Below are 72,089 nucleotides of genomic sequence, written 5' to 3' on the forward strand. Positions count from 1 at the left end.
ATGTTTTTAGTATAAATGTTAGTATTCATTTCTGAATTTGTTGCTATAGTCAATTGTTTTGTTTCATTTATATGGACGTGTATTATTTTCAAATTGCAACAATTGTTTATTTATCTTTTCTAGCTCTTACGTTGTTGTGAAGTCAACAAGGGCAATAAAGGGACAGTACAACATCAGTACATGAGCAAAATTCTTCAACCGGGCTGTAACAGTTGTTGCAGAATAGTTTTTCTGTGAGTTTGTTCCAGATATATTGTGCATAAAAACTGAATTCTGCTTCTCCATGTTTAGTTTTGACTCTGGGGACAGAAAGCAGACCTGTCCCAGATGACCTGAGAGGATGGTTCATAATGCAGCAGAAGAGCAGAAATTTACTTTGGCCCTAAACCATTCAATGCTTTCCCAATCATCTACCTCATTGTTCTAATGCAACATAGTGGCTAACACATCTTTTAAACGTTTCTTTTCGTCTGTGGAAAACAAAAAATATTTTGAGGAATCTGGGTTATCAAAAGCTTTATGGGGCCCATTGACATTTATTTTCCTACTATGAAAGCCAATGGCTATACCATCAAATGTCTGGTTACCAAAAATTTTCAAAATATATATTTTTGTGTGTGTTCAACAGAAGAAAGAAACCCATACAGGTTTGGAACAGTTTGAGGCTGAGTAAATGACCATCTCTTTAAACATGTCACACACATGTATCTTAACCTTTAATTGCCCAGCTCTAGTGTGCGTCCAAGCAAGAGAGAATGAGAACTCGTCACAATTACTGTAAATAAAGGAACAAATTATGATGTCAGCAATGCTTTTCTTATTTGGCAGATGCCGTGATGACTGACTTCTCAGCGGCAGCAGAGTTTAAGTTCAGGAATGCAATAAAGCCAACAATGTTATAAACCAAAAAAAAGGTTAACATCTTTATTTTTTTATTATTATATTATGTTGTTAATATTCCATATTTCTTATCCTAATTTTAAATGTAATTGTATTTGTAACATTTTATTTGGTGATGTTTATGTTTTGATCTTTTTGTATCATCTTAAGTTGTCTGTGTTGTTAATGGTCTTTTTCTAAATAAAACCTTTATATTTAGTGTGTTTGGATGGATTTTTATTTATGAGAACCTGTTATATTTGAGTGAAAAGAATCATTTAGCCATTTTGTTGTCTATTAAATGTATATAGTAGTCATTTGTAAGCCGTCTATTTGATGACTACACTCTTCGAAGAAAAGGTTCTATCGGCGTTACGTATTTGGAACCCCTAAAAGGTTCTATATAGAACCCTTTTAAGTGCCAAAAGGGTTCGTTCTTGTCATTATAGAACCTTTTTAGCATAAAATGTTCCATCCAAAGAACCTTTTACAATGTAAAAAAAAAAAAAAAAATCAGGTCTCCAATTGAAAATTTTCTAGTGACTGGTCACACCAACATTTTTCAGTTGGCCAAATTGAATTTCTGTGATTTGATACAGTTTTAGTCAAAAAAAATTGACCTAAATTTAAATTTTGAAAATTTTATTGACCTTTTCTTTGAAGAATGTAGTCTATCATTTGGGCTATGATTAGACGTCTATTAATTTTTCACTGACAGCCCAAATTTAGCCTTGTTTTAGCCTAGGCCCATATTTGCTGTCTATTAGACGTTTATGTAGTCATTCAATAGCCGTCTATTCTTGGGCTATGTTATGGCCACCACCGCAACATAAAAGAGGGACAACACAGAAAACATAGGAGTTTTATTTACGAATACATAATCTTAACACAAAGTGGGGAGAGCAAAAAGCATAAAAACCAGAACAAACACCAGGGAGGAAACAAAACACAACCAGCACAAGTTCCTCTAGACGTAGCGGAGATGTTCCATATATACCCAGGCTCATCTGATCCACAGGTGTAAAGAATCTGTACAGAACAAGACAGAAACAACAATTCCACCCACTAGAGGGCAGACAAAGCATTAAGACAGCAACTACATGCACATGTAACACCTCTCCAATTTGCAATAACTGCTCTTTCATGTACGATAAGAGCAGCTCCTCAGATGGAGAACTGCCGAAAAACATTCTCTACCGATGCCATTTATAGAATTCGAATCACCACTTATAAAAAAAATGAAATCACAGACGGTCTCCCCCCCCCCCCCCCCGATACTTGTACTCACTGCACGCAAACTGTTAACTCGTTCTCATCGAAAACAATTCACCCAATTAAATCACTCGACGATTAAATGAAATTACCACAAAATCATAAAGGTTCAAATACTAATCACTAATGTAACTGAGATCCCCCACCCCACAAATAAATACCCTAGTCTTCAGTGGCGTTAGGGGCTCGAGGCAACTTTAAACGCTGAAATCATGAACACCTGCGCACTGATCCCATTAACAAGATCAGCAGCAGGTGATCTGAAGCGTACCCCCACTCCGAATAACCACTAAAAATAACAAAGGCAAAATAACAAACTGGCAGGTTCAAACCAACAACTAAAAATAAATAAATAAAAATAGCCTAGAAGTCTTAATAGCCAAGAAATCTAGACGCACCCTAGCGGCAGCAAATCTAATCTGCCCGCGAGTGTCGTCTAGCAACTCTCAATACCCTTCTGAGCTGTAATCGCCAAACTCTGGTCGGGCCAATCACATCGTGTATAGAGTCGGTGGGCGGGCTTAACATAATGACGGCCGAGTTGCGCGTGCTACTAGTAAACACAGAAACTGGCGAACGGCGGTCTTTCCAATAAGCTTTGGCTGCGACTCTGGAAGACTCTGAGTTAAGCTTTTCTCTGAGAAAAGAACGGCACTGAAGTCATTCTTAAGAAGGGAAGATGTGTTCGGACTTTTGCCGACCGGATACAGCGAAAGTTAGCTCCGCTTCACTTTCGTTGCTCTGGTTGGTTGTAGCGCTATCCTATCTCGTGCAGAGGGAGTTTGAAATACAACCGTTTATCCGCCCCTCAGATTGAGCTGTCAATGGTGAGTTTCCAGACCAAACATCTTGATGTGGGTCTGGCTTGTCAGGCTATAATCTTAACACAAAGTGGGGAGAACAAAAAGCATAAAAATCAGAACAAACACCAGGGAGGAACCAAAACACAACCAGCACAAGTTCCTCTAGACGTAGCGGAGAGGTTCCATGTATACCCAGGCTCATCTGATCCACAGGTGTAAAGAATCTGTACGGAACAAGACAGAAACAACAATTCCACCCACTAGAGGGCAGACAAAGCATTAAGACAGCAACTACATGCACATGTAACAGGCTATGATTAGACGTCTATTAGATTTTTAGTGACAGCCCAAGTTTAGCCTCGTTTTAGCCTAGACGTTTGGGCTGTGTTTAGACGGCTATTAGATGCAAAGTTGCTTGTTGGGGCGAAGCACAAAGATACGGTGCTCTGCAGGGGTCAAAAAGGATAAACAGTTAATTTTGAAGTGAAACTCGGACGGCAATTAAATCACCACATGACCTTGGCATTTGTCTAAAAACAGTAGGTAATTCGGCCGGGGATTTTTACGCGGGTAGTGGAAGAAAAACACTGACATTCTGGATTCGGATGACATAAAATCACAGACTAGCCCCTGTAAATTATGAAAATACCTTATGACCCCACGAGAAACAATTAACTCTGGCCCTTGGTGAGCATATAAGAGACTTCTTTCAAAAACATTAAAAATCACACTGACCCAAAACTTTTAAAACGATAGTGAGAAGAAAAAAGAAAAAAACTTGAACATACAAATAATATGTATTAACCTTTGACCGTTTTTTTGTCCAAAGTTATAAATAATCTAACCCATGTACAGGAATCTGCATTGTGTGATTTGATTTTAAATAAAGATTTGTCCTAAATGTACATTCCATATCTGTAACTTGTATTTTATGTAACACATCACTTCAGACACAGTGATAAAAAACAAAACACAAACAGCCACAAATATATTAATTTAAAAGATTTCTCTCATTGTACCATTCTCAATAGAAGTGATAATCAAAACACTATCAAAATCATATGTAACGAACTCCACAATCAGAAGTCATCATCGATTAATTGAAATACCATTCATAGAGATCATGAATTTCTTTATATTCCTTGTGTGTTGCTATATATTGACAAGCAGTGCATATGGGCAGATCGAACTCCTGCTGTTGCAGTAAATGAGGAGTTGGAGAGAGATATTTCCTCCAGGTAAAGAACCTGTGATACGCTTCGTCGTCCTTGTCCAGCTGAAGCAGATATTCTGCTAGCGACTTTGGATCTGGGAAGTCATTCACATGAATGAAGGATTCGCTGGGATAAAAGTTCTCATAGTTTTTCCTGGGAGGACCCAAAACCACAGGGACGGTCCCTGCAGCAAGCGGCCCATTTATCTTCTCAGTGATGTAGTCCTTGTGGATGGAGTTCTCTAAGGAAAGGTAAAACTTGCAGCTGGCTATGGTAGGATAGTATTCATTATGATTCAAGAACTTTGCATAGGCCTTCCCGAACATATTCACTTGGATGTGCTTTCTGAATTCTTGGTAGAACTGGTTCCTTGCTCCAACACCCGTTACAGGAGCGTTGTTACTCACAATCCAACACACCAGTTTGTCCTTTTTGGGGATTACAAACTCCTCATCTGAGTTCTTCCTGACAGTCAAATGCAACCTGGAAAAAATATCAGCATCCTGTCTGTAACTGAGAGTGTGATTAAACAGGTTTTCCAGACCGGGTTTTTTCTGAGTGTTGGTTGGGGATTCTAGGTGAAACCATATCCACTTCTGGAACGGAGGACGAGGAGATGGAGGAAGGTTGGACAGATCCCAATTGATGGACTTGTGATAAATGAGGACAGCCTCTGCATTATTGTAGAAAGATCTATCATCTGTCAACAGACAGCTATCAATATTGAAAATAGTTTTGCAGTCATTGAGGTCAAATCTGAAATCTTCAGGCCAGAACCACATCAGAAGTATAGGTTTGTCAGTAGAAGATGCAGTGGTGTATTGTTTGACTCTTGGTAGTGGAGGTGGACAGTTGTTTAAAGGTGAGAACCAGAAAAACACGACACTCAGAGAGACGACACCTGTAAACGTCACTATTAGACCCAGACGACACAGAGATGAGCCATTTGTGCTTGACATTCTCTGATCTGAAGAAAGGGGCATAAAGAAACGTGTGTTAGTGAAATAAAAACAAATGTCTAGAAATTACAATCAATTTCTGACATCTCTGACAATAACTCTAAGGTTTATATAGGGCACTTACATTTTTTTTTAGGAGAAATGTGGGCAACGTTTATTTTTAATTTTTATTAAAACATTTCTTAAAGGACAACTCTGGTGAGAAATGACCCTAGGGGTAATTAACAGATGGTTACCGAGTAGATCGTTCTCTGGGATGCGTTTTCATGGAAATCGAATGTAAAGAGTTTTATCTTTAAAAATAGATTAGCTTATAGCGCTTGTCTATGGGGCACAGGGTACTGAAATTAAACCGCTAGTTAATAACACTAACAAGGCTAAAAATAGCCTCACACTAACACAGTAGCATAATGAGGGTCCCTACATGCAAACCGAAGCGTTGAGAAAGTTGTAAGAGTACAAACAGTTTAATAAGAAGATACTTTATAAGCACAGTACATTACGCGTTCACGGACAGGCGACATCTTGGAAAACAGTCTCGACGAGTCGAGCCACGAGCGCTGTTTTAAGTGAGCTGGTCGATAGGAATTAAGTTTGTGAAATGTTATAACACGGACATTTTTATTTTAATTTATTTATTTTCTCTGTTGTGTTCAGTGTTTTCTTCCAGAAAAAACGGACCATATGAGATTCCAAGTCACAGTTCATCACTTAGCACAGCGCTCGTGGCTCGACGAATCGAGACTGTTTTCCAAGATGGCGCCTGTCCGTGAACGCGTAATGTACTGTGTTTATAAAGTATCTTCTTTTTAACTGTTTGTACTCTTACAAAGTTCTCAACGCTTCGGTTTGCATGTAGGGACCCTCATTATGCTACTGTGTTAGTGTGAGGCTATTTTGAGCCTTGTTAGTGTTATTAACTAGCGGTTTAATTTTACTAAACTGTGCCCCATAGACTCGCGTTATAAGCTAATCTGTTTTTAAAGATAAAACTCTTTACATTTGATTTTCATGAAAACGCATCCCAGAGAACGATCTACTCAGTAACCATCTGTTAATTACACCTAGAGTCATTTCTCACCGGAGTTGTCCTTTAATCTAAGCAGTAAAATACTTGGCTACTTTTACTTTTTAGTTTGCCACCTGAACACACAAAAAAACATTTTTGATTCAATACAATGTAGAAAGAAAAAAAAAACCTGCTTAATCTTTCTTTTATGGATAAAAAAATTAATAAAATCACTATCCAACACAATGCAGATCATACATATACACAAATGAAGGAGTGAGTCTACACGCTAAAAATGGCTGGGTTAAAAACAACCCAATTGGCAACCCAGCGCTGGGTAAATATTGGACAGAACACATGCTGGGTTAAATTAACCCAGTGGCATTTTAAAGGGGTGGTGAAATGCTGTTTCATGCATACTGAGCTTTTTACACCTTTAAAGACTTGGATTCCCATCCTAAACATAGACAAAGTTTCAAAAACTAATGTTGGACGTTTGATGGAGTATTTCTGTGTTAAAAATACTCCTTCCGGTTTCTCACAAGTTTCGGCGAGTTTTTTTCGAGTATGGGTCTACTTGACGTTAAATAGAGCGGAAGGTCCTTGTATGGGCTCTTCTCCCGGTAGGGTGCGCGCGCGCGTGACCAGAGGGAGAGAGAGGAAATGCACGCTGTAAACAGTCTCTCAGGTGCAGATCCAGTCGTCCGTGAACACTTATGTGGCGCGCCGTGCTCCACTTTATTCCTATGGGTGACGTCGAGCGACTTCAACGCTTCAGCACAGCATTCCGGGAAGGCAGCGCTGCATTTGAACCGATTTGAACGCAGAAATGACGGGAAGCTTCAAGGCATCGCTTCAGTCGCGTCGCAAAGTGGATTTCCACGCCACTGCTGTAAGAGGACTTCACCAAATCATACCAAAGAAGTGTGTTTTTGACGGAGCGGTCCTGCTTTGGAAGATGCCGGTGAGTAAGTCAACTTCAAATGTCTCTGCTATTGGCTACCGTCGCATGAGTAAACATCAGTAAACGATACGATCGGGTGCTTCGTCATTCAAATGCGCTAACGGTTACTCCATTGTTGTTCTGTATAACGTTACACTATTCTGACTCTGACGTGCAAAACCGTTTTGCTTGCTACCTCTAAGGTCTAGTCACATACAATAGTCCATAAACCGAATCATGTCCTCATAAACTGCACACAAAGGCCCCTAAATACAGTACATACCACAGAGACGGACATCCTGATGTTGCCGTTTCTCCTGTTCAATTTATTTCTGCCTCAGATTTGATTGTGGATCATTATCTGTATTAGCTGAGATAGCGATGGGTTTCTCCACGCTTGAGGACGTCACCGCTTTGTTTGCACTCGTCATTCTTTAGCTCCGCCCACACGATACGCCTCCAGGCGCTCGGTTTTTTCCGGAAAGACTCGGTACAGCCCATATTTCTTTTATAAATATGATAAAACGAAAGACTTTTCGGAGATATGAAGGATGCAATACTACTCTATAGGTACTCAAGATTGACATGAGATTGACTGAAACTGAGTGTTTCACCCCCCCTTTAACCCAGCAGGCTGGGCTGTTGAGAAAACCCAAAATGTAGTCCATTTTTTACCATTAATGGATTTGCTATTCTGGGTTATTCTTGCTGGGTTTTTCTTAAAAAATCTCTTGTGCTTTAGCCTACTCTAAAACTAGACAATCATGAAAGAACAAATGAAGAATGCATGTTTAGACGGGTGGCCAGATGGGGCCACTTAAAATCTTGGGGTGGCACACCAAAACTAGAAACCATAATTTCAGAATTGTATTCTACTGGTGTAGTAAACCGGCCTGTAGCACGTCACGACACATAATTCCCCGTCGTCTTTTACTAAAAAATATTTTTTTGACTTATTTACTTACCAGTAGTCTTCGTCTTCTAACGTTAACTTCTTTTGAAATTGTTGACTGACGGGCATGAGCTGACCTGTTGCTGTCTGAGCGCGCAAAGTTTATTAATAAGTCTATTAATTTATGAGGCTCTTCAGTTCAAATTATCCAGTACCAAAATAATAATACTCTTTATTTTCCAAGTTCCTAAATGATTTTCAAAACATGGATTTAGAAAAAAAAAACATACAGACAAAATGACTTATTTTAAATATAAAATATATATATATAAAAGTCTTGGGCATGTCAAAGATTTTTTTAACAACTTTAGCTTTGATGCATTGTTAGTTTTTGTGCAGCATCAGATTTTTTTCTCCCTCATTTACTGTTCATGGCTGTTTTTGCCCCATTGACTTCCAATATAGCCACATTTTTTGATTGGAAAGCCATGACACCATAATGCATTACTGATTGTTGGTGGTTTTCCCAGTTGGGAAGAGGTAAAATGTGTAATTTTTACAGTTGATAACCAGGTGGCACCATTACCCCTTTAGATAGGCCTGTGCTGAAGAAAAAAAAGAAGCTTAGTTTCTGGCATTTGTATAGAGTATAATAACTGCATATAAATGAGGGATTAAAAAAAATGTAAATCTGATGCTGCACACAAACTAACAATGCATCAGAGCCGCTGTTGTTACTAATCTTTGACATGTCCAAGACTGTGATAAAAGGTCAAAAAATATCCAGTCCACAATCACTTTTTATATTGAAAATAAGTTATTTTGTGTGTATGTTTTTTTTTTCCAAATCAGTTTTGAATCAGTTTTTGAAAATAATTTATGAACTTGGCAATTAAAGAGTGATAAGAGTGACAATGAAACAATGACAGCAGCTCAACAATAAACATGGAATCAAGTATGTAAACTTGCAACAGAACACATTTTAAATTATTTTACTTTTGATTATTTTATTTCTTTCTGAAGAACTCTTTTGAAGCCTGTATTGGTGTACTTTAAAGGGATAGTTCACCCAAAAATGAAATTTCTGTCCTCATTTACCCTCCCTCATGATGTTCCAAACCTGTACGAGTTTCTTCGTTCTGTTGAACATAAAATAATATATTTTGAAGAACGTTTGTAACCAAATGTTTGCTTTGGGGGCAAAATTGACTTCCATGGTAGGAATGTGTCTTCATATGTATTCTACATAAAGAAATGCACACAGGTTTGGAACAACTTGAGGGTGAGGAAATTATGACAGATTTTTCATTTTTGGGTGCACTGTCTCTTTAAGCAGTCATTCTGAACCAGTAACCACTTTACTTACAAATCTGAAATTCAAAAATGTTTAATACTTTATTAATTTACTATTATGACTATATTATTAAGAAGCCTAATTATTTGTCCCATTTTAATCAAAATATTTTTTAAATATCAAACTGCTAAATGATAAATTGATAACATTAATAGGCTATAGGTCTATTAATTAACCGTTCTAATGTCTAGAAAAGTAAGTCTGCCAAGCTCTGATAATGTATGGAATATTATATTATATTATCCATTAAAAAAACAATAGGCCTACCTTTAGTTCACGGATGTGTGTCATCGCATGCTTTAAGTCAGACAGTCTGAGACACTGAAATGCTTCTCTGCAAAGGGTGCAGTTTGTCTTAGGTTCATCTTAAGTTACTGGACAGCCCTATATAAGGAAATCCTCTTGTTCAAACTGTGGACGCGACATGTTTTTAAAAAAAACGGGCAAGTTTCCAGCGCATGTTCTCTAAGCGCCGCTAAAACGCAATCTTGTGCATCGCGTCCCGTATTGGTTTGATACGGGACGCGTCATTTTGCTTATTCTAAATATTGATTGGGACTAGTACCTAGCGTCCCCCCCAAACCTACGCCATGGCCAGTGGGGTGGCCAGTGGGGTGGCCAGGGGTTTGCCAGGGGTGGCCACCACCCCCTGGTGGCGCCACTGCTAATATATTCTGTCAATTTATTCACGTTTAAATCGAACTTTTATTTTGACGGGTTGCCGTGACTTTCGAGTCTGTTTTCATGATATGACACGAACCCCCGTCATTCACACAGAGATGCAAAACATGGAAGAGTAACGTTAATATTTAAATAGTATTTAATATATATTCGGCTACAGTCTGGAGCCCTGCGTGACGCGACTGAACGCAGCTGCGGGACCGAATATAGTCTACTTGTGAGTCGATGCTATACAGATATGTCACATTTTTTAAATTTCAGTAGGCCTATGTACTTGGTACCGAAGTAACGCTACTCGTGACATCCCTACATAAAACCATGTTTAATTTTCGTAAGGGGATCATGGTTCTGTGTAATCACAAACTGTATTAATCTATCGTCTCACATGCCTAACTAAACTAACACGAGTCAGTGCATCGGATTCTGAGGTAAAACTTTTGTTGTCTTAACGTCACGATGTAAGCTTAAGAATTGTTGCCGCGAAGAAGAAGAAAAAAACTATAATTATGCTAATTAAAATGATTATTAATGAAAATATATGAACTTATCTTAAAACATCTGCAACCATTGTCCTTTCAAAATGACAGTTTGGGAGCGAATTTAAACGAATCAAGGCAGGAAGCACGTGAAAACCAAGCTGGGTAGAATCAACCAAGCATTGCGACCCAGCAGGTTTAACCCGACTGAAAATTTGAAACCACCCAATGGTGTTTAAAATGTGATCAAATAAACCAACAAAAATTACCCAACAGTCTTAACCCAGCATTTTGGGTTAAAAAATAACCCAGCATTATTTAGAGTGTATATAGCATTCTCAATGTGGCAAACACACACACATCCAAAAAACATTGCATTTAAAGCCATTGAGTGAGTGAGTTTCATTTTTTATTTTTTTATTTTGTCAAATTAAAAATAGTCACTCACACATATACAAACAAAGGAATTTAATCAGCTAATTACTGAGCAATATCTATTTTTAAAATATGCTAGTCAGCCACTGCAAAACACACACACACACACACACACACACACACACACACACACACACACACACACACACACACACACACACACACACACACACACACACACACACTGCAAGATTTGTGATACTTCCAAACAAAACACTTTACATTGTTTATTTTTATACAATTTACATTTATTAAGTTATTGATAGGTTTATTGTTTATTCTTGCCTGTTTGGTACTGAAGTTATTGAGTTATCGAAATTTGATGTTTTTTCTTAGAAATAAGCTAAGAGCTTGTCATTGTACTGTTCTGTTCTGTTTTTAATTAAGAATAGTATTGATGTTAATATTAAACACACCGTTCAATCAGTTTACTCCCAAATTGATACTCATTCTAAAGTGAAAGTATAATCTGTGCGGCCACACGGGAATTCATAACGGTGCGCATTATGAATGCAGACTCCATTCTTTGTGAAAGATAAAGATAGAAAGATTGGGGTTCTCCAGGGAAAAAATGGCGTTTGGGGGGTAAAATGTGTGTTATTTTGGCAAGGTTGCCTGCTAAAATTCACACACATGGCTCTATATATCACATATTAGACGCTTCAACACGCGGACATAATAAAGAACCCACAGAACAAAACGCGGACTTGGCAACACAGTGCAGTTGAGCTCTGTTGACATTTGACAATGCCTCGCGTCGTTGCTCTGATTGGTTGTAGGTCTGTCCAATTGATGTCTTTTCTGGTTGGGTTGAAACACGCCCCATAATCACAGCCCAATGGAGCATCAGACTCATATTCTGACTAGAATTGAGTATGACCCATACCTGTCAACATTTGGATATCAAATTCCGGGAGAATTTTTCAAATCTAAAATTAATTTAAAAAATGTTTCATATAAATTAATACGTTTCTTCGTTTTTTTAATTAACTAGCTATTAAATTAATAATAATATTATTTGTTTTTTTTCTGTGATTCATCTGAATATATATATATATAACTTTTCTAAAATATAACTTTTAATTTTAGTGAATTTAAAAAAAATCCTCATATAAACCCATATTACGTTTAATTTGTACCTGTGCTCAAGAACTTAACAAGTAGGAAACATAAATTGTTATCTGCCTGCACTGCAGAAGTTATGAAATATATATAGATTGATCCTTATTAAAGGTACTAAAGTTATTTAGTCAAGAGCAGAGCATATTTAGTGAGCAATTACTTTTGTGTTTTGTGTATTACTTTTATACTTTGTATTATAAGTGGTTGCTGTCACTTCCGCTGATCTTCCGCTGTTGGCTGTCGCACATGATGCGTACACACGTCTCATTTTGTCACACCTCTTTAAACTCATTTAAGACATTATTTAACTTTTTTAAGGCTGCTCTTATGAAGAAACTTTACAAAACTGGCATCTTGGAATAATTGTGTGTTATTGTTTGTTAAAGCGCCGAAGAGAACTTGAATCTGGGCGTTGTGTACGTTTTTCTAGCACGTTCTCTTTGTCTTGTCGCTCTTAAATGGTTTAAAAGCATTTGCATGAATAAACTCGTGATCATATAATGTAACACTAGACAGGGGATTACAGAAATATTTACCAACTGAGTCTTCTCCCGTTTCTACTAATGATGCTTGATACAACTTCCCGTGCCCTGCGCATATATCAACAGTGCAACTAGGTTGCCAGGTCGAGGCCACAAATGGTTGGAAATTTGCGTCATGTATCGATTGTATGAGTCGGCGTTTCATACAAGATCTGGCAACTGAGCAACCTTGGATAACATAGACATATTGAACGAGACATACAAATTACGGGAGATTTCCGGGAGAAATTACAAAACGGGAGGGGGGAGGGAGATGGGTGTGAAATACGGGAGACTCCCGGCAAAAACGGGAGTGTTGACAGGTATGGTATGACCACGTCAGACTAGGGCATATCATTCACCATCAAAGAACAGTGTTCAGGAGAGTGATTCTGTGCCTCTCTGTGAATGAAATTTTCTTGTATACCTCATGTACAGCACTTTGGTTCCACTTGTGGTGTTGAAAGTGCTCTATAAATAAATGAAGTTGAAGTTGAAGTTGAATGAACCACGAGCCGTTGCTCATTTCCTGATTGTATACTTCTGGTAGAGATGTAGACTGTAGAGTGTAAGGGTGTGGACCCTGTGGTAGATCTGTGAGCAGATAAAGATAAAAAAAGAGGTGTAACGTGGGCCCTTTTGGGTTTGTTTAAGACAAGACATGCCGCAGCGTTCTGAATCATTTGAAGAGGTTTGATTGCACACAATGGAAGTCCAGCCAGAAGAGCATTGCAGTAATCAAGTCTAGAAATGGCCATGGCCTGGAAGAGAAGTTGTGCTGCATGCTCAGTTAGGATAATAATAATAATAATAATAATAATAATAATAATAATAATAATAATACATTTTATTTGTATTGCACTTTACATTTGGAACAAATCTCAAAGTGCTGCAGTTAAGATAATTTAAAAATGGTAAAATACTAATAGATTTAATAGTCAAAAGTCATAAGTTCTTGTAAAAAGAAATGTTTTTAGTCCTTTTTTTAAAAATCTCAAGAGCTTGAGGTGCCCTCAGATCGTCAGGTAGGGCATTCAAAATCCGAGGAGCGGCAGAACAGAAAGCTCGATCACCCATAGAGCTGAGCTTAGTCTTGGGAAGATGAAGGAGGTTTGAGTTTGTTGAACGAAGTGATCGAGCTGTAGATGAAGGTGAGTAGTTCTTTCACATATGAGGGGGCATTTCCATAGATGCGCTGGTGGGTTAGAAGGGGGACCTTATATTCAATCCTGGCAGAATCAGGGAGCCAGTGAAGGGAATGGAGAATGGGTGTGATCGAATTTTCGAACTCTCAACAGGATCCTTGCTGCACTATTCTGAACACACTGCAGTCTCTGCAAGCTTTTGTTAGGGATTCCGATGAGAAGTGTATTACAGTAATCCAGTCTGGAGGAGACGAAGGCGTGGACCAGCTTTTCAGCATCTGATACGTTTAGTGTTAGACGGAGTTTTGCAATATTTCTAAGATGGTAGAAAGATGTCTTACAGAGGTTTTTGATATGGGCTTCGTAGCTGAGTTGTGGGTCAAATCTTACACCAAGATTGGTGACAGTTGTGGAGAGGGGAATGTCCTGACCAGAGATAGACCAGTTATGGAGGAAGACTGTGTTTGATGTGGTCTGCCAACAAGAATTTTAGAGCTGTTTAACTGAAGGAAGTTGTGCTTCATCCTCACCCTTATCTCCTCCAGACAGGCAGTGAGTGTTGAAGACGGAGATGATGTTGGTGAAATTGCAGAGGTGTGTTTCTGATTTTATGTGCAGTTGTGTGTCATCTGCATAGCAGTGAAATGAGACTCCATAGGGGCTAATGACATGGCCAAGGGTGGAGATGTAAATGATGAAGAGAATGGTGCCAAGGACTGACTCCTGAGGGACCCTGCAGGTAACTGTGTTGCCAGGACCTTGCACTTCCAAGTGAAATGTGCTCTGATCTGTTAGTGAGGTACGATTTAAACCAGTTTAGGGCAGTGTCAGTGAGTCCAGTGGTTTGATGCAGCCGGTTAAGGAGTATGCCATGAGCCACTGTATCGAAAGCAGCTGACAGATCGAGGAAAAGGAAAAAGGAAAGGCCTGATCTTCCTGATGCTGTGTAGTGCAAACCTGTATGACCGAGCTGCAGTGGTGTAAGCAGAAAGTGGTTGATGGGTGGGCCTCTAATAGTGTGGGTAGGCCAGCCGCCAGAATAATTTGAAAAAACATCTAAAAATCTGATTGAAACATATAGCAACACAGATACAAGTAATCCTCATATGTCGGAACTTTGATTGTCAATTGTCTTTCAAAATCATCTACTTCAACATGTTGATGCCCTCTCTTGCCTCCGTACGAGCTGTGTTTGTGATGTTGCATTCTGATGCACGGAAGGACCATTTGCAAGGTTGCTTTTTCTTTTTTTTTACCACTAAGCTCCCTGCGATCAAGTGCGATCGGCTGCAGTGTGAACATTTTGAAAACAAAAACAAAGCAGGAGAGAGATATAGCCAAAGTCCTGAAGAGAAATCGCAATGTCTGAGTCCTGCATCAACAACCTGCCTTTGCTACAGTAGGCTACATGTGGCTTATGTACAGTCACCTAAAGGATTATTAGGAACACCTGTTCAATTTCTCATTAATGCAATTATCGAATCAACCAATCACATGGCAGTTGATTCAATGAATAAAAGTGAAGTTATATTTAAAAACTCCTGGCTAATCCAAGCTTTAGCAGTAGTTTTAGCTCTGTTTTTGGAGTCCATAAAAATGCAAAAATTCTGAAGCGAATCACTGCGTTTGTTATTCATTAATTTCAACATCAATGGTAAACAAAAAAAAACAGAAAAATCTTTTCAGCAATAGATAAAGGCTTAAAGCTGTTTTTAACTGTTTTTCTTCATGGAAGCTTTGCGTAAGAGCTAATACAATATTTAAACTCAAGACAATATTTTGTGTCTAATTTACTTAAGACAAGTAGCTGCGTAATAAGCAGTATAATGTACACCCAGCCAGTTTTTATCGCAGAATAAACCCCTTCAGTGTCACAGTGTTTTGGGTTTGTTTCATGTTCATGTTTTTGAGTTTTCATGTTCATTGTCATGTTTCTAAAGTAGCTATGTTCATGTAGTCATTCTCTGTTTTGTCATGCACTTCCTGGTCTTGTGACTCCCATGCCCTCATGTGATCTTGTGTCTTGTTCTGTCATTGGTTCATTGGTTGATCATTGTTCACAGGTGTCCCTTGTCTTGTCATTAGCCCATGTAGCCCTCATGTTGATGACTCAGAAGTGTTTAATAATCATTTCCGGGCAAGGTTCATGGTCAAGACGGAACCTTCTGCTGGGATTGGAACGGAGGGAGCTTGGAATCGTTCAAAATTCGAATCACAAGGAGCTGGTAAAAACATTACTGTACAGTGAATGTAGAGTGGATAATGCAGAACATTCCGATGGTTATTTAAAGGATTTCAAAGATTTAGATCCTATGAGAGCAGATCAAGATGATGAGATGTTTTGGGGAGAAGTAAGAAAGAAGAAACAAGTTAGACAACGATCAGACTCCAGTAGTAGTGTGGAGTCAGTAGATACTGTCAAACGAAGCAAAACTGAAGAAAGCAGACCTAGAAGGATTAATGGTAATAAAATACCAAGTGAAACATTTAAAGTAGTTGTAGTGTTTGACCAGCATGGAGGGCCTGATTTACATCCGATACATGTGACTAAAGCAATTGTGAAAGAAATAGGCAAAAGAAACTGAAAGAAACAGTGAGAGGCCTACCTATCCACCAGAACAGGGCAGAAGGAGAGAGAATACTGAAAATGTGGATAAAGATAGAGGGAATGACAGAAGACATGCCAAGGAGCAAACTCAACAGGCTAGCATAAACACTACCCCAGAAGTAAATGAATGATGAAGGCTGATGAAGTTCATGAAATCTTAAATATTAATCATGAAGGAGCACAAAATAGTAGAATTGTTTATGGTGTTATCTATTCTTCAGTGGAATGCACGAAGTTTAGTTGCAAATGGACAAGAATTCAAAAGATATGTTAGTGAATTACCAAGCAAACCAGATAATATATGCCTTCAAGAGACATGGTTAAAACCACAACTAGATTTTGTGTTAAATGGAGACAATAGTATAAGATGTGACAGACAAAAAGATAGAGGTGGGGGATGTTTGACGTTTATTAAGGAAGGAATAGCATACAGCCCAATCAAGATAGATGAAGAGTATGAATGTGTTGTGACTGAGGTATTTAATAATGAGAATTATGGTAAAATGATAATTATAAATTATTACAATCCTTGTAAAACATTAACAAATGAATTAATGAAAAATATTCATAAAAAAGGCCATAAAGAAATATGGTGTGGGGATTTTAATGCCCATAATACTTTATGGGGAAGTAGAAGTACAGACTTAAATGGAGAAGTGGTGGAAGAAATGATGGATGATAGAAGGTTGGTATGTTTAAACAATGGTACTGGCACACGTATAAATATATATAGAAATGAAACATCTTGCTTAGATTTAACACTTGTAGATAGGAAAATAGCTAACAGATGTGAATGGGAAGTAGATCAAAATACAAATATTGGTAGTGATCATTTCTCAATTTTCTGCAAAATAGAGACAAATATATATATACAACAAAATAATGTACGTCAAAAATGGTGCTTTCAGAAAGCTAACTGGGAAAAATATTTAAAATGTTTTAATGAGGAAATAAAAAATTCCTCATGTGGATTGGATGAAAATATAGATAAAAAAAGAATGATTATTTGAGTTTCATCATTCTAAATGCAGCAAGTCAGAGTATTCCAATCAGCAAAAGCCAAAACAAAAGAAAAAATGTACCATGGTGGAATGAAAAATGCACAGAAGCAACTACAGATAGAAATAAGCATTTAGGAACTTACGCAAAACATTAACAATGGATAACCTTGTAGATTATCAAAAGAAAAAAGCTATGGCAAGGAAGGTAATTAAAGAAGCCAAGAAAGAAACTTGGAGACAGTTTTGTTCTACAATTGGGAGAGAAACAACTTTGGATAAGATGTGGATGATGGTAAAGAAAATGACAGGAAAATATAAACGGTCACAAATACCAGTGTTAGTTGATGGAAGAAATCATGCCATATCAGATGTTAATAAGGCAAATATGTTAGGTAAAAAGTTTGCTGACATTCATAAAGGTAACCACTTAGATGAAATCTTTAAAAAGAGAAAAGATGAAATATTAAAAGAAAATAAAGATATACTAAATGCAAAACAAAAGACGAATACTATACTAGATTCTGAATTAACTATAGCAGAACTTAAAATGGCCTTAAATAACACTGGGTACTCCTCACCAGGAACAGACAATTTATGTTATGCTATGCTTAGGAAACTACCAGATGAAATACTGAATACGGTTCTAGAATTATTTAATGAAGTATGGGATAAGGGCAAACTTCCATAGATATGGAAGAGGGCAATTATTCTTCCATTTTCTAAGCCAGGAAAAGACCTAAGCAATCCAGAGAATTACAGACCTATAGCACTGACATCACACTTAGGGGAAGTTAATGGAGAAAATAATAGTGGCCAGACTAAATTATTTTTGGAGAAGAAATGTTTACTCAAAGATTACCAAACTGGTTTCAGAAAAGGTAGATCTACAGTAGCTGCTTTGATAAAGTTGTGTAATGAAGTGAAGAAAACATTTATCATGAAAGAGGTAATGGTGGCTGTGTTTTTAGATATAGAAAAAGCATATGATACTATGTGGAGAGAAGGACTATTGATCAAATTAGATAAAATGGGAATGGGGGGGGGGGGGAGTGTGCAATTATATATTGGACTTTCTTTCACAACGCACTTTTAGAGTTAGAGTAGGCTTCGAAAATTCAGATGAGTTTACAGTCGAGAGTGGAATCCCTCAAGGAAGTGTGATCAGTCCAATTTTATTTAACTTGATGATTAATGATATATTTGTAAAACTAGAACCCAAAAGTGAAGGTTTACTGTATGCGGATGATGCTGCAATATGGAAAAGACGCAGAAATATTCCGCACATAATAACAATCATGCAAAAGAAAATTCAGTCATTAGAACAATGGGGAGTTAATTGGGGATTTAAATTTTCTATACAAAAATCTAATGTTATGTTCTTTACAAAAAAGAACGTTGCCGATAATCACAAAATGTATATTTACAAACAAACTCTGGAGAGAGTCCTGAAATTAAAATATTTAGGAATTTGGCTGGATGAAAAATGTACATGGAAGCATCATATTAATTACATTGAAACTAAATGTAAAAAAGTCATAAATATGATGAGTGATTACTGGACATAGCTGGGGAGCAGATAAACAATCTTTAATGGATATATATATAGCATTAATCAGGTCAGTTATAGATTATGGTTGTATAGTATATAGCACTTCATGCCAAACAAATTTAACAAAGATAGAAAGAATTCAGTTTAGAGCGTTAAGAATGGTCATAGGTGCTATTAAAACAACTCCAACAAGTGCTATACTGGTAGAGACCAAAGAAGCCCCACTTGCATTAAGATTCACTAAATTGGCATTGACATATAGGATTAGATTGCTAGGGAGCAAAAATAATCCAGCAATATCAGTATTAAATGATTGTTGGGAATATCAAACAATGGGCAAAGGGTTTGGATGGAACATACGTCATTTAGTAGAACAGTACGGCATTAAAGAGCTAGAGTTTAGTCCTGCAATAGATCTGAGTGAAGTTCCTCCCTGGATGCTTCCAATGCCAGAAGTCAACATAGAATTATTGAAAGAAAAGAGAGAACATTCAGATGAACAGAGTTTTGCATGTTATAGTGAAAGATATTTGATTTTCTCATTTTATGGTTTTATTAATATTTACACTGATGGATCAAAAGACCAAAATGGTCATTGTGGTGTAGAAATTTATATTCCTGAATTTAAAAAAAGTTTAAAATATAGATTAAATAATTTCCTTTCAGTATACTCAATTGAAATGACTGGAATAATAACAGCATTAAGGTGGATTGAAGAGATAAAACCATTAAAATCTCTAATATGCTCAGATTCAATGGCTGTAATGCAGAGCTTAGAAAGTGGAGCTTCAGGCAGAGATGATTTAATAATAGAGATTAGAAATATATTGTTAAATATCCAAAGCCTAGGAATAACAGTTCAATTTTGTTGGGTTCCGGCACATATTGGAATTAGAGGTAATGAAAAGGCAGATGATTTAGCTAAAAAGGCACTAAAAAATAAAGAAATAGAAATTAATGTTCTAATAGGGAAAGGAGAAGCGAAAGCAAAAATAAAAATGGAAATAACAAAAAAATGGCAACAGGAATGGGATGCAGAACCTAAGGCTAGGCAATATTACAATAATCAACACACAAATGATGTAATCTGCCAAAAAACTAAAAGACGAAGAAGAAGAAGTAGCCCTCATGTTGCCATGTGTCTTTGTTGACTGTAGATATCCACTTTTTCGACACGACTGAAGTGTGATGTTGTGACGCTTCTCCTCATTTGTGCGTTCAAATTGGTTTAAATGCAGCTCTGCCTTCCCGGAATGCTATGCAGGCGCGTTAAAGTCGCTTGGCGTCACCCATAGGAATAAAGTGGATCGCGGCACAGCAGAAGTGTTGCACGGACAAGTGGATCTGCACCTTGTGACTGAATGTGTAACCTGCTGTTGGTGAGTTTAAGTCAAGTCTTTTGTTTGTTTTTGTCAAGCCTTTGTTTCATGTTTTGGATTTTGTAAATAAAGAGACTGCAGTTGGGTTCATCTAAACCTCGTCTCCAGTGGATAATGTTACATTCAGAGTGATGCAAGACCCCTCCGCTTCACGTCGGGGTCCTGATCACTCTTTCGGGATTTATTCTGCGATTACAACCGGCTGGGTGTACATTATCCCTTACGTATCATGTAATGTCAAAGATGGCATTGTTCATCTAGGACTAGGTGTATTGATTCTTACCAATAACAGAAACTAATAAGCTTTGACCATCAAGCATAAGTCACACTCGTTTTCCGTCCACACTAACTTAAACCTAAAGTGGGATTTGGCAGGTAGGGGAATTCTCACATTTCTTGTAGGTGCAACAAGGAAAAATTGCTGAGATCCCCATCTTTTTAATTGTTGACAGGAGGATCTGGTGGTTAACTGTATCAAAAGCAGCAGACAGTTCCAGCAAAATGAGTACTGAGGATTTGGAAGCTGCTTTTGCCAGTCTCAGTGCCTCAGTTACCGAGAGCAAGTAGTCTCAGTCGAATGGCCGCTTTTAAAGCCGGATTGGTTGTTGTCCAGCAGGTTGTTCTGTTCAAGAAACATAGAGAGTTGATTGAACACAACTCGCTCAAGTGTCTTTGCAATGAAAGGCAGAAGGGATACTGGTCTGTAGTTCCCTTATCGAGGGAACTTCCCACTGCGTCGGAACGACGAAATGGGGATGTTCCCTAAGCATCAGCAAATCTGAAGTTTGAATAGACACTAGTCCAATCCGATTGGCGTGCGTGATGTCATTGTGATTGTATACCCGGAAGTATAAAAGGGGAGCCGGCGCATAATGGTGGCAGTCATTGCTCTTCAGCATAGCACTCTCTGTTATTGTCTGTCTATTTACTGTTATCAGTCCAGTTGTGAAAGTGTGTGAAAGAGAAAGAGAGTTTAGGCAGTGTGTGCATCCGTGTCCCCGCTTCATTTTGGGCTCGGATACACACCTGCTGTGTGTGCAGTGTCTGGGTGTTCAGCACGCGTTTGGGCGGCTCTCGAGGGAGCCGCCTGTGAGCACTGCGAGCGGCTGACACTCAGACTGCTCCGCTCTCGGCTGGCAGTGTTCGATGAGACCGGCCAGCCTCGTGAGCCCCATGGCTCTGGACCCGCGGTCGCTGATGCGGCTCGGCGTCGCAGATCATGGGCTTCACAGCGGGACTTGTCAGAGGGTTCCGGGACTGCTGCGGCACTTTCCCAATCCTCCTCTGACAGTTCCGACGATCTTCCTCCACGTGTGGAAGCCCGCTTGGTGGCATCTTCCCCCGGGTTGGAGGGTCCGATGCTTGAGCGGTCTGATTCTGAGGAATTAGATGCGCTCAGCATCGAGGTGGTTGACGTTAAAGCACCATACACACTGCTTCATTCATAAAATAAGGTGCTCGGGCAGTCCCAGAGGGGGCTGCCTGTAGTAACCCGGTGTTCTCCGTTCCCGTGCGGAAGCCCGCGATGCGGCTCTTCCCCGGGATGGAGAACCAGATGCTTGAGCAATCTGATTCCCAGAAATTAGATGTGCTCAGCGTCGACGGAGTGAAGTAAACGAGAGCTCGCCACCTCATAATGCAAGGCTCGATCTCGCGCTGCCGAGGCAGCGTGTGCATTACGGGTCTGCAACAAAAGTGAACACGCTATCTGTGTACATGTGATACTGTTTGGCGCGAGACATGCAGTCAGCTCCTGAGGGTGCTGGCTGTGGTTGTTGAGAAATATCTCGCAGCGTACAGAAACGTGCGTTTTCGAGTGTTTCAGCCTCGCGCCTGTGGTCTTTCATCTTGAGGGATGGAAGCCAAATATGTTGGGAACGAATCGAATCTCGCATTGCTAAGGCAGCGTGTAGATGACGATTCGTTAAATACATATTTAAACAGTATGGTCTGGTGATTAGGGCTGCATTTAATTCTGAGGAATTTTAACTTTGAGGAGTTGGATTATCAGCCTATCATCCAAATTGTGTTCACTATATGGGTGTTTTTGGTGGCATTTAATTCTGTACAATTAAATGGGATTTATCTGACTTTGAGGAGTTAGGTATTTCAGCCTATCATCCAAATTGTGTTCACTTGTATATTTATTGCTCCCGGGGAGTGATCAAGGTCGCCTCCTCTGTGGAGTCTTCTGGAAGTCGATGCTGCGATCCGCCGTCTACGACGCTCGGGCCACATTGGCTTCCAGCGAACGCATGCTGGTCTAGCCGCCTCTAGAAGACTGCAGCTGGGCAGCGAACACGTTCGCACACCGAAAATCCTCCCTGACTAAGCCCTGCCAGGTGGCCGCTTCAGGGGGTCAGGCAGAAGTCTCGGTGGGTACCAGAGACCAGCCTTGAGAGGCTGGTTCCCCTAGTAGAATATATTGGCGCATAGTTGTTATGCTCCTGAATATATCTGCTTGGGCCCTGTGTACCGTGGACAAAGGGTACAGACTGCAGTTCAGTGTTCCAATGCCGAAGTCATTGGTGTGGTCTGAATGGTTGTGTGCCCAGCCCAGTGGCCTGCAGGCCAGCCCCCTCTCCCGGGGAGTGATCGAGGTCGCCTCCTCTGTGGAGTTTTCTGGAAGTCGATGCTGCGATCCGCCGTCTACGACGCTCGGGCCACATTGACTTCCAGCGAACTCAGGCTGCTCTGGCCGCCTCTAGGAAGACTGCAGCTTGGCAGCAAATGCGTTCGCACACCGAAAATCCTCCCCGCCTGAATAGTGGTGTGCCCAGCCCATTGGCAGGTTATGGAACAGGAAGTGTGCTCCCTGATGGTAAAGGAGGCTATATAGTGTATCCCTTCGCCAGACAGGGAGTCCGGCTTTTACGGTCGCTACTTCATGGTTCCCAAAGAGGATGGAAGGGTGCGTCTATTATTAAATCGGAGGTACTTGAACCATTCTCTGAGGAGATTTAGGTTCAAGATGCTCACTATCCCATCGTGAATCAGATCCAGTTCAAGGACTGGTTCGTCACGATGTATCTAAAGACGCATATTTCATATCTCCATCCTTCCTGCCCACAAGGAGGCCTGAGGTTCGCTTTCGGGGGCGAAGCGTACCAATATCGGGTTCTTCCCTTCGGGACTCGACAACGATGCGAATTCCCCGCACGTATCGAGTTCATACCGGGCAGCCTCACTGTTAAGCAGTTCCAGAGACTGCTGGGTCTCATGGCAGCAGCGTCCAGCGTGATTCCGTTCGGCCTGCTGCACATGAGACCCCTCCAGTGGTGGCTGAAAACCAAGGGGTTTTCCCCCAGAGGGAATCCTTTTCGTATGATCAGGGTAACACGCAGGTGCCTTCGTTCCCTAGTCATATGGAAGAAACCTTGGTTTCTGTCCCAGGGGCCAGTGCTGGGAGCGTCCTGTTGCCGGGAATCCGTTTCAACAGACGCCTCCCTCACTTGCTGGGGCGCGGTCATGGACGGCCGCTTTGCGAGGGGCCCGTGGGAGGGTCGGCATTCCTCCTGGCACATAAATTGCCTGGAGATGATGGCGGTCTACAAAGCTCTCAGGAGCTTTTTCCCGGACCTCCGTGGCCAACATGTCCTGGTACGGACAGACAATACGGCTGTCATAGCGTACCTCAATCACCAGGGAGGGTTGAGGTCGCGCCCTCTATGCGGATTGGCGCATCTAATCCTCCTGTGGTCCCAAGGGAAACTGTTGTCCATCAGGGCAATGTATGTCCCGGGGGTCCAAAATCAGGGAGCAGACATCCTGTCAAGGCAGGGGCTGAGGCCCGGGGAGTGGCGGCTCCACCCTGAGGTGGTGGAGGCCATGTGCGAGAGGTTCGGCCCAGTGGAAGTGGACCTGTTTGCGTCTCAAGAGACGTCTCACTGTCCACTGTGTTTTTCCCTCACGCATCCAGCCCCACTAGGGTTGGATGCCATGATGCAGACGTGGCCGATGCGTCTCCTGCTTTTCTCCTGATTGCTCTGCTCCTGGGAGTCCCGGAGAGGGTTCGTCAACAGGGGGTCAGCCTACTTCTGGTGGCAACCCGTTGGCCGACTCGAGTTTGGTTCTCGGATATCATAGCTCTGCTGGCAGGTCATCCGTGGCAGATTCCTCTGAGGAGGGATCTCCTGTCTCAGGCGGCGGGCACAATATTTTACCCCCGGCTGGAGATTTGGAACCTTTGGGTCTGGTACCTAGAGGCTGGCCTGTCGACAGAGGTGGTAGAGACCTTACTCAGTTCCAGGGCTCTGTCTACAAGGAGACTGTACAGTCTCAAGTGGAATGTCTTTTCCACTTGGTGAAGGGAGCGTGAGGTGGCCCCATTTAACTGCCCAGTGGCTTCAGTGCTGGAGTTCCTCCAAGATCGCTTCTCTGTTGGTCTAACCCCGTCCACACTCAAGGTGTACGTGGCTGCCATTGCGGCTTTCCACACGCCTTTGGGTAATGGGCCTTTGGGTAGGCACCAGCTGGTTGTACAGTTCCTCCGTGGGGCTCGGAGAATGAGCGGCTGGCTGAGGCCCCCCTTCAAGCCACTGGAGTTGGCAGAACCAAAGTACCTGACCCTTAGATCTCAATAGCTTTTGATGTGTTTTGGCTCACCCAAGAAAGGGGTTGCCTGCATCTACTCAGACAATCAGTAACTGGATTGTCCAGGCGATAACCATGGCCTATCAGGTGCGCAGTTTGCCTTCACCTATGGCCATGAGGGCTCATTCCACCAGAGGCATGGCCTCTTCGGTGGCCCTTCTTTCTGGGGTCCCCTTGCAGGATATCTGCGAGGCAGCTGGGCACCCCACACACCTTTTATTAGGTTTTATAGCTTGAGGGTGGTTTTTTATTGCTAGGGTGCTCCAGTCCTAGTTGTGCCCGGGTTCCGGCTTCACACTAGGGCAGGCGCTACCCTCGGTTTGGCCTAGTGGGTACTCGTTCCCCATTTCGTTTTTCCGACGCAGTGGGAAGTTCCCTCGATAAGGGAACGGCTCAGGTTATGTATATAACCCTTGTTCCCTGAGAGGGAACGAGCAATGCGTCGCGCCGCCACACCTCGGCACGCCTAGAGCGCATGCTTCAGAGCAATAGCTGTCGCCATTATGCGCCGGCTCCCCTTTTATACTTCCGGGTATGCCGTCACAATGATGTCATCACGCACGCCAATCGGATTGGACTAGTGTCTATTCAGACTTCAGATTCGCTGATGCTTAGGGAGCATCCCCATTTCGACGTTCCGACGCAGTGCTCATTCCCTATCAGGGAACAAGGGTTATATACATAACCCGAGCCGTTTTCTAAAAGTGCTGGATTCAGAGAGGGTTTCTTAAGCAGTGGGGTTACCTGAGCCTGCTTAAATGCTGTGAGAGGTTCTCGTGTGAAGAGAAGTGTTGACAATGTAAGTGCGGGAGTAATTGAGGAAAAAATGGCCTGAAGGAGCCATTCTGAAGGAGAGGTGAGTGATTTTTATACTACATACTATAGGCTCAATTATGTCTGGACATAGTTTTATAATTCACATGGCCCGATTCTATTCGGCCGTTTTATATTATCCCTTTATACGAGGCCCACTTTCGTCTGCCTCCTTGGGGCTCACTGTTACCCATCTTATGTGCCACAGTTTGGGGCAGGTAAGCATGCACGGCGTTTTAAAAGGGGTTCCCATACTCAATACGAGAGACCTCTCGAAAGAGAACGTACTCGGTTACTCACATAACCTCGGTTCCCTGAGAGAGGGAACGAGTATTGCGTAACGTGCTGTGCTTGTGCTTCTCAGGATATCGCTTTAGCCGGTTTTTAACCTAAAATCCTATCCAATTCTGTGTTTTGCACATACACGTTGAAAGGCATTTATTTGTGATAGTAAAAAGGTCATGGACAATTGTGCGTGCATGTATTTATCATTTTGAGTCTAAAATCATCCCATACCTCCCGTAACCTCTGGGAGACCTGGGATGTTTCATATATATTTTTAATGCAGAGAACACATTTCGAATGGCTGTTGCGTTTAATTGTGCATTGAATTATAGCGGTCACAGGATATGTATTTGTGTAACGCCGAGCTTACAAATCCATGTGTGTATTGTGTTGCGTGTACCTTAATGGTCATTTGCAGTGTGCATTTGTGGGAAGCTTTGATGCTTTTAATGAGAGTGAATCTGAATCCGAAGCCGCTGATGTGCCTTCAGTCTCCCCTCCACTCTGCCGCTAAACAATGCCCACTTTCAGCCTTTTTCAAAACTGTGGTGAGAACTGACTGCTGCTGAAACGGGGGGTATCATGACCCTTTTAGGGCGACAGTGGCTCAGTGGTTCATGTAGATTGTCTACAAACCGAAAGGTTAGTGGTTCAATCCCCGCTTCCACCTGACCAAGTGTCGAGGTGTCCATGAGCAAGACACCTAACCCCCAGCTGCTCCCGACGAGCTGGATGGCGCCTTACATGGCTGACATCACCGTCGGTGTATGAATGGGTGAATGTGAGGCTAAATGTAAAGCACTTTGGCTGGCCATAGGGTCTGTTAAAGGGATACTTCACCGTTTTTTCATATTAAACTATGTTATTCCCTTAACTAAGATGAGTTGATACATACCTCTGTCGTCTGAGTGCGTGCACTTAATCTCTCTGAGGCGGGGTGACATTCTGATAGCATTTAGCTTAGCACACTAATCACAGTTCATTCTTATGGAACCAAACAGAGATCAAGTTAGAAGCAACCAATCAACTCCACGTTTCCCCTATTTAAATACAGTTACACGAATAGTTGGACGATCAAGTATGGTGACACAAAATAAAACGTGGCGCTTTTTTAACCGAGTTAAAAAGGAGAACTATAATGTATGGCGGAATAGCACTTCTGAGAGTACTTCAACTCGGCGCAGTAAAAAGTCCCGGCCGAAACATCCTTCCTCACATCTCCCCCTCCCTCTCTCATTTCCGTAAATAGAACCAACGTGATCTGCACGCCTGCATCAGTAGTAGTTAGAGCAGAGTTGACGAAGTACCAGTTTGTAGGAAGATAGTTTGAACAATCATGGTTATAACGTGCGTCGTAAAGGGTTGTGAGAACAAGGCGAAGGTATTTAGTGCCGTCATGTTTCAACGATTTCGGCGGAAAGCTTGGTTAGCTGATTTGATGCAACAACATCGCTGGAGATTCTGAAGAAATGGCGTGTTTGCTCCGAGCATGTCACACAGGCGGACTATACCTCCACAGGATTACGCCTAAAGGATTCTGCCACACCGACAATAATCAAAGCAAGAACACAACAAAGTGGATCATCACCTAACACTGTAAGTGTCCGTTTGCATGGTATTTGGTTGTCCTGAAGTGGCAGTAACCTTAGCTTATCAAACTTTTGTGGTGTTTAATCTAGTAAACACAAGTAACTTTGCTGCGAAATCAGTGCGCTTGTGAGACAGGCAATACAGAGTTTTTGACTGTTTGATGTACTTGAGAAGTGAGCTCAGAAATAAAAATGAAGTATAAGCCTAAGCCCGTAGTGTAACGTTATAACTTAGTGTCACCAAATCAACAGGCACTGTGTCAGCTTTCCAAGTGATCTTAAGTAAAAGACAAAAGCCAATATTAGTATACTTTAACATAGCAACGTTTAATATTACAGATGGAACATTCACGAGAACATCATAAAAACAAACAAACAGATTTTATGAGATGAACCTCTCAATATAGAAACCTGCAACCGCAGTGAGAAAATAAACATAAAAACTCCCCTTACACTATAAGCTTTAATGTCAATATGGTAATATGTGAAATGCTCGGAGCAAACACGCCATTTCTTCAGAATCTCCAGCGATGTTGTTGCATCAATGTTCAAATCAGCTAACCAAGCTTTCCGCCGAAATCGGTGAAACATGACGGCAGTAAATACCTTCGCCTTGTTCTCACAACCCTTTACGACGCACATTATAACCATGATTGTTCAAACTATCTTCCTACAAACTGGTACTTCGTCAACTCTGCTCAAACTACTACTGATGCAGGCGTGCAGATCACGTTGGTTCTATTTACGGAAATGAGAGAGGGAGATGTGAGGAAGGATGTTTCGGCCGGGACTTTTTACTGCGCCGAGTTGAAGTACTCTCAGAAGTGCTATTCCGCCATACATTATAGTTCTCCTTTTTAACTCGGTTAAAAAAGCGCCACGTTTTATTTTGTGTCACCATACTTGATCGTCCAACTATTCGTGTAACTGTATTTAAATAGGGGAAACGTGGAGTTGATTGGTTGCTTCTAACTTGATCTCTTTTTGGTTCCATAGGAATGAACTGTGATTAGTGTGCTAAGCTAAATGCTATCAGAATGTCACCCCGCCTCAGAGAGATTAAGTGCACGCACTCAGACGACAGAGGTATGTATCAACTCATCTTAGTTAAGGGAATAACATAGTTTAATATGAAAAAACGGTGAAGTATCCCTTTAAAAGCGCTATATAAATGCAGTCCATTTACAAGTTTTATGATCTTTTTAATAGTTCTAATGAAATGTAATTTAAATGTAATTTCAATAAGAGCCTCATGAAAGATAGATATCAGTATCTTACATAAATGAGATGTTAACTCTAAAATAATAGGCTATTGTTTTTAAAGGGGACGTTCAAACCAATATGTGATCATGGTAACACTTTAGAATAATGGTCATTAGCTAACACTAGTTAACATGAACTAATGATGAACTGCACTTATAAAGCATTTATTTATCTAGATACATAGATTTTAATTCTCTTTACAATTTTTCTTTTGTTTTATTTATGCTTGTTTTAATTTTTTAATTCTTACACATGGTATTCTTATTTCTCATTCATATGGTATCACTATTTTAATTCATTTCTATGTAAAGCAGATAGCAGATATAAAGAATTGCCATTGGGTATGAAATGTCAAATGTGCTTTACAAATAAACTTGCCTTGCCTTGCCTATCTTTGTTAATGTTCATTTCATCATTTACTAATACATTATTAAAATCATGTTAACAATACACTCTAAAAAATAATTCAGTGGCTTAGTAAATATCACAGTAATAATTAACTTTATTAACTTAATAAAATCTCTCAATATCATTAACTTGATGGTTTTAGTTAAACATACCAAAATAATTGACTAAAAATCCAACAGTTAATTTTGTCTAAAATGTATAGTTATATTTAAGTTTTTTTCACTAAAATAATTTAGTATTCAAATAACCAATTATTTATTTTAAATATACTTAATACATTTGCGAAATTTATTTCAAAATATTTGAGAATGGAGAATTAAACCGATCTGTTTAAAGAACCACAAATATTACTTAATTAAAATCAAGATTATTAATATTTAACACACACTGAAGAAATTGAGTAAAATCAAGATTATTAATATTTAACACACACTGAAGAAATTGAGTAAATTTACTCGATTAAAACAATGCGCCCCTCCCCCACCCTCTGACGTGACGACAGCTCGACGGTTGAGTGATGCGGATATTTGAATTCTCCTCAGTCACCAGAGCAGTTTCTTCTTCTCAGCGTCGCAGAATTGGGGCATTTCCTCTGTGAAATTCAGGTTTGTATGTTTTTTTTTTATTATCTATATAATCATTACTGTGCTTAAAGGCATTTTATTTCATTCAAAACAACATACAGGGACAGTGTGAGTCACCTTAAGTTAATGTGTGGCGTTGGTCTTTGAAACGCCTGCTGTGTTGCTCAAAACACAAAACTTTATTCCTAAAGATAATGAATATTATGAATTTGGATGATAAAATCTTATTAAAACTGGGCACTGTTTGTTAATTGTCAGGTTATGGAGTCTGGCGCCTCGCAGCATCTTTCAGCTACGAATGAAACGCAGGACAGCGGTCTCAAGTTCAAAGTCCACCCGCAGACCGCATCTCAGGCTCGAGAAACAGCGCTGATACGGTGGAAATGGGATAACAGACCGGTTGATTACACTTGAATTACTTTTAAATGTTTAATTTTTACTTCTAAAATGTTTGTCACATGAGTTTAAATGTTGTAAAATAACTGTTATTCTTTACATGTCAAAAGAGTAATATATGCTGTAACGTTATTGCTGTACTCATCGACAATAAAGGCCATGTCATGTATAAGTGTGTTTGTGTGGACTGTGGAGTATTTTACAAAGGTTTAGAGGAAATTAAAGTTATACTATACAAGTTAGTAATACTCATAAATAAAAACAGTTCATATTAGTCATAAATATTGTTTTTTAAAATGCCTTTTACCCATTTTTTTCTACTCAATTGAATTTGTTAATGTAACAAATGCAGTTACTCAGATCTACTTAATTTTTTTACTTACATTTACTCAGATCATATGGTGTCTATAATTGATTTCACTGCTTTAAAATTTACTCAATTTTTTTAGTGTAAAAATGTTTCACCAAAAAAATTGAGTAAATCATAGTATTAGTTTTTAGAGTGTAGGTAATGCAATGTGAAATAAGAAGTAAGTAAGACCTCCGTTCATCTTCACACACAGTTTAAGATATTTTATATTTACGCCCGTTTCACACATACTCCGTCTGCAGTGCGCATTTTTTTCAGTACCCATGTTAACGGATGACAGCTTTCACACTGCACGCGCGTGGATGCGGTCCGTCAGTCCGTTCCAGGAGCGTTGCGTCTGCAGCATTGCGGCGATCGTTTTCGTACCGAGTCTATTTTTTGCTGCGCTGCGTTGCTGCATTAAAGCGACAGAACATTGTTCGCATTAAAATAAACATGTACTGACGCGAAAATCTAGTAATTTCACCACAGATGCATATCATTTAAAATATACTCTTGTTTCAAAGTCAACACATGGCTTTTTTTTCTCAAGTAAAGCAACAAAACGACACCTTACCTGGCATTTAGGTAAAAAAAATGTGCCATAATGGAGTCCACTCGTACTTTCTTGGAGGTGAAAAGCAAAGTTCTTTTTGACCTGCAGGATTTCTTTTAAAATGGTGTAAAAACGAAAGAAAAGACGAGTCGTCTGTTTTTGAATAGACTATTGTTAGTTTCTAATTTCAAATGTTTGTGATTTAAGGCTATAACCTATGTTTAAATGTTTTGCCACTTGTGTGAGCTAAATCTAAAGTATATGAATAAATGATTTTAATAAAATGTTTAAATGTAGTAGGCTACGTAACTGACTTAAGAGTAAACAAAGAGAATTGGAATTCTGACGAGGCACGTTCAGTAAAAACTTTTGGATTTTAAATAAAAAATAATGGATCAATGCTGTGTTTGTGGTATGCAACAGCGGATCAGTTGTGGACTGCAAATGCAGCTTATGTGAAATCACAACAGGATGTGGGGCTCCTGCAACGCACACGCACCGCACACACACTGCAGACGGAGTATGTGTGAAACGGGTGTAAGTCCGAGGGCGTATCTAAGTGAATGCACACTATACTGTCCATGTCCAGAAAAAGGGAATAAAAACATCATCAAAGTAGTCCATATGTGACATCAGTGGGTTAATTAGAATCTCTTGAAGCATCGAAAATACATTTTGGTCCAAAAATAGCAAAAACTACAACTTTATTCAGCATTGTCTTCTCTTCCGGGTTTGTTTCCAAACCTCAAATAAAGATTCAAACAGTTATGATTCAGATTGCGTGTCAAACTGCCAAACTGCTGAAATCACGTGACAATCCGAATCATGAATCAAGTTGAAGAAACATTTAATATATTTTTAAGCTCAAGGGAAAGTAGTTATTTTTTATTCATCACCCTTTAAAAGAACATTCCTCTGATTTTTAATTTGAAATCTTTTGACCTAGATAAATAATAAAATATGTATTTTAGACCCAAACTACTGTATAGGTGAACCTTTATAAACTAACAAAGATTGCAAATACTCAAGTATAACTGGAAAGTTCTAACAAACAACTTGTCATCATCAATAATGTAAGTTAACACAAGCAAGAACTCTGAAGACATTTGGGCTGGAACCAAAATGTATCCAATCAAACTGCATCTCTAAACCGTGTATTAAGAAAAGATTTAAATGTGTATGTTTTTCTAATTCAAACAAAATCATCTTATTTCCTTTTTAAAGCCATTCTCAGGAGCAAATAAGATTTTAAAATGTATATTTGGAATGAATTTAGGTAACGATTCCTCACCTCTTTTAAAAGCCCCTGAGAGAAATGAGCAGTTCTGCGCCACTTCAAGACGGTGTGTACCACAAAAGAGGACAGGTGCGAGTTTCTACAAGAAAAATGTACCTACGGAAGTGCGTTTTGAAAGTAGTTTCCTCTTTTTAGACCCTTGCATACCAGTGCTCACAAGACCAATCATAAAACCGTATGCAGATATAAAAGCAGGGGTGGCATTTACGTATGAGAGAGTATTACAGTTGCCATAGAGACAGCCAAACGGGGGCGGGGGGTTGACAAACCAACCGTCTCCATTGACTTTCTATTGCGGGAAGCGGCATCCTCGTCATTTCTGACTTATAAAAAAGTTCTAAAAAAACTAACAATGTCTTAAAGCTGATATGTGAAAAGGTTTACAGAAAACAAGCTAAAAAACCCAGAAGTTTTTATAAGCTGCTGACCCAAAAACGAGCATTTAAAGACGTAAAAGTGTGTTTGAAGACATAGAGACAGAGCGCGACGTGTTATATTACACTGAGAACTACACCCACTGGAGGGGAAAGTAATTAGCAGCAGGAAATCTAATGTATAAAACTGACATTTGGATATTTGACTAAATGTTTACTGCACACAGGGCAGGCATACTGAGGCATGATGAGTGTCGGGATCCCAAAATTGACCCATTCTACCTGATTTTTAGACATTGTTCTGTTTTTTGTTTTATGTCAGACAAGGAAGCTGCTTCATGCATTACAAAGTCAGTGGAGACGGTTGGTTTGTCCCACCCCACCCCTTCACCAATGGGCGTGAGGATTGGGGATTATGACGACTGTCGGGCCGTCCCCTGGCATTCAGACCAGCAGGTGAAATAAACAGCTCATATTGCTGCTCTTTAGTTCTGTTGCAGCTATGAAAAACTAGTTTAAACAGCCTGATGGCATGTTCTAACCAGAGGTAATGCGACCAGTGTTGGGCAAGTTACTATAATTAGTTACAGTTACATATTTTAAAAGTAATTGAGTTACTTTACCAATTACTGCATATCAAGTAATTAGTTACTAGGGAAAGTAACTTTTAATTAACTTCTATGTCTGTTTTTTTTTTTAAAAAGTCAAACACAATCAAACACAATACAAATACACAGAACAAAACACGCTTGGTCATCACTTTAAAAATAAAAACTTTAATTAAACAAACAAAAAATGTGTCGTGTTTGGTTAGGGCACATTGCAGGCTTTTAGGATGGTTTCAGTGGTTGCATTGATTTTGTATTGTAACACACCTGCTATAGGCCATTTAATGATGCTCGGGTCCGTGTTGCCATTCTTAAAAAGGGAAGATGTGTTCGAGTTTTGCCGACCAGATACAGCGAAAGTTTAATCTTTCAATTAGCTCTGCTGCTTCACCTTCATTGCTCTGGTTGGTTGTAGCGCTATCCAATGGCGTGCACGCTGTGCAGAGGGAGTTGTCAGCCTTGTCAGGCTACAGGGAAGGCTGTGTAGATCCAACTCTCTCGAAAAATCCTGGACTGCTGGTTCCCTAGACAACATAAAACCAGACCAATTACAATTAATAAGAGAATAACAATTAAGACACACACCTTAAAAGGTTAGTTCATCCAAAAATGAAAATTCTGTCATCATTAACTCGCCCTCATGTTATTCCTAACCTGTATGAGTTTCTTTCTTCTGCTGAACACAGAAGATTTGGAAAAATGTTGTAACAAAGCAGAGAGAACAACCATTCACTACCATAGTATTTTTTTCTCTACTATGGTAGTCAGTGGTTGCTCTGCTTGGTTACAAACATTTTTCCAAATATCTTATTTTGTGTTCAGCAGAAGAAAGAATACAGGTTTGGAACAACATGAGGGCAAGTAAATGACAGAATTTTCATTTTTGGATGAACTATCGCTTTAAGAAATCTCACTTAATAGTCAGCTGCTGGAATGATTTTTGTTTCCTTCTTCCTGACTTTGTGATAGGCAGAGATTTCCCAATCTTTTGAGTCTAAAATCAAACAGAAAACTTTTTTAAAAACTTCATTTTTTTATATTTGTGCCCATGATTCTCTCATAAGTTATCTGTTAAGTCTTACCATAACTAGGCAGGTTCTAGTCTGTACAGTCTTCAAACACCAACCCAGGGCCTTACTTGATGCATTATAGAAACACTCCTATAAACACAAATAGAAAAAACAAATACATTTAAACATGAAGGCATATCCAAACATTAAACAAAAGTTAAAATGATAAATACATTTTGCATAAATATTTAAAGAATTACTTACCCATTCTAGAAGTATTAGTCCTCCAAATAAGGAAATTGTGGAGTTGTTCTTCTGTTTTTCAGTCATATGATAGGTGTGCTGGCAAACAAGAGTAAAAGATAGTTTGAGGATGAAGAAATACTTTAAATAGTCTTAAAGAATACATTTTTCATTAGTTTTATTCAGACCCCATTCATAATGAATCAATTATATTATAATTCTTACCCATGTACTTCAGTCATTTCAGCAACAAGTAGGATAAAGGTATAGTTTACCCAAAAATGAAAATTATCCTATGATTTACTCACCCTAAAGTGATCCTAGGTGTATATGACATTTTTCTTTCAGACAAATACAGTCAGAGTTATATTTTTTTTAAAAATGTCCTGGCTCTTCCAAGCTTTATAATGGCAGTGAATGGCTGTTTATGTTTCGAAGTCGATAAAAGTGCATCCATCCATCCTAAAAGTGCATCCGTCATCATAAAAGTAAAACATACGTCTCTGGGGGGTTAATAAAGGCCTTCTAAAGCAATGCGATGCATTTGTGTAAGAAATATTTCCATATTTTAAACTTTATAAAATAAAATAACTATCTTCCGATAGCCGTACGCAAGGATTTACTTAAAGAGGAACCCCTGACCCAGAGCAGTGTGGATATCTTTTATGATGATAGATGCACTTTTATGGACTTCAAAACATTAACAGACATTCACTGCCATTATAAAGCTTGGAAGTGCCAGGACATTTTAGTATAACTGATTGAATTTGTCTGAAATAAGAAAATCATATACACCTAAGATGACTTAAGGGTGAGTAAATCAAGGATTCATTTTTAGGTGAACTTTAAAGTGTTAGTTCCCCCAAATTTTAAAATTCTGTCATCATGTACTCACATTGACTTGCACAGTATTTTTTTCTATTCTTTCATAATAATTTTCTAACTACCATCCTGTCCTGACTATAAAACCTGTCAATAAGTGATTTGAATGTGTATGCACAGAGGGTTAAAGCACAGATATTGACCAATGATCTTCCAAGACAAGCACTACACATTTTTTCTATACCATATACATACCTTTTTTTTGCTGCAGAACAGAAAGAACCGTCATCTGTCAGCCGTGGTTTCATTCTAGGGGATTTTCAAAAATCAATGTTGATGCAGCTGTTGAACATGATGCTTCTGAAGACAGAGACATCAGACAGGTCACATTTTCTGTGCAAAAACAAATGAGGTCAACATTTTCAGAAAAAAATGTTCATGAAACAATCCTACCTAAAAGTTTGATTTTGACACTGATTTTGCAGTTTTCATTTGTTAGTCATTTCATCTGCGTCTTTAAATCTGGATTTCTACACAATTTAAATCAGACACAAAGATTAAGTAGTGCAATAAGATTACAGTTTGATGAATGAACAATTAATTAAATAAGGGAATAGAAAGCGTTAACATTACTCCGTCTGATGCTGCTTTTCTTCAGGGAAGCACTGTGCATAGCTCGTCTGTATAAAACAATAGGTTACCGTCGTAACCCCGGTTCTCTGAAACATCGAGTGGAGAGATCCACTTATGGGAAAGGCATCCATACCTGACCTCTGCAGAAGCATCCAATTGCACCAAGTCTGACAAGACAGGCAGGAGCACGCAGCCAATGCCCAGTAAGGCCCCACCCCTTACCAGCGGGCATATATGGGCTGCATACGCTACTGTACATCAGTAAGTATATTCGCTTCTTGTGCGGTAAGCGGGGCAAAGCTGGTGGATCTCTCCACTCGATGTTTCAGAGAACTGGGGTTACGACAGTAACCTATTGTTCTTTCATCATCTCGATTCAAGGTCCACCTATGGGAGAGACATGGACAGCTCCCCGATTGCCCAATACACTCACAGTGAGAATAAAGAAAGGCAGGGTTAGGAAGACCCCACCCCCAAGACCGAATGTTCTATTGAGGCTCTGGTGACATCCAGCCTGTAGTAACGCACAAACGTATGGGGAGAAGCCCAACTGGCAGCAGAACAGATATCCTGCTGTGATACTCCCCTGAACAGAGCCCAAGAGGAATCCCCTCTTGAGGGGGCCAAGTCCCTCGTGGAATGAGCTCTGATGTTCACTGGAGGTTGCACTCCCTTTGATTCATATGCCAAGATTATAGAGTCCACTAGCCAATGTGAGAGGCGTTGTTTAGACAGGGGATCCCCTTTGCGAGGCGGAGCCCATGAAACAAAGAGTTGGTCACTCTTCCGGAACGCGCTGGTCCTAGACACATACGTTTGTAGCGCACGGACTGGACACAGGGCATTTAGCCTCTGATCCTCTACGGAGGAAAAGGGCAGAGGGTGAAAAACGGATAGCTCCAACACCTCCGATGTGAACGCAGGGAAACATTTCGGCATGAAGGCTGGATTAGGCTAGAGGAAAACCTTATCTCCATCCAGAGAGAAATTGATGCACGAGGGGTGGACTGAGAGTGCATGTAACTCACTGAGACGTTTGGCTGATGCCAAGGCCAAGAGCAAGGCTGTTTTGAAGGACAGCAATTTAGGGGGATTATTCCCCAGAGGCTCAAAAGGGAATTGAGACAGAGCTTCCAGCACCATGGAGAGGTCCTATTCAGGAATCGTTCTCCTAATGACTGGGAACGAGCGACGGGTGCCCTTTATAAATCTGCGGATTAGAGAATGCTGCCCAACTGTTGAGCCCTCAAAACCCACATGACAAGCAGAGATAGCTGCCAGATAGACCTTAATAGTGGAAAAAGACCTGCCCTTATCCATAAGGTCTTGGAGGAAACAAGATATCAGCGACTGAGCACTGATATAAAGTGAGACCCCGCCCATCACACCACTCATCGAACACCTGCCACTTACAGCCATACAAGGACCGTGTAGAAACGGCCCTGGCATTCTGTATAGTAGCCACCACGTGCAGGGGAAGCCCTAACGCGCTTAGGTTCGTCCTCTCACGGGCCAAGCCCAGAGAGCTACCCTGTCTGGGTGTGGGTGATAAATCTCCCCGTTCGCTTAAGACAATAGGTCTGTGCAGAGGGGGAGGCACCACGGCTGGGCATACAACGGAGGGATTATCTCTGCCAGCCACGGCGCTTTGGGCCACCTGGGTGCTATCAGGATGAGAGAAAAAAAAACCTCTCTCGCCCTGGCCAGTGTGAGAATTATCAGGCACAGGGGAGGAAAGGCGTACAGCAGCACTCTGGGCCACGGGTGGGCCAGTGCGTCCACCTTGAGGGGCGCGTCCAAGTCCTTTAGCAAGAAGAACATAGGACAATGGCTATTTTCGCGTGAGGCGAACAGATCTACGGACCCGTAGCCTCATCCATATCATGTCTACTATTTGAGGGTGGAGGCGCCAATCTCCGAAGAGCAGGTTCCCCCTTGATAGAAGATCCGCTCAGAAGATCTGTTCAGAATTCCCGGAACATGAGTCGCGCATAATGACAGGAAAACTCGCCCGCTCCATGCCAAACGTTTGTAAGCTAGGGCATGAAGCTTCAGCGAGCGCGCACCGCCTTGACGATTGATATAAGCCACTGCTGTGGTATCGTCGCAGCGTACGAGCACATGATGTCCCTGCAGATGAGGCAGAAAATGATTCAGAGCCTTCCAAATTGGTTAGAAGCTCTAAATAATTGATGTGCTCTGAACGTAGTTTGCTCGGCCGCAAACCGTTCACAGTTCTGCCCTCCTGGGTGGCACCCCAGCCTGTTAGGGACGCGTCCGTCGTCACGACTTTCTGCAACATGACAGTCCCCAGAGGGGTACCCTGTGCGTAAAAGTCCACGCTCTTCCAGGGGCACAGAGCTGCAGCGCAGGTGCGCATCACTGTTACAGAGCGGCAAAGATTGTGTAACGGGCTGAAATGTAGTGACAACCCATTTCATGATCGCCCTCATCCTCAGGGGTCCTAATGGCAAAAACTGGATAGCTAAAGCCATAAGACCCTGTAGCCTGAGACGTGCGATATCGCACCCTCGCCCCCTCTCTGAACTGTGACAGACAGTTCGTCAGAGAGAGAACGCGCTCTTGAGAGAGACGCGCTCGCATGGAGACAGAGTTCGGCTCCATGCCCTGGAAGATCACCCTCTGACCGGGTGTAAAGTTGCTCTTGTTCACATTCACCCTGAAGTCCAGAGATGGGATGTGCGCGAGCACACGGGAGACGATAGCCCTGTAATATCATGCGCAATATCCATTCGGGTGGTTCTGCAGTAAGCCAGGCTGACACACAGCTTGTGTGTATGCCCGTCCGGGCTGTGCTGGCTTTGAACATGCCTAGCTGGCTTATTTGTGATGCAATGGCGCCCTCTAGTGAAACTATGGACGACACATGCAGGTTCACAATTACGAGAGAAAAGGTATTGAGAGGGTATCTCGCAGTGACGAATTCATTTGATTCGTTAGATTTATTGTGTTTTTTGTGTTTCTGTGTGTGTTGTGTTTTCTGGAAAACACTGGGGCTGAAGCCTTTATTATTTGGGTGAGGGGAACACAGTATGTGCGGTGTGGTAGGGGGACACCCTACAGCAGGAACCTTCCGTCATTTGGACAGGGGTTCTGGGGCAGGAAGAGAGCCCAGAAAGCTTCTTTCGAGGCTTTTCCTTGACCTGATTAAAATTACGAGAAGCGAATGTCAACAGATGTACAGTAGCGTATGCAGCCTATATATGCCTTTGGCTGCACGTTCCTGCCTGTCTTGTCAGACTTCAGGTAGGGGTCAGGTACAGATGCCCTTCCCATAGGTGGATTTCGAAATGAGATGATGAAAGAGAACTTCTAAGCAGCCCTTCAAGCAGCATAGCTACTGAATGTGTTTTTCAAGACATAAATATACAATTATACAGTAAAAAGACAGATTAATATAAGTGTGGGACACTTACTTTTTCTGTGTTTTCTCTGTTCTCTCTGATGTGGTGCAAACTCCGCGTGCACCGCACGAGCCTCAGCCTAGTCTGAGAGAAAGGTTTAGGCGCGTTATTAAAGCGTCAAGTTATATCGTTAACGTATAAAACAATGTCATAAAAAAACATGTTGCAAATTAACGTTAGGCTAAAAAACACTTACTTTTGGTGTTTCCCTTATACAAGCAACCCTCCTCATCATCCGCTCCATATCGCGAGTCAAAAGAAGATGCCGCATGTGAGAAAAGTTATCCTGTTTAGGCGCACAGAGCTTTTAAATATCGCTTTAAATCAATATGTTATAAAATACATATTGTAAATGAGGTAAAACACTTACTTACGGCGTTTTCCTGTTAAAAAGCAACCGCCTCAGGACTGCTCCGAATCACGCATCAACAAAAATGCCTCTATGAGAGCTGTTTAGCTGTGCACAGCACATTAATAGTTATAAAACAATAATGATGTAATAAAATGCATATGTAAATACGATGAAACCAGGATAAAACACGCAATATCAGTGTTATCACTCCTTGTATATTCCGCATCTTGAGTCAAAGAAAATGGCGTCTGTGAGAAGTTTCAACTTGATTCGCAAAAATATCCCGGATGTAATTTTACTCTCTCTCAGTGTTGAGATTTATCTCTACATATGTTCACCAGCCAGAGAGTGTGGTTTACACTAACAGTGTTAATTCAACACCAGAAATTTAGATCTGGAGATTTTGCTGTGTGGTTGAGAGAGTAGACTGGGTAAGCCCAGCGTGATCTGCCAGCGATTTGATTTCGCCCGGCAACTCAGTCTGGAAACCTGTACATTAATTTCTGCTGCTTCGGTTACACTTTTGCAGGAACCAATCTCAGACTGGCTTATCCACCTGGTGCACTATTGGTGGGTTTAACATGATGACGGATAGAGAAGCGATGGGTCATTGCCCATTGCTCACGCTTCTTGTGGTCTGATTGGTTGAAGGACTCATACAGAGTCATTTGAATTATGCTCATTTATCATGCCTTTTTGGTCTGACTGGTTGAAGGCCTATCCAATTGCTTACAGAATCATTTGAACAATGCTCGTTTATCACGCCTTGTGTGCAGTAGAAGATACAGAGCAGACTCCCCAGACCAATGTTTAGTTTTAAATTGAGTTTGGTCTGGTGATAGCCAGACAACTGAGAGAGTGTATTTTTGAACAACTGTATTTGTAGCCTATAACTGTGAATATTTTTTAAAGTTACACTGTGATATTTTCCCCCATCTAGCGGTGAAAAGGTATATGACCACCCAGTGAATATTAGTTTCTGTTCCTCTCAATTCTGATTTTGTTTTAACTCCTACGGTGGCCGATTTAGTCCAAGATTAACATGGCAGTCCCCCTCTTCACATTCGACACGGTGCCATTGAGTGTTAAAACGTGAAAGGTGAAGCTTGAATTTATGGGTATGTCTCTCTTTGGCTAATGTACTTTCAAGATGGAGGAGCAACATGGCGACCAGCATTCGAACTCTCACCCGTATGTATCTTCAATGGCATAATATAAACTTACTGTGAGAAACGAGACTGAGGAATCTGATGCAAGTAAACAGGTTTATTTGAAAGAGAGCAGACAGCAATATGCAAACTCCACAACAGTTCTCAGGGTAAATAGTCACTCGATACTGTACAGTCCTCCTCGGGTCTCAGGGCAGCAGTAGAATGAGCAGTAGAAAACTCGGTAATGCGGTGCTCTCTGGAACTCAATACACGCTCAACAAGATCCAGTCTAAAGGCCAGACACACCGGTGAGCAACGTAGAAAAAGAGACAAATGTTCACAGGATACACAGTACCGAAGGAGAACGAAGAAGCCAGCTCAGTCTAACAGCGAGACACGCTGACAGCAGATAAGTCCAAAGATCCAAGGAGGAATCCACGGGAGAGGGCGAGAGAGACCCACAGAGAGATCCAACAAAACAGGTGAGAGGAGAACGGCCCGAGGCTAACACAGTCTCAGCTGAGTCCTGGAGGGAAAACAAAAAGGTGAATAACAAAAACACGAAAAAAACCCGACACGACCCGGACGACACACGGCAGCGACCACCCAGAAGAAAACAACGAATGCGCAATGAGAACAGAACATCAGGACATTGAATAGAGAAACGAACATGAGACAACAGTGGAAAACAATCAGGGATAACGAGGAGGGAGGAGACAGAGAGTGTGCATGTGGAAACAAAAGGTAAACAAACAATTAGTGTAGATCACACCGGAATCCTGACACTTACGAGAATACTTTATTTTTGAAAGAACTAAGTTTTTTTTAGTTCGCGAAAAGCTTCCTGATCCGCATAAAAGCGAGCCATAAACTGAATCACTATAATTACACAAATAATTATACAAGACAAAATACATTTCTTTCACGGTAAAAAAGCAATAATGATGTTAAGAATACATTCAAAAGTATGTTACCTTTGAAACCTTCTGTATGGCGCGGGTTACGTGACGTCATCGCCACCGCGACTTTTTTTAGGATCAATCATTAAAAAAACATTCATACTGTTTGTGATAAATGCACTTTTTTAACACATCACTTGAATATATAAAACATTTCTTTTTGTATTGCCCTTTATCTATTTCATTTTGGACTGACTTTAAAATAGATATTCCTAAAATAGAAATTCCTAGTTTTAAAATTTAGAAACTCATGACATTTTACTTTGTTTCCAAAATCCATATTTTCTTAAAAACAAAATTATATAATTAAATCATTTTGCTGAAGTTTTATGTGCATGACACAAATAAAAGAACCCTTCCTATATTACCTTTTATAAGACTGATCTCACAGTATACTTTGAATCCCTTTCAAACATGAGATCACAAAACAAAAAGCTTTCTACCTTGATTTATAAACTTAGATTTTTGTATTTATTTACAATGCTTTGTATTCATCGTTTTGTATTGTATTGTACTTGAAATGTCTGTACTTGAAATAAATAATAAATTAAAAAATATTTAAAAAACAAATTATTATTTTAAAGATAAAAGTCTCCTGACACTATTAAAGTCAAACTAATTTTGCACTTTCATTTAACGTAGGCTACATACAAACTAAAAGTAATGTTATTTTTATAATAATGGTGAAGCAAATGTTTTTGCTGTATAAAGGCATACATATACGTGTTTGATTAAACACTCATCATATAATATAAAATGAAGTAAAACCGGTTTAATAAACTACTTTTAAGTGACATTAATCATGTAAGCAAAACAAACAACATTTTATCCAAAAAACATTTATTCAGTAGTCATTTTTACAATGAAGTTTTTTAAAACGTCAGTTGAATTTGTCATCAAAGGCTTGTGTTCTAAGTCAAAACTCATTCCTCCACTGATTCATACTATAGTAAAACTATGGTTACTGCTGATTGGCCAACGCAGTCGCCAGGAGGAAGCTCCTTTGACCAATGAGAAACCTCTCACCACGCCCCTACCTCTTGCCACGCCCATTACTCCACGCTGCAGCTACCCCTGTCTCGCTCAGAAGGGTATTGAGAGTTGCTAGACGGCACTCGCGGGCTAATTAGATTTGCTGCCGCTAGGATGTGTCTAGATTTCTAGGCTAATCTGCGTGCGCATGTGTGGGTTGATTTCATGCTTGACGTAACTTGAAGTGTCATGCGTGACGTGCGCGCGCCGAAAAACTCATGTTGATGTGTGATGCTATCATTTAAAAAAAAAAAAACTATGCTCACATCAGTATACAAACAATAACATAATATATGATAATAGCAATTAGAAACAAACAAGAATAAAAGACAAGAGATGTCCGTTCTCACGTGTTTCAGATGTGTTTCACACGCGTGCATGAGAACGTCATGAAAGCTTGAAGCGTCTCATGCACGCGCTGGTAACAGCTGATCGGATATGAAATGATTACTAAATTATGACAGCATTTCTTGGTGTACTACTTTTTCTTTTAATAAATAATAATAAAAAATGTCAAAAGACATGGGATTCATCTTAACATCCATGATCCATCAATGGAAACGAAAATGAAGAAGAGGAACAGGAAAAGAAAAGAAAGAGAAAGGGACAAAACGTGTCTCTTTCTGTCAGGACGTTATCATTTGAAATGAAAAGTTTATTTAAAAAAAAAAAACAAATATGTTATAAATCTGTTTTGAATTAAGTTGTTTTTATGATTGATATCAGATTGTAAATGTGTTTTTATTGTACTTACCATATAAATACATGAAACAAGAGGGAAACAAGAGCCACTTTAAGTTACAGCCCGCACATTCATACTTACCCCGTAATTACCCCTTAATTAAAAAAATACTTACAGTATAAATTATTTGTTATTTTTCCTGATAGTACCCCTTTATTCCCCGAATATTACATATTGTTCCTTTATACCTACACGTACTTACTTTATAGTTACACTATAATTACCAAAAGTTATGCTGTAAATTCACTTTAATTATGCAGTACTTTCCTGGCCGTAATCTAAAGCGTTATCTTTTTTTTCCATTTGTGGGTCATCACTTTTGTTATTGTAGCCTACACTTGGAAATCCTGTCGCAGCTCATCTACACAGGTAAGACATTTGTCAATTTGTGTTTAACATTGCTGAACATTTGTGGTTACCTGATCCATGCTACCCAAAATTGTGTGTTGAATTGCTTGGATGTCTCGTTTGACCTGATCTTGAACTGCAGAGGTGATAATTGATTCCATTTTCTGAATTTCCTTCAAGACTTTGAGATCAGTTTCATCGCTTTAATCAATTGGTCGGCCTCAGCTGCCTCTTGTTGTTTAGATGCAGTCAGTAGGGTAAGAACCTGTTGCTTGTTGGTCTCCACCTTAACTGAAAGATCATTGATCTGGATCTCACAGTGTGAAGAAGAGGCCTTCAGTGCCTGGGTAAGCTCATTTACTGTTTTCTCCTGTTTTTCCATGAACTCCCTCAGATCATCCCAGTTACCTTGTACCTGAGCAGTGAACTGGTGAATTCCCCTACCAGGGGTTGCTAGGATGCCGGGCAGATCATGCTGCTCCATTGAGGAAGGGAACCAGTGTAGAAAAGAGCCTATTACTTATTCATTAGGATGTGTTTGAATATAAAAAAAACACACAAACGTCATTATTTGACCTCAGATAACTGTAAAAAAAAAAAAAAAAAAAAAGAAGCCATTCATGACACAAACTTGAGCGTTTACTTAAGCACATACTTTTATAATTCTACCATTATAGACATATTCATATCAACTGAATCAATAGACAGCGCAGGACCTAAATAACTGATTTCCTTAAATAAAAGTTAGTCCACATAAGTCAGCACATTACAGTATTGTTGTTACCACGACAACTAGCCTACTTGTGTCCAGGTATGGATGTGCTTCCCGTGTATGAAAAGTAACTGCCCACATGATGCAAAAACACACAAAAAAGTTTGCTGTGTACTGAAATTAGTTGAAAATCAATTCAATATCCTTTTTATGTATCCATAAACTATTGTATAAATTCCTTCTCAGATATATTTTTTAGAATAAAGTTTAATAAAAAATTGTATTGTATTGTATTTAACAATTGTATGCATTTGAAATTTAGATTAGTTCTGTTTTAATGTAGCTACCTGAGTGTAAAATAAAATAAGAGTTAAACATAGGCTACAGGTTTGTGGCTCTGAATTTCTTTTTAATTACCAACTTGTAAACTTATGGTCACTTTTATTTTTTAACAACAACTTTTATTCAACAACTTTTATTAAACAAACAAAACGAAAGTAAACCGCGGGCAGCCCCTCACAGATGACTGCACGCGGTCTGATGACGCAGTGAAACATGCCAAATTGTTATCAACAAAAGTTTTGTTAAAATTGTTATAGCGTTGGGCGACCACTGTGAGAACTTTTTGAAAATGTGTGGACTGTGAAAACGCTTGATGTAAATTGATCAATAACTGACCCCTTGTGAAAAAATAAATGAATGTGGTGAATCTGACCACATGCAACGTTGTAAATCCCCTGATATTACCTCCCCTTCCTCAATGGAGTAAGGGTGTAAGGGCAAAAGGGCAAAAAGGACATGTGATCTGCACAGGTTGAGCCCTACCTGTGCATGTGCCTGCATTTGAATCTTGTTTGTATTCATTCAAAGGTTATGTAAATGATTGATCATGTTGGTTTAAGATGTCCAGTCCAGTCTCATACCAGTCTCATGTTAATCTTGAGAACTGTTGTATTAATATACTGCTGTAACATCCTAAAACGCTCTAAACAGTCACATAATCTATAAGAACCATGTATAAATCTCACCTGCAGATATCAGATGTCAGACGTTGCTTCAGAAGTCCCCGGCGGTGTCCTATAACCAACTTGCAACCAAGCAAGTTACAATTGCAAAATATGTGGGAGATGGTTGCTATAACGTGTGACTATATTGTATTACAATAGGCAACACTTCAGAGTCAATACCAAATCAGAACTAGTTAGCAAATAAGTTTTAATTGAAAGAATTTAATGACAAAATCTGGTTATGGTTACATTAAAAATAGTTATGAAATAGATGTGAGATGATAAAAACATATACCATTAATTGTACCCAACATATGTTATCTGAGGGATAGAAAGTGAGAGAGAGGCTTTAGAGAAGAGAGAAAGAGCCAGAGCAAAGAAGCCTAGCAAAAGAAAGAGCCAGAGAGCAAGCCCCAAGAAGAGAGAGAGCCAGAGAATCAAGAGCCAGAGAGCAAACCCGAGAGAGAGAAAGAGAATCAAGAGACAGAGCAACCATCACAATCAGGGGCGGCGTTTACATATGGCAGAGTATGGAAGTTGCCGTCCGCTGGCATTCAGACAAGCAGAGGAAATAAACAGCTTGTGATGCTGCTAGTTAGTTAGCAGCTTTGAAAAACTAATTTACACAGCCTATCTTTCTCCTCCTAAACAGATTGCGGGAAACCAGACTCAAGTAGCCTGACAAGCGAGACCCCGTCAAGATGTTTGGTCTGGAAACACACCATTGACAGCTCAATCTGAGGGGCGGGATAAACGGTTGTCTTTCAAACTCCCTCTGCATGCGATAGGATAGCGCTACACCAACCAGAGCAACGAAGGTGAAGCGGAGCTCGTTGACAGATTAAACATTCGCCGTATCCGGTCGGCTAAACTCCGAACACATCTTCCCTTCTTAAGAATGACTTCAGTGCCGTTCTTTTGTTTATTTCTCAGAGAAAAGCTTAACTCCAAGTCTTCCAGAGTCGCGGTCAAAGCTGATTCGAAAGACAGCAGCCGTTCGCCAGTTTCTCTGTTTACTAGAAGCACGCAAACGCAACTCTGCTGTCATTATGTTAAGCCCCACCCACCGACTCTATACACGATGTGATTGGCCCGACCAGAGTTTGGTGTTTACAGCTCAGAAGTGTATTGAGAGTTGCTAGACGACACTCGCGGGCAGATTAGATTTGGTGCCGCTAGGGTGCGTCTAGATTTCTAGGCTAAGACTCGACCAGAGATCAATCAATTGAAAAGCTCAGCCAATAAGAACAGTGTGTGTGTGTGTGTGTTGGCTCTCTCTTTAAGCGCACTGACTGCATTCACAACGAAATTGATAGTACAATATCGAATCCCTAAATCTTACACAATTAATCAATTTTAGCATTCTTATAAATACACTGAAGATGACTGAGTGACTGAATTTGTTTATCATAGAACGCACTTGTTTGTGTTCAATTTTAAATATCTTTCATTATTTTCAATTCTACTGTAATAAAGTTCGTAGATGGGAAGGAAGGAGGCACACTCCACCCCCCCACCCCCCACGATCACGGCTGACGCTGCACCTGGGGGTAAGGACATAGAGGTGAGACAAATGGAGATGGGAGCATGAGGAGCTACAGAACGAGAGAGGGGAGAGAGGGGGGAAAAAGAAAGAGAAAAAAAAATCTGATCCGGTTCCCCGACACACTGCCGCTCGGTCCTCACCAGCCGAGAGGCTCTTCCTCACAGTGCTATGCGATGGTGCTGGACGCCCGGTGGACGGCCCGATCCTCCTCCGCCCCCTGGCGGCCGGCGGTGGCTCCTCCGATTGAGGGCAGTCGGCAGCGAGCTCTGCGTTCCCTGCTCCTCCCCATCACTGTCAGAAAAATAGGTACATTTCTGTCACTGGGGCGGTACCCTAAGGTACAAAACCAAAAAGGTACTAATATGTACCTTAAAGGTTCTACTATGTACCTTTAAGGTACTAATTCACACTCTTAAGTACTGATATGTACCTTTTAAGGTACTAATATGTACCATTTGGGGGTGAGTAAGGTACAAAGATGTACCTTTTCACTTTTGTACCTTAGGGTACCGCCCCAGTGACAGAACTGTACCTTTTTTTCTGAGAGTGATTACAGCGGATGGCGGCTGCCACCCCACCTCGACCCAGGGGCACGGCAGCGAGCTCTCCGTCCCACCGGTCTTCACTCGCTCCAGCACCACCGCCTCAGGCAGTCTTTCCTCATCCGCGCTGCCCGAACTCCTCAGCACCGCGATCCCACTCAGCAGCGAGGGCTCTCCGACAACATGTCCCTCCTTCCTCCCGGGCTTCGGCACCAATGTAATAAAGTTCGTAGATGGGAAGGAAGGAGGCGGGAACCGGCGACCGTTTAACAACTTTTATTAAATAAACAAAACAAAAGTAAACCGCGGGTAGCCCCTCACGGACGACTGCCCACACACACATAACAAAACTCAACATAAAGTCAAGGCCTGGTCCTCTCTCGTCTTCCACTGCCTTGGCTCCTCCTTTTTTGCTCCCGTCACTTGGCCGTGAGACGAGACCGGTGTGTCACGCAGCTGGTACTCATTACCACTCGTCACCGGACCGCTCTCGCGGCCCCTCGCCCCGCTGCTTGCCACACCACATCTACATTGTCATATTTTAGTGGCGCGCTTACTCGTTATTATATTAATGATGCTTGCATGACAGTAAAAGGTGGTCAAACCTAAAAAATGTAATTCCTAATTATTCCAATCTCTATGGTAATAGCGACTTTACTGGTTTTGATTCTGCCTTAGTCTCAGCAGTCGTCATAATAAGTTGTCTCGTAAATAGTCAATGTTACTTTAAATGAAATGAAACAAAGTAACAATAGAGAGATTAAAGTGAAGTTGTGGTTGAAATTACATCCAAACAGTATCATTCAGGAGCAGAAGAAGAAAGGTATGTTTAGACTGAAATTTAAAGTGAAAATCTAAGCAGTCTGTAGCCTTATATTTTTTTTATTTTCATGTATTATTAAAATAAGAATGTCCTATACACCTAGGATGACTTGGGTGAGTAAATCATGGGGTAATTTTCATTTTTGGGTGAGCTATCCCTTTAATCCCCTCATGATCAGTAATCTTTGAAGACCAGCTTACGTAAAACCAGCTTACGACTTAAGACTACATTGCAAAGACAGCAATGTCAGAAAACAACAGAAAATACATTTGCATAGTTATTTATGACTGGTCCTGCGAGCACAGCTCTGTTGGTACATGCAGAAACTCATCCGTGAAGAGTAATCCTCTTTTGTGGACACACCGTCTTGAAGTGGTGCAGAACTGCTAATTTCTCTCAGGGGCTCTTAAAAGAGGTGAGAAATTGTTACCTACATTAATTCCAAATGTACAATTCAAATCTTATTTGCTCATGAGAATGGCTTTATATAGGCTGAGGTCTAAACCAATGTTTTAATGACATTAACTTCTTAAGTTTTAGATTTTATCACACGTTACAATTGTAGAATGTTTTAAAACCATTTGTGTTGGGTGAGAATATACAAAGATGCCAAAATGTGCTTACAGACAATGATGACCATGCTATAAGGAAAAGAAAAAGTAGGAGACAGAACTATCATTTATTTCTAAAAATAAAAAACTGTACTCAATAACTTCAGTACCAAACAGGTAAGAATAAACAATAAACCTATCAATAGCCTAATAAATGTAAATGTATCAAACAGATAAAAATACACAATGTACAACATGTTTTGTTTGGAAGCATCGCAAATATTGCAGTGTGTGTGTGAGAGAGAGAGAGAGAGAGAGAGAGAGAGAGAGAGAGAGAGAGTGTGTGTGTGAGTTTTTAGCATATCGAGCATGTTGTATAGACTCACTTCTTCATTTGTGTGTATGTATGATCTGCATTGTGTTGGATTTATTGAGAAAAAAACACAACAACAACAACAACAACAACTCTGAATTACAGTTTTTCCCATTCTTTCCTAAGGGTGCCCATTTTTCTCTACCAAGGCAGGATTAAGGATTCATTTAAGCACTTAACATTGTAGAATCTAGTCGAAAATGCTTTTGTGTGTTCAGTAGCCAAATCTTGTACTGCTCAGATTAAATTAAGTATTAAAAATAAAAAGAACAGATTTTGTTCACATTTGTCCTTAAAGGGTTACTTCAACGATTAGCATATGGCTTTGTATCAGTAGAAACCCTGGAGTATATTCTAATGATTGTGCTTTCCCCGCTCATATCCCCCTGAGACAAGAGATTTATGCATTTTATTTCTGGAAAAAAACCCTCCTTGAACTGTCACCTTATCGTGGTGGAGGGGTTTGAGTACCTGAATGATCCTAGGAGCTATGTTGTCCGGGGCTTTATGCCCCTGGTAGGGCCTCCCAAGGCAAACAGGTCCTTGGTGACGGGCCAGACTAAGAGCAGTTCACAAGCCCATTATGAAAAAATTAAAAACAAGGGCCGAGACGTCGCCCGGCATGGCGCAGCCGGGGCCCCACCCTGGAGCCAGGCCCGGGGTTGGGGCTCGTATGCGAGCGCCTGGTGGCCGGGCCTTCCCCCATGGGGCCCGGCCGGGCTCAGCCCGAAAGAGCGACGTGGGGCCGCCCTCCTGTGGGCTCACCACCTGCAGGAGGGATCATAAGGGGCCGGTGCATAGTGGATCGGGCGACAGTCGAAGGCGAGGCCCCCGACGACCCGATCTCTGGACACGGAAACTGGCTCTAGGGACGTGGAATGTCACCTCGTTGGCGGGGAAGGAGCCTGAGCTTGTGCGGGAGGTCGAGAGATACCGACTAGAAATAGTCGGGCTCACCTCCACGCACAGCTTAGGCTCTGGAACCACACTTCTCGAGAGAGGCTGGACTCTCTACCACTCTGGAGTTGCCCATGGTGAGAGGCGGCGGGCTGGAGTGGGTTTGCTTATAGCCCCCCAGCTCAGTCGCCATGTGTTGGAGTTCACCCCGGTGAGCGAGAGGGTTGCTTCCCTGCGCCTTCGAGTCGGGGATAGGTTTCTCACTGTCATTTGTGCCTACGGGCCGAATGGCAGTGCAGAGTACCCGGCCCTCTTGGGGTCTCTGGGAGGGGTGCTAGAAAGTGCTCCGACTGGAGACTCCATCGTCCTACTGGGGGACTTCAACGCCCATGTGGGCAGTGACAGAGACACCTGGAGGGGCGTGATTGGGAGGAACGGCCCCCCTGATCTGAACCCGAGCGGTGTTCTGTTATTGGACTTCTGTGCTAACCATGGCTTGTCCATAACGAACACCATGTTCAAGCATAAGGGTGTCCATCAGTGCACTTGGCACCAGGACACCCTAGGCCGAAGGTCGATGATCGACTTTGTGGTCGTCTCATCTGACCTCCGGCCGTATGTCTTGGACACTCGGGTGAAGAGAGGGGCGGAGCTGTCAACCGATCACTACCTGGTGGTGAGTTGGATCCGATGGCGGGGGAGGAAGCTGGACAGACTCGGCAGACCCAAACGTACTGTGAGGGTCTGTTGGGAACGTTTGGCTGAACCCCCTGTCAGAGAGATCTTCAACTCCCACCTCCGGCAGAGCTTCGACCAGATCCCGAGGGAGTCTGGAGATATGAGCTGTGTCCCAAAGTGAAGGGTGCGCACTTCCAAGGCCATGCACTTCGAAGGCCAGACCAGGCCACGCCTTAAAAGTGCACGAAGTGCACGAAGGGCGAACCGAGGGACAGGGTTGCCAGGTCTGAATAATAAAACCCCTACAATTGTTATTCAAAAGTATCGGAATCACAGCCAGAATGTGCCAAAATATCCCAAAATGCGGGGCGCGGGCAGTAGAAATATTGCTTAAGTAAAGACAACTTAACCTGTGGACTATAGGCTACAAACACCCCAAAGCAACAGTAGCCTAAATGCAGCCCCATTCCAGACTTGGCAACAATGAACCAAGCGTCGTTAATGGACTAGCAGGTTCTGACAACTGACAGCGGACGTTCGTGAGGAGATTTTAAAAAGAGAAATGGAGCATATACTACTACTTATATATATATATATATATATATATATATATATATATATATATATATATATATATATATATATATATATATATATATATATATATATACTTTTTTGAGCTTTCTATTGGGTTTTGACACGCTTCAAAGCCTGCGACGATGGGCTGGACCATAAGCATGTAAATATGTAGCCGGTTAAATATTGTCAAATTGCAAATATTAGTTAACAGTTTATTTATTATGTTAAATGTAACTGTTACAATATATTTTAAACATTTAGCCTATATACGTCCAAGTTTTTTTTTTTTTTTAAGTAGGCCTACTTATTTTTATTCAACTCATCATCTCAGATGCATTTTTTATGGCATGCCATGCAGCCGTCGACCGATTCGGCCCCGCAGAGCTGCGGACAGTGGAAACACTCATCCCAGAGTCTCTATTGAGCATTATTCCCCATCTCGGTCCAGCTCCAGCTTCTCCCGCTCAGCGCAATGAAAGTGTAGAAAAGTGTTTTCTTCTGTTGGCTGATAATAAAAATTTGTTGTTTCTAATGTTAAACTTAAGTTATTTTATTGGTCTATAAATAGGCTATATTGTAAAAAGCCTACGTAGGCTAATAGACCAATTTATTTTCATTTACACATTTTAAATTACATGACAAGAAAATATATGTATAAGCATAAATGTGTTTTGTAGCTACAAATTATAACGTGCATTACAAAAATAAACAATAGCTATAGAAAAACCACTTCTCTTTAATTTAGCCTACGTTTGAAGTTAACGAAAATGAACAATAGACAGCAGTTCATTTAATTTACAAATAACTTAATTTAGCATTAAAAATAATAAGCTAGCCATTTAAATTGTTCTGTGTCGGCCACGCATTCAGCTTTTGGAGGATCGATGTTGACCGTCGTCAGTGAACATTCATTCATATATATATATAAACTTTATTTTAGCATCTAAGTCAGCAGTTTTCGTTTGTTTGTATTTTTTCTTATAATTCTGAGTGACAAATGTCACATTTGATTTAGCCTATTTTTCTGTGATATTTGTTTTAGTTACGGTGTTGACATAGGCTACAGCCTGTAAGAAAAATAAATGATTGCACGGACAATTCCTATCCAGTGTCTCTCTTTCTGTAAGGGAAATTTAAAAGATAGATTCTGGAAACAAAATCTAAATTTAGCTGGATCAGTCGGGTCGGGAATAAAATAATTTATAGCGGGTGAGCACGGAGTGAATTTTGCGCGAGCGGAATGGTGCGGTGCGGAATAGCGGGAGCAAGACGAAAATACAGCGCCGCGCAGATTATATTTTGAAGGAAAGTGTATGGGAAAAAAAGAAAGAAACAGCGAAAAGGGTGATAATGGACTGATTCATCTTCTTGAGATAATGGTTGAGAAATAAATAGCATTTAAAAATTGGGGAAATTAAAGTTCATCTTGCTCAGGGCAGGGAACTGGGAACTGTGTGAATGCACTAACGTTGGACGTTTTATTTACTTCTAGCGCTTGCGCTGTTGTGTTCAATAGTACCCAGGCTACACTTGAGTTACCGACCGCTACCGTCTTTAACTGGAATCTGATCAAGTGCCGCGGGAATGCGGACCAGTCAAATCCTGTAGTCACCAGTGTGCTATGAATTCTGGGATAGGGAAGGGTGCGAAGTTATGGGAAGGTCCCATCTGCTGTACCCTTCCTTTGCCTGAGAACCGAAGGGCGCATTTTGAAGTCGCTCATGAATTGCGGCAGCCTTCGTCGCACCGCTGTGACGCAATCGCACTTCAAATGCGCTCTTCAGCGGTGCAGCTCTCCCTTTGGGACAGCCTACGTAGTGCCGCTGTGACGTAATCGCACTTCAAATGCGGCCTTCAGAGGGTGCAGCCTTCACTTTGGGACAGTCTTCGTAGTGCAGGTATGACGTAATCGCACTTCAAATGCGGCCTTCGAAGTGCGCGCACTTCACTTTGGGACACAGCTACTGAGTCCGAGTGGACCATGTTCTCCACCTCCATTGTCGACGCGGCCGCTCGGAGCTGTGGCCGTAAGGTCTCCGGTGCCTGTCGAGGCGGTAATCCCCGAACCCGGTGGTGGACACCGGAAGTAAGGAATGCCGTCAAGCTGAAGAAGGAGTCCTATCAGGCCTGGCTGGCTTGTGGGGCTCCTGAGGCAGCGGACAGGTACCGGCAGGCCAAGCGGACGGCAGCCCGGGCGGTTGTGGAGGCAAAAACTCGGGCCTGGGAGGAGTTCGGTGAGGCCATGGAGAAAGACTATTGGTTGGCCTCGAAGAGATTCTGGCAAACCGTTCGATGCCTCAGGAGGGGGAAGCAGTGCCCTACCAACACTGTCTACAGTGGAGATGGGCAGCTGCTGACCTCAACTGGGGATATTGTTGAACGGTGGAAGGAATACTTCGAGGATCTCCTCAATCCCACCGACACGTCTTCCTTTGAGGAAGCAGAGGCTGAGGGCTCGGAGGGGGACTCATCCATCACCCGGGCTGAAGTCATCGAGGTAGTTAATAAGCTCCTCGGTGGCAAGGCGCCGGGGGTGGATGAGATTCGCCCTGAGTACCTTAAGTCTCTGGATGTTGTGGGGCTGTCTTGGCTGACGCGCCTCTGCAGCATCGCGTGGCGGTTGGGGACAGTGCCTATGGACTGGCAGACCGGGGTGGTGGTCCCTCTTTTCAAGAAGGGGGACCGGAGAGTGTGTTCCAACTACAGGGGGATCACACTCCTCAGCCTCCCTGGGAAAGTCTATGCCAGGGTACTGGAGAGGAGAATTCGGCCGATAGTGGAACCTCGGATTCAGGAGGAGCAGTGTGGTTTTCGTCCCGGTCGTGGAACGCTGGACCAGCTCTATATCCTTCACAGGGTGCTGGAGGGTTCATGGGAGTTTGCCCAACCGGTCCACATGTGCTTTGTGGATTTGGAGAAGGCATTCGACTGTGTTCCCCGTGGCACCCTGTGGGGGGTGCTCTGGGAGTATGGGGTCCGGGGCCCCTTGCTTAGGGCAGTACGGTCCCTTTACAACCAGAGCAGGAGCTTGGTTCGCATTGCCGGCAGTAGGTCAAATTTGTTCCCGGTGCATGTTGGTCTCCGGCAGGGCTGCCCTTTGTCACCGGTTCTGTTCATAATTTTTATGGACAGAATTTCTAGACGCAGCCAAGGGCCGGAGAGTGTCCGGTTTGGGGACCACGCGATTTCATCGCTGCTCTTTGCAGATGATGTTGTCGTGTTGGCAACCTCAGACCGGGACCTTCAACATGCATTGGGACGGTTTGCAGCCGAGTGTGAAGCGGCGGGGATGAGAATCAGCACCTCCAAGTCCGAGGCCATGGTTCTCAGTCGGAAAAGGGTAGCTTGCTCACTTCAGGTTGGTGGAGAGTTCTTGCCTCAAGTGGAGGAGTTTAAGTATCTTGGGGTCTTGTTCACGAGTGAGGGAAGGATGGAACGGGAGATTGACAGACGGATCGGTGCATCATCTGCAGTAATGCGGGCGATGTACCGGTCTGTTGTGGTGAAGAAGGAGCTGAGCCGTAAGGCAAAGCTCTCGATTTACCGGTCAATCTACGTTCCTACTCTCACCTATGGTCATGAGCTGTGGGTCATGACCGAAAGGACAAGATCCCGGATACAGGCGGCTGAAATGAGCTTTCTCCGCAGGGTGGCTGGGCGCTCCCTTAGAGATAGGGTGAGAAGCTCGGTCACTCGGGAGGAGCTCAGAGTAGAGCCGTTGCTCCTTCACATCGAGAGGAGCCAGCTGAGGTGGCTCGGGCATCTATTTCGGATGCCCCCTGGACGCCTTCCCAGGGAGGTGTTCCGGGCACATCCCACCGGGAGGAGGCCCCGGGGAAGACCCAGGACACGCTGGAGGGATTATGTCTCCAGGCTGGCCTGGGAACGCCTCGGGGTGCCCCCGGAGGAGCTGGAGGAAGTGGCCAGAGAGAAGGAAGTCTGGGCGTCTCTGCTTAGACTGTTGCCCCCGCGACCCGGCCCCGGATAAGCGGAAGATGATGGATGGATGGATTTCTGGAAAAATTCCTCCTATGACGCAAATTGACGATTTTTGCATCATCGGAGGAATGTTTGGTCAAAGGCTAAAGACTACAGCCAGCAGAGGGAGCCATTTCTGCATGTTTTGAACCGCGCATGAGGGATGGAGATCACACTCAGAGCTCAGCTCGCAGCTGCAGGCACGGAGCTATGGCGAGCAATGTAAGTCTTTTAACTTCTCAAATTAATTTCTACGAAAGTTAAGCTTGCAAAAGCATGAACTGAAACGCGCTAGACTGAACTCGGGTTGTGAATGTATGCCGCGAGTGTAGTCGCGATTACCTCAGCTCTCATCACGAGAGCTCATTCAGCTCATTTATCTCACTCCTGCAGTTCGTGCTCAGTGCTGTCATACTCGCGCGGTGACTCACTCATTATATTGAACAGACACGTTCAGTTTTAATTGTAGTGTCTTCTCTAACTCAGTCACAGTAATCCAGTAGGTGGCTATGGGAATGGCCTCACAGGGCAGCGAAGCATTCTGGGAATTGTAGTTTTTTATCCCCGTGAGACAAAAATACATTTTCTGTCTTTTCTCAGTATAGAAAGCACCAAATTCAAAAATAATTTCACATTTTTATTGATTGATGACTGTTTGAATACAGATTCATCTTCCTCCAGCTTCCAGCGCTGAAGTACCCCTTTAAGGGCTTTTAAAGTGCCCTATATGAATCTTAGAGTTGTTTTCTGAAATGTCAGAAATTGGTTGTATTTTTGAGACATTTCTTTTTACTGTTATTTGCTTTCAATAACACACATTTCTTTATGCCCTTTTCTTCAGATCAGAGAATGTCAAGCACAAATGGCTCATCTCTGTGTCGTCTGGTTCTAATAGTGACGTTTACAGGTGTCGTCTCTCTGAGTGTCGTGTTTTTCTGGTTCTCACCTTTCAACAACTGTCCACTTCCACTACCTAGAGTCAAACAACACACCACTGCATCTTCTACTGACAAACCTATACTTCTGATGTGGTTCTGGCCTGAAGATTTCAGATTTGACCTGAATGACTGCAAAACTATTTTCAATATTGATAGCTGTCTGTTGACAGATAATAGATCTCTCTACAATAATGCAGATGCCGTCCTCATTTATCACAAGTGCATCAGTTGGGATCTGTCCAACCTTCCTCCATCTCCTCGTCCTCCGTTCCAGAAGTGGATATGGTTTCACCTAGAATCCCCAACCAACACTCAGAAAAAACCCGGTCTGGAAAACCTGTTTAATCACACTCTCAGTTACAGACAGGATGCTGATATTTTTTCCAGGTTGCATTTGACTGTCAGGAAGAACTCAGATGAGGAGTTTGTAATTCCTAAAAAGGACAAACTGGTGTGTTGGATTGTGAGTAACAACGCTCCTGTAACGGGTGTTGGAGCAAGGAACCAGTTCTACCAAGAATTCAGAAAGCACATCCAAGTGAATATGTTCGGGAAGGCTTATGCAAAGTTCTTGAATCATAATGAATACTATCCTACCATAGCCAGCTGCAAGTTTTACCTTTCCTTAGAGAACTCCATCCACAAGGACTACATCACTGAGAAGATAAATGGGCCGCTTGCTGCAGGTACCGTCCCTGTGGTTTTGGGTCCTCCCAGGAAAAACTATGAGAACTTTTATCCCAGCGAATCCTTCATTCATGTGAATGACTTCCCAGATCCAAAGTCGCTAGCAGAATATCTGCTTCAGCTGGACAAGGACGACGAAGCGTATCGCAGGTTCTTTACCTGGAGGAAATATCTATCTCCAACTCCTCATTTACTGCAACAGCAGGAGTTCGATCTGCCCATATGCACTGCTTGTCAATATATAGCAACACACAAAGAATATAAAGAAATTCATGATCTCTATGAATGGTATTTCAATTAATCGATGATGACTTCTGATTGTGGAGTTCTTTACATATGATATTGATAGTGTTTTAATTATCACTTCTTTTGAGAATGGTACAATGAGAGAAAACTTTTAAGTAGAGATATCACATGGCTATCTGTGTTAATGTGAGTGAATCGTTAAAATACAAGTTACAGGTCTAGGCCCGTCTTTATCAAGATTCTCAAAGTGCTTTTCTTTTGGAATCCATGGTGGCTGGAATCCATGGTGGCTGGAATCCATGGTGGCTGAGTGAATCGTTAAAATACAAGTTACAGGTCTGGGCCCGTCTTTATCAAGCTTCTCAGTGCTTTTCTTTTGGAACCCATGGTGGTTGATTATATTTTAAAAAAAAATTGAGGGTGACCGAGGGTGACGCAGATATGACGCAATTGACAAGCAACTCCTCAAACGCTATGCTGAAACGTCCCAGTTCTTAGTTAAGATAGCAATTTTCTCACAATTTACAAATAGTTGGAAACATCTGGGATATTGTAAGTACACAACTGAACAAAATATATAACACTGGCCTAGTGGTTTTTGGATATTTTACTGCAAAAATACTACATAGTGCACCTTTAATATAGAAATATCTGAAAAATAAAACAAAATCATTTAAAAAAGATTTTGAAAGCATTGAAGGAAATCCCATAATAATTTCCATAAACCAATAATATAGTTTTACAGTAGTAACAAAATCTATTTTATTAAATGATATGATTAATATCACTTTTTAAAATCTGATGGTTTCATTATAAAGATGGTGATTATGTCTAAGGTGGACACCTAACTTAATATATGATATTTACAATCTCAATCTAACCATGTCATGTCAACCAATGTAAAAGTCAGCCGCTGTTTATTATCATGTTAAATATGGTGCCTTTTGCCCCAAATACCATCATTTTACATATTGTTCCATTATTGAAAAACTGTTGCTTTAATTGCTTTGAACAAAACTGACAAATATTGACAACATTAAGACCTTTATTTCGAAATATATTCAATCATTTTAATGATCGTTATTTGCTACTTAAATCTACAACATTTTTAAAAACATATAACAAATATTAGATCAAATGAGTGCAGAATCAACCTAGCGGTTGCTCATGATCATGTCAAAGATCAGACAAATTTCCACATGCATCTTGAAAAGCGTTTGTTTTAGAAAGCGCTGAGGCAAGGTTTTGTGCCATCTTGTGGTTAAGAGGAAAATCAAATCAAAGGAGCCTTTTACCCCGTGCAGCCCAGCCCCATTGTTGCAGCTGACCTTATTGCAAATGCATTTTGGAGTTTTCCTTTCAGATGCAAAATTTATGGGAGGAGAGTATTTAAATGAGGTTTGTGCTCGTTAGTGTACTGGTGTTTGCCCCCTCATGTCTTATGCCATGTTCAGAGTTATTTTCAGAGGACAGTAAATCTATATTGTGCTGATATATACAAGCAGCACACCATCTACTCTAAAATATACCCAAGTTTCATATCTACAGTATTATCCCTTGAGAAGATATAAAAAAAAAGGTTGCTGAACTGTGAAGGGTGTACTCACTTTTGTAAGATACTGTACATATGTGGGATGACAACTAACAAAAAATATTTAAAAATATATATATTTTTGTTAGTTGTCATCACACATGTACAGTATGTGTGTGTGTGTATGTGTGTGATGACAACTAACAAAAATTATTTTAAAAAAAATAATTGAAATGTAATTGAGGCTCGCATTCCATTAAATAACTTGGAGAGGCCGGCTTTAAGGCACATACTGCAGCCAGACACCAGGGGGTGCACAGTGCTGCTCTAACAATTTTAGCAGTAAAATATTAGCCATTTGAAGGACCATGAAACCCTAAACCAAATGTTCTGAGACTTTAACAGAAGTATGTGTGTTGAACATCATGGAAGACAATGTTACCATGTGGGAGAAATGTGGGCGAAAACGAGTTAATTTTTAACATTTTTGCTCTATATTCAACTTCCTGGTTTTTACAATTTGATCAAAGAAAACCATGCAGAGAATATACCGCAATCCCAGATGGACTACTGAAGGAAAATGAAAATTGAGTTAAAGTACATAGGAGGGCGGAGCCAGGCTAATTTGTAAGCATAGCGTTTGGGCATTCTCGTTCCCAAAGCGCCACTGACATAGCACGAGTGCCCTCGAAAGTGAACGTACTGACTGTTACCCTAGTTCCATGAATAGAGAAAGAGATGCTGTGTCGCCCTGCTATACGTCCTGTATAAATCACAGGGATCGTCTTGTTGACGCTACTAGCTTACATTTTTCAGTAGCGTGGTGGTAGCGTCGCTGTTTTCTCAATGAAATAGCTTTTCATTAGCGAAGCTCTTCTGTTGATCAAGTAGTGCGGTAGCGTCCACACAAGCTAACGTTACATTTTCCCAAGCATTTCTGAGGATCAAGCTCAAATTGAAAACAGCTGATAAGAACGCGGATATACTTCACTTTCTACGTTCCTTTCTGCCTCCCGCAGACGCGCACAGATGCGCGCGAGAGCCTTTCAAAGTACTCATTTTTTGGCAGTGAGCGCGTAAAGACAGGATAGGCGCGTGTACATTCGCACTATCTAGTTGACGTTTTTTTCCCCTAGCGCTCAATTCGCTGTTGCACGCACATCATCCACGCGGTGACAAAAGAGAAACTGCAAAGTTTTGTGTCTCTTGAATAAACACCTCTTGTTGAAAGTATCGGGGACCAGCCTGGCCACCTCTTGATATGAATGAATGAATGAAACTTGTTTCATGTGTCTGGGCGTCGGGGCGATATCACACACACACACACACACACACACACAGGCTACATGTTTTTTGGGGGGTTTTTTTGGTACTGTTTGGAGTAGGTCTTAATTATTTTGCTACTGTACTTTCTGGACTGGACTTTTTTTGTACAAGTTGAGTTGTAAATTAACTTACAGTTTGTCCTGCAAAAGTGCCCAAGTCTAAATTGAGCATAAATGCAAACACACAGTTGTGTATGCATATCATACACATACAGATGAACACACACACACTCGGGCCTATTGCACAATACTGGATTAAGCTGGGATATTTTGGTGATCCTGGCTCAATTTATCCGCTAATATACAGTTATCTTTCATTATCGTTCTTTGTATGAGTTTGCCTTCAGGGTATGTTTACATGACAGCGGTGTACTAAATTTTGCATAAAAATGACAAGATCACCAAGATATCCTGGCTTAATCCCTTATCCTAGTTTTGTGCAATAGGCCCCTGGTTTTGTTAATAGTATGGATCACATGTTTTTGTTGCCGAATTGATTTCGGAGAGTTTTTGAATAACTAAAAAAAATGTGTGTCTATATGCTTGACTTTTAGTGATCACTGGGATAGCATTGATATGAATGAAGTTGTTTCAATATAAAATTAAATAAATAAAAAGTAGCTTAGATGTAGTAAACTACTTTTGCCAAGTTGCTGTAGCTTAGCTTGCTACATTTCCTACAGGGGGGTAGCTTCAGTGTAGTGAAGCTTAATTTAATGTAGAGTAACTGGTAGCTTAGCTCACTACATTTTCCGAGTAGCTTGCCCAACACTGCAATTTGATCAAAGAAAACCATGCAGAGAATATACCGCAATCCCAGATGGACTACTGAAGGAATTGAGTTGAAGTACGTAGGAGGGCGGAGCCAGGCTAATTTGTAAGCATAGCGTTTGGGCATTCTCGTTCCCAAAGCGCCACTGACATAGCACGAGTGCCCTCGAAAGTGAACGTACTGACTGTGACCCTATTTCCATGAATAGAGAAAGAGATGCTGTGTCGCCCTGCTATACGTCCTGTATAAATCACAGGGATCGTCTTGTTGCGCCTAATTGAAGCTAACACCGGTCCTTTCCGGATGTGCTTTATGCTTTCCTGGTTGTGACGTCACCCGCCATGACTAGTTGACACAAGTGCTTCAGACGCAATTCCACAGGGGTGTTCCCAAAGCGTCACTGATGCAGCATCCCATTCCCCTTGCTTAAAAATCAAATGTGAATTGACTAAAAACCATGGAGCACTATAAATCACATTAAGTAGTTCAATTTAGTCTTATTTATTGATTTAGCTTTTGATGTTTCTGATAAATAAATATTCATTATGTTGATATGTATGTCATGATAACTATTAGGTGTGTCATGATTCTCCAAATCCTCGATTCAATTACATTTTCGATTCCAAGATCACGGTTCGGTTCGATTCTCGATTTTGTACTTTTTTTTTAAAGCACAGGTTGCTATGCCATTTTTAGACTAGACTTTTATCCAATATAATATCTGACTTTCGTTCGCAATGGACCACACTTCATTGTCAAATTTAAAACATTTATTAACAAAATAATGTAACAACTTATATCTTCAGTCATTTGAAAACTTTATCAAAATAACCTGCTATCTAGTTGAAGAAGATGACATTCAAATTCACAACAAAACAAACAAATAAAAAGTAATGGTCTGTCTGTGACAGTCATGAAGCTCTGTGTTACTCTGGAGGTCCAGCAATCTGAGGCCAAGGCAACTAAATGAGCGCTGCTCAGACCTTCAATTACTTTCTCCTCCATTATTGTAACTTACATGGAGGGACTCTGCGTATAGTTGTGAGATGCGTTCTACCTGGGATTTCGTAACTATGTATAAAGTAGCTTTTTATAATAATACAAATTATTATAATGCTCTAAATAATCGGTGTATCTATATTGTTACGTCCAAGGACATACATTTATTTGTCATTATTATTATTGTTATTTTGTTGATCCTCTTTGATTTGCCTTACTCATGAGGCCTGTTGCATGAAGCTAGCTGAACAAACTTTCAGTAGGTTTAAAGTTGACAAATCCAGATAAATCCAACCTGGTTTAGATCAAGTTCAACCGTTTCTCAAAGCTCGTTCTCTGTCAACTCAGGTTTAATCCAGAATAACTCTGAAGCTCGTGCACCTGAAAGTGTTACACGTGCGGCAAACAGCCAATCACAGGGTCCGCAGAGATCGTTTTGAAAATGATCATGAAATGAACTGTGTTTACAAGGCAGGAATAAACACTGCTGCTGCAGTGACAGTTTGAGAAGGCAGCTGAAAGAATATCTGACTATCAATGCATGACGTGAATCAAAGAAATATGCCTATGCCTAATAAGGTTCACAAAGAGCTCAAATGAATACACGTTGATTGTGCTCCCCCCATATCCCCCTGAGACAAATGATTTATGCATTTTATTTCTGGAAAAATTCTGGAATTGTTGGCCAGAGGCTAAAGACTACAGCCAGCAGAGGGAGACATTTCCGCATGTTTTCAACCCGCGGGGATGGGAGATCACACTCACCATATATTGGGCGGTTTCGCAATCTATTTTGCGGGCAAAAATGTGTTTGGGCAGGTGGATAAAAATCGGGCTGGTTTTGGATCAGTACGGCGGGTTTTTTTGTAGCCAAAACACCGGCACTTCAGATCCTTCTTCTTGTGACCCTCTGATCAACAGGCAGCCGTCTCTCTCTCTCTCTCTCTCTCTCTCTCTCTCACACACACACACACACACACACACACACACACACACACACACACACACACACACACACACACACACACACACACACACACACGTTGGTCTATGTGGTTTACAGGGACTCTCTATAGGCGTAATGGTTTTTATACTGTACAAACCGTATTTTCTATCCCCTTACACTGCCCCTGCCCCTAAACCTACCCATCACAGGAAACATTCTGCATTTTTACTTTCTCAAAAAAACATAATTTAGTATGTTTTTAAGGCCATTTGAATTATGAGGACATTTGATATGTCCTCATAAACCACATTTATAGTGTAATACCAGTGTAATACCCATGTAGTTATACAAATTTGTGTCCTCATAAACCACATAAACAGGCTCACACACACACACACACACACACACACACACACACACACACACACACACACACACACACACACACACACACACATAAACACTACAGCTCTAGCCTGGCTGACGTGCTTTGTGTAGAGATGGCGAACGTTCTGCTTCTGCAAAGAGCGCACTGACACATGTTAGCCTAATATGGGCGATTTTCATGTCGCATAATATAATGTTATTCATGAATATGCATGTTTCGTGTAGGCCTATTTGAAATAATTGAAATGTTAAAGTGGGTTATTTTGCATGTCCATATATCCACTCAATGTTTTCATGTTAAGCTTCCGAGCGACTTTTTTTGAAAAACAGACTCATTGCTTGCCTAAGTTGATCACATTAGTTTCCGTGACATAAGCTTATAGTTTAATAGTAGCCTGTAATAGACAGTTAGACTGAGGACGCTTTTGCGTCCATTCTGTTTTCCTTTTTTAAACCAGAAATAAAATATGGAAACGTTTTCTTTTTTTTTTCTTTTTTTTTCTTTTATTATCTAACTGATTAATAGAATGAGCAGGTAGGCTACAAAGTAATTTTCTTAAATAATTTTTAAAAATATGATATTTTTTCTAAAGTAATATTAAAAATAATATAAATTATTTATAACTTTTTGTTTGTTTGTTTGTTTGTTTGTTTCAAAGAAAACTTTGAGAAGTATTTTGAAGTATTATAAAGAAGATTTTGTTTTCCAAATGTATTGTCATCAATAATATTAGGCTATTAGAAAATTGGAGGACATTCCCGATCGTTTTTTAATTTGTAGGCCTTATCATTATTTGTAGGCCTACGTTTATTGTGTTTCATTTGACTGATCATCTTTATCTGGAAATAATTTTACAAAAGAACATTTGTAAATTGACATTTTTTATATGAATCTGTTCGTTTTTATATTTTATAAAAATGCAAAACGTAGCTAATTTAAAAAAAAAATCAAAAAATAAGTTATTTTATTTTGTGTGCATGGAATTTGTGTATACAGCCTACGTTTTGATATAAATTTTGTTATTTAACACAGTATTTAAAAATATAACAACCATTCCATTAAAAAAAAAAAATCCATGGTTAAAAACAATGGAATGAACACAAAAAGTAGGCGACCCTTTTCATTGAATGTTGTTTCTGGAATCGGATAGGCTAGTCGATACATGGGTCATTTTAAAGCTTGTTAATGATTTCAATGTATTTAAACGAGAAACAAGCCAAAAAAGATTGGGCGGTTTCTCGCGAAGTTCTGGAAAACCCTGCTGGCATCTGGCAACCCTGCACAGCACTCAGCTCGCAGCTGCAGCCTCAGGCATTGATGTAAACGGTGCCGTCACCGGAGCAAAGTAAGTGTTTCAACTTCTCTAACTAATTCCTATGAAAGTTTAGCTTCCAAAGGCATGAACTGAAAACGCACCTGACTGAACACGCGCTGTGAATCTATGCCGTGGGCGTTTACCTCAGCTCTCATCACGAGCTCATCCATGACTGTCAACAATATAACTTATCTGACTCCTGCAGAGTTTTGAGCTGTGACACTCCCTCAGCGGCTAAATCACACATTATATTACACACACATTATATTATTTATTATATAACAGACACATTCAGTTTTTTATAGTAGTGTCTGTAGTATATGCATATACTGTGGTAGTAATTGCATGTTTGCTTAATGCTATTACAGCAGTGTCCCGCTAGAGGGCGGTGGCGTTACAGCAGTGGTAGCATAGGATATTTACAGCCTGTATGTGTGTGTTGAGTGCGGCATTAAAACATGTCTAAAAAACAGTCACAGTGCTCTCATCTCGTGTTTCATAAACCAATCGAGGTAAAAATAACATGACAGTGTCTGTTCTCTAACTGAACTGATTAAAATGAATGTAGTCGCGGTGGGAAAGTGAAAGTGATCCAGTAATCCTGTAGGTGGCTTTGGGAGTGGCCTCGTAGGGCAGCGGAGCATTCTGGGAATTGTTGTCTTTCATCCACATGAGACAAAAACGCATTTTCTGTCTTTTCTCAGTCTAGAAAGCACCAAATTAAAAATAATTTCACATTTCTACTACATCAATGACCCAGTTTAAATACAGATTCATCTTCCCAGCGGTGAAGTACCCCTTTAATTTGAGCGAGAGATTTGTGGCTTTATTGCATCTTTACTTGCAGCTGATTGGTCCAGTTTGGGTTTGCAATCTCTAACCCAGAATAAAACCGGCTCCAGAGCAGGTTAGCCTTGTAGTGTAAGTTACCATGGTGATGAACACTGATAAAAACCAGTTCACCTTCTTGAGCCCGAAAAAACAGAGTTTGCTCAAACTAATCTCGAGCTTACATGGGTAACAACCAAGGGGGTAATCTAGCGCTCGGAAAGCGTTCCACCCCTAGGGGCTGCCATTGCTAACCAAGCCATCACCTGCTGTTAGCATCCCATTGACTCCCATTCATTTTTGAGTCACTTTGACAGTGAATAACTTTACATCTGAGACGTTTAAAGACTCCATTTGTCCATTGTTTATTTATAAAGAAACACGACAATGCATAAAAGGCTCCGTTACCTTGTATCTTACACTATCGCCCTGCAGAAGCTGTTTTTGTAAAAATAGGCTAACGATTGCGTCATAACCAACGCGACTCTGTCGCACAGTTGAGAAATTACCGTATAGACAGGAGGAGACGCTCGCAGGCAATCTTTTACTGTCTATGAGACAGTCGGGGGGACGTGGATACATAAAGTCTGATAAAGTCAAGGGGGAAGAATGGGGAGAAGCCCATAGTGAGCCAAAAGCAACGGGAGAAAATATTTAAACAACGTGATTCAGCTTTCACCTTCCACAACTACTAGAAGACCTACAGCTGTCAGACAGGAGGCTCACGTCACATCTACGTCGTCAAGCTCAGTCTGAGCCTGCGCAGTTCGCTCAGCCATCAGGAAGTGAGTGCCCCTAGGTTGACTTCATTATTTCGCCGTTGACGTCAATGGGGTCGCTGTGTCCATTTCTTTTACTGTCTATGGTAACAACTGAAACCAGCTTTGTGCAACAGGCCACTGAGGGTGTGGGCGTGGTTGTTGCCTGCTGTCTCTTTCCCTCAGGCCAAATCATCACCACCTGTAGCTTGTTTGTGAGTGTGAGCGTGTGCGTGTGCGTGTTCCTGAGGAGAAGAGGATATTGGGGCAGTCCGGTGCTGGTTGCAGTGAGATGAGACACACGTTCCCCTGCTCCAGACTAAACTACTCCCAGACTTGTGCTTTGACTTTTACTTGCAGTAGTTGTGTGTTAGCAGTGGCTAACTAAGTTTAGCAAGTGTACAGTGATCCGGTCCTACCTTCAACTGAAGTGAGAAGTATTGTGCTGCTCCTATTTTATTGTATTGTTACTATTGTAAGTGAAGCTGTAGGGGGAGAGTGCCTTTTTCTTTTAATGCTGCTTTTATCCCTGTTTTTGTACAGCCAGAGAGTTGAGGGAAGTTTATGTTGTTTGTTTTGTTTTTAGGTTAGTTAGAATCGCTCCCTAAATTAGTCAGACAACTGTTTTGTTTGTTATTTTAGGCCTTGCTCTCCCCAGAGCCATTGCTCCCCATTAATGCCTTCTCTCTGTATTTTATTGTTAATACAATTCTTGCTTTGCCCTATCATCCGGTGTCATCACATCTTCACTCTAGGGCAGGATTGAGGTGTGGTCTTACCTCACCTTTTGTTTTGTATTCCTTTATATGCTTTTTCGTTGGTTACCTCCTCTCCCAGTCTCTAGATGGGTAGAGAGGAATGGAACACTATATATTTAATTTCAGGGGAATTTCTGAAATAAATTTTACTGAAAAAAACAAAACATGGTAAGACAGATGTGCTTGATTGCCTTGCCAGGATCTTTCAGGATAAGGATATATTTATTGGTCATATGCTGGTTTGAGCTTCATGTAAGTTTGAGGACAGTGATACCTGCTGGCCAAAAGTTGTATGAGATGTATAATTCTGTGTATCTATTTTAAACAAGGGGGTAATCTAGTGTTCCACCCATAGGGGCGGCCATTGCTAACCAAGCCATCACCTGCTGTTAGCATCCCATTGACTCCCATTCATTTTTGAGTCACTTTGACAGTAAATAACTTTACATCTGAGACGTTTAAAGACTCCATTTGTCCATTGTTTATTTATAAAGAAACACGACAATGCATAAAAGGCTCCATTACCTTGTATCTTACACTATCGCCCCGTGGAAGCTGTTTTTGGAAAAATAGGCTAACGATTGCGTCATAACCAACGCGACTCTGTCGCACAGTAGAGAAATTACCGTATAGACAGGAGGAGATGCTCAGAAGCAATCTTTTACTGTCTATGAGACAGTCGGGGGGACGTGGAGACATAAAGTCTGATAAAGTCAAGGGAGAAGAATGGGGAGAAGCCCATAGTGAGCCAAAAGCAACGGGAGAAAATATTTAAACAACGTGATTCAGCTTTCACTTTCCACAACTACTAGAAGACCTACAGCTGTCAGACAGGTTGCTCACGTCACATCTACGTCGCCAAGCTCAGTCTGAGCCTGCGCAGTTCGCTCAGCCATCAGGAAGTGAGTGCTCCTTACTGACCTCACTTTCTGTCAATGGGAACGCTCTGTCCATTTCTTTTACTGTCTATGGTCCCAAAGTGAAGGATGCGCACTTCGAAGGCCAGGCCACGCCTTCAAAGTGCACGAAGCGGCACGAAGGGCAAACCAAGGGACAGGGTTGCCAGGTCTGAATAACAAAACCCCTCCAATTGCTAATCAAAAGTAGCAGAATCACGGCCAAAATGGGCCCAAAAAATCCCAAAACGCGGGGCGCGGGCGATAGAAATATGGCTTAAATAAAGACAACCTGTGGACTATATATATAGGCTACAAACACCCCAAAGCAACAGTAGCCTAAATGTAACCCCATTCCAGACTTGGCAACAATGAAACCAAGCGTCGTTGATGGCCTTGTAGGTTTGTGACAACTGACAGCAGTCGACATTCGTGAGGAGATTTTAAAATGGAGAAGAATTTATTTTTTAGAGCTTTTTATTGGATTTTGACACGCTTCAAAGCCTGCGACAATCGGAGACTGGACCTAAGCATATAAATCTGTAGCCAGTTAAATATTGTCATATTGCAACTATTAGTTAAAAGTTTATTTCTTATGTTAAATGTAACTGTTACAATATAGCCTATTTGAAACATTTATATATTACGTCCAAGTCTTTATTTAAGTAGGCCTACTTATTTTTATTCAACTCATCTCAGATGCATTGTTTTTATGACATGATGCCAGCCGTCGACCGATTCAGCCCCACAAACCTGCGGACAGTGGAAATATGCCCTGATCATCCCAGAAGATGATGTCCCGCTCAGGCCTTACCAGGGTCTCTATCGTGCATTATTCCCCATCCCGGTCCAGCTCCATCAGTTTCTCCCGCTCAGCGCAGTGAAAGTTTAGAAAAGGGGTTTCTTCTGGTTTAGCTGTTAATTTAAATTTCTGTTGATTCAGATGTTAAGCAAGTTATTTTATGGTCTATAAATAGTATAAAGTAGCCTACTTTAAGTAGCCTAATGTAGGCTATAGACCAATTTATTTGTACTTCAAGCGCTTTGTTGTGTTCAATCGGCTACACTTGAGTTACCGACCGCCGTCTTTATGGGAAATCTGATCGAGTGCCGCGGGAATGCGGATCAAATCCTTTAGTCACCACTGTGCTATATGAATTCTGGGATAGGAAAGGCTGCAAAGTTGTGGGAAGGTCCCATCAGCTGTACCCTTCCTTTGCCTGAGAACCGAAGGGCGCATTTTGAAGTCGCTCACGAATTGCGGCAGTCTTCGTCGCCCCGCTGTGACGCAATCGCACTTCAAATGCGGCCTTCGAAGTGCGCACACTTCACTTTGGGACACAGCTTAAGACTGATGCTGCGCCCCAATTCGCCTTCTTATACTATGTCCTAAAAGTATGTACTCTTTTTGTGAAGAAAAAGTATATACTTTTGAGTGTGTAAGTATGCAAGCTTCGGGACATACTGCTTCGCCATCTTTAACAGACTCTGTCGCTTAGTTACGTACATCCCGTCACCATTTATCTGCCCTGTCAATCATCGTCAGATTCGTCACAGTTCAAATCCTCCACATTCAGTTTAATCTCCTGCCGTATCGGAGAGAAATGTAGCCGCTCGTTGATCTGCCATGTGTGGGTCTTTATTGCAGAGACTCTCCTCATGTGTTTGCAGTTTAAATATAATGAGTATTTAAAAGTTGGCAGTTAAACGTGTCATTAAAAAAGTTCACAATGCTGCTGCAGGTGAAATATAATGTGGACAACACTGAATAAATATATGTTTGTCAGGTTAAATATTGATAGTTGAAAACTCAAACCCCTTTATCTAAACTTCTCTACTTAACCGTCTGACTCGCACATCCGTCATGTTTGTAGTTTTTAACGCTTTTTTATCCGCATTTGTAGTTCTAATCGAATCCTCGTCCAACTCGCAATGGGTTGTGGGCAATATCAGCCGTTAGAGTGCCCATCGATCCATACTTCGAATTCGGACCGGAAATAGTAAACCATCCGGGAATCTTTGGAATTCTCTTTTCAACATACTACGATTTTGGACAAACTAATTCTATTTTCGAATAGGATGGATAGTATGCGAATTGGGACGCAGGGCTACACTTTACTTAAAGTATGATTGGGTATGATTGATAACTAACTTTTAAGTGCAGCTTTGAGCCAAGAATTTTTTTTACTCTTAAGGATGCTTTCCCACCTACCTTGTTTGGTCCGGATTCTCGGACTTTTCACTTTGGTACGAACCAAAATTACAGGTGTGAAACCTCCCTCGGACCATGGTCCGGACCAAACAGACGGAATTTGGTATGACGAAAGAGGTCGTCTCGGTCCGGACCAAACTGAACAAAGGTTTGGTTCGTTTCTTGTGTGAAGGCATTTTCTGTATAGTTCGGACTTTCAGAGCATTTACTGGAAGTTCTTGTGTAGGATTAGTGAAAAAACACAGATTAAACTCACAGCACACACAGTGATGGAGCCGCAGCATTTTGAACAGAACCGCGTGTGTATCAGCTTGTGTGAACAGCGTGCTCTGCTTGACTATATATATATATATATATATACATATTCTAATGTCTGTGAGACTAGCCTGTATGCTGAGTTTCGGTTTATTTATGAGACCGCTCCAGTTCATGTGCAACACAACTGTTCGCTCCGTCACGGTTTGTCTGCTATATTATTTATTAAAGCTTATTTATTAAATTCAGGCAAATAATGAAACCTTTATTCAAATTAAGATACAATTAATGCAAAGCTTTCTACAAAACAAAACTTAATGAAGTGGTCAAAATCATTTCTGACCTGATGTCTTTGACATATATTGCACATCTGTGCACGTTTCATAATCAATATAGCCTAGATGGAATTTCAAAATAACATTATAATATTTAAACATAACTATAAAACAAAATACATTGTTTGGCTAAAAAGCCTATCTTCTCCTTCTTTCCTGTCGGCACCGATAAAATGTTTGCACAACGAGGACGTTCATTTGGTGAATTTGCCTCGAGTACAGTTGGTGCTGCAGATAATGCCATAATATTAATGTAAGATCATGTAAAGTTCTTTAGTGCGCTGGCATAACTGCAATGTGAAAGCAAACCAAAACTAACCAAATGTATACAATATATCAAAACACAAACTTTGGTTTGGACCTTGGTGTGGACTTTCGGTGTGAAAACGCCGTAAGTCAATTCTTAGCAGTGTTCTTGTGAGTAATTCTAAGATGTTTGATAAATACGGGCCCAGATCATACTTAAAACAACAGATTAATTACTTTATTAGTATTATAGTGCTTAAACACAACATTTGCTGATGGCAACGTCCAATAATTGTTCTGTGCAGATCTTGATTAACTGGTTCGGGTGTGTTTGGTTAGATGACAATGCCAGGAGAGATGGTATCATGGTGATATTTGCATAATGAACTTTGATTGGTCTGTGTCATATGTCTCAAGCATTGGCACATCCTACAGGTGTTACAAACCCCAACAACAAGCAGAGTTTCTTACATTCTTTATAAGGAAATCATGTGATAGAGGAACATTTTATTTCTTCTTTAATCAGGTGAGGAACTGAAATAACTATATTCATTGGCTTAACCAATACAATGCTTCATTTTCATGTAGCTTTATCTTTTGTCTCCAACAGAGCTGTGAACTAATTCTAGTCTTTTATTGAGTACTTTATGTTTGTTCTTATCTGTGGAAGCAAAATAATCACTTTCTTTTCAATCCTTTCTCTTCAGATCCAAAAATGTCAAGCACAAATGGCTCATCGCTGTGTCGTCTGGGTCTAATAGTGACGTTTGCAGGTGTCGTCTATCTGAGTGTCATGTTTTTCTGGTTTACACCTTCGAACCATTGTCCACTACCACTTCCTAGATCTGAACAATACAGCACTGCCAGGAGCGAGATCTCTTTTACTGAAGCAGT

General features: G+C 41.0%; 3 protein-coding genes across 7 annotated transcripts in view; 2 read left to right on the plus strand and 1 right to left on the minus strand.

Moving 5' to 3' along the window:
* Nucleotides 1-2,144: 2,144 nt before the first annotated feature.
* On the minus strand, nucleotides 2,145-32,527 carry LOC137039200 (4-galactosyl-N-acetylglucosaminide 3-alpha-L-fucosyltransferase 9-like). 5 transcript variants are annotated; one of them, XM_067414480.1, is made up of 2 exons: nucleotides 32,472-32,527; nucleotides 2,145-5,135 (listed from the first exon to the last, which is right to left on the minus strand). In XM_067414480.1, the coding sequence occupies exons 1-2, from the start codon at nucleotides 32,518-32,520 to the stop codon at nucleotides 4,051-4,053; spliced, it is 1,134 nt and encodes a 377-aa protein (XP_067270581.1). In that variant the 5' UTR covers nucleotides 32,521-32,527; the 3' UTR covers nucleotides 2,145-4,050. The 5 variants fall into 5 exon arrangements, 4 of the variants coding, with proteins under 4 accessions (XP_067270581.1, XP_067270585.1, XP_067270583.1 ...); XM_067414484.1 differs by lacking the exon at nucleotides 32,472-32,527 and adding an exon at nucleotides 32,370-32,466; XM_067414482.1 differs by lacking the exon at nucleotides 32,472-32,527 and adding an exon at nucleotides 31,100-31,113.
* Nucleotides 32,528-56,604: 24,077 nt separating this feature from the next.
* Nucleotides 56,605-57,759, plus strand: LOC137038310 (4-galactosyl-N-acetylglucosaminide 3-alpha-L-fucosyltransferase 9-like). Its single transcript, XM_067412795.1, has one exon. The coding sequence runs from the start codon at nucleotides 56,610-56,612 to the stop codon at nucleotides 57,684-57,686; it is 1,077 nt and encodes a 358-aa protein (XP_067268896.1). The 5' UTR covers nucleotides 56,605-56,609; the 3' UTR covers nucleotides 57,687-57,759.
* Nucleotides 57,760-71,632: 13,873 nt separating this feature from the next.
* LOC137038311 (4-galactosyl-N-acetylglucosaminide 3-alpha-L-fucosyltransferase 9-like) overlaps nucleotides 71,633-72,089 on the plus strand; it is a 2,258-nt gene continuing 1,801 nt past the window's right edge. The window contains exons 1-2 of the mRNA XM_067412796.1: nucleotides 71,633-71,721; nucleotides 71,903-72,089. The exon at nucleotides 71,903-72,089 is cut by the window's right edge and continues 1,801 nt beyond it. Of these exons, the coding sequence (XP_067268897.1) occupies nucleotides 71,911-72,089 (179 nt within the window). The 5' untranslated portion in view covers nucleotides 71,633-71,721; nucleotides 71,903-71,910. The remainder of the gene's footprint in view (nucleotides 71,722-71,902) is intronic.

The sequence above is a fragment of the Pseudorasbora parva genome, chromosome 13, assembly GCF_024679245.1.
Source record: "Pseudorasbora parva isolate DD20220531a chromosome 13, ASM2467924v1, whole genome shotgun sequence".
NCBI lineage: Eukaryota > Metazoa > Chordata > Actinopteri > Cypriniformes > Gobionidae > Pseudorasbora > Pseudorasbora parva.

Excerpts from the sequence above, each read along its gene's own strand:
- LOC137039200 (XM_067414480.1), bottom strand. The coding sequence starts at position 32,520 with ATGCAAGGGTCTAAAAAGAGGAAACTACTTTCAAAACGCACTTCCGTA. Across the intron at positions 5,136-32,471 it reads TTCAAAACGCACTTCCGTAG|ATCAGAGAATGTCAAGCACA; the intron begins GTACATTTTTCT and ends CCCTTTCTTCAG.
- LOC137038310 (XM_067412795.1), top strand. The coding sequence starts at position 56,610 with ATGTCAAGCACAAATGGCTCATCTCTGTGTCGTCTGGTTCTAATAGTG.